The following is a 72,089-nucleotide window of genomic DNA, read 5'->3' as shown; positions in this document are numbered from 1 at the left end:
GAGAAGATCGAGCAGTTCCGCGAGGAGGTCAATATGATAAAGGTGGAGTCCTTGGGGTGGAAAGAAGGTATGGACCGCTTTGCTGCAGAAAAAGAGACTGCTCGAGCCCAATTATCATCGGTCAAAAGCCAGCTTCAAGGCATGAAGGAAAAGAGCTCGGCTCAGGCAAAGAAAATAGAGGAGCTCGAGGTTCGGTTGGCTTCCGAACTTGCAAAGGCCAAATCTGAAGCCGAAAATGCAAAATTCGAGGCAGATACAATCGTGGCCGTCTACCGGGCCGATTCTGAAGCCGGTCAAGTTCAAGCGAGAGAGGCAGCCAAGACCGCTCAAACTCGAGCACATTGGATTGCTAAACTCACCAAATGCCAATCTCAAAGGGAAACCCTCGAGGAGATCCACGCTCGAGGTTTCGATCTTACCGATGAGATAATAAAGGCTAGGGAGTATGAAGCTGATTCTGGAGCGCTGGCCTCCTTCGATGATGATGATGATGACGCCGAGAGCAAGAGCGGGTCCGAGAGCAAGGGGGACCTCGATGGAGAAGAAGCTTCCCCCGGAGAAAATTAGAAACCTTAGGATTTTTCACTTTTGATCTTTTGTGTAGGATCCTGATCGGACCTTGTAAATATTCTCATATTTATAAATATTTCTTTCCTTTCCGACTTGTCTTTATTTCATTTTCTGCCTTGTAAAAATTTTGTTTCATTCATGCCTTATGAAACTTTTGTTCATAAGCTCGAGGCTTAGGTAATTTGATTGAAGCCGGACTAGTGTAGTTTTTATAATCGAGTGAGTACTTGCTCGAACTCGGAGAAGGGTGACCCTTAGGTTTTAATTGAGTGAGGATGATTTCTCGAACTCAAAAATAAAATGGCCCTTTAGGCTCTTGAATTAGGTCGATACGGCCATAGGAAAAAGAATGGCTTTCTCCCTCTTTTTGGCTTGAAAAGTTTGTTTTTTAATCATATAAAATCTATTGTGCCTTAGCATGAAATAAGGGATTTGCTCGAGAGTTCGAACGGTTCCGTATCCATTAAGGTTTTCAAGTATCGATATTACCGAGACCTTTTGTTTCGTAATGCCTTAGCATAAAATAAAGAATTTGTTCGAGAGTTCGAACAACTTTGTACCCACTAGGGTTTTCGAGGGTCGATATTATCGAAACCCTTAGTAAATTAGCCGAGGGTAGCCTTTTTAACCGGCTTATGAAAATATTCGAAGGCCTATTTTATAAAGAAAATCGGACGTCTCTGAATCGTGTTAATTTGGTCGTAGCCTTTAACTTGGGATTCGCCTTTTGGGCTTGTTCCCCTGTTATACTTCGAATTTGTTCAAAGTATCAGTCCCCAAGTGGGGTGGTCGTGGCCTATAAAATCGAGGGTTGCCTTTTTTAAGGTCTTATGATCTCGAGGTTTTAGTAATTCGATCATGTCGATCTTTTGGATGGCAGTCCCCGAGTGTGGGGTCAATTGTTCGAACTTTAGTTGTGACCGGCCCTTAAGTCAGTTTCCACAATAAATCACAAGCATGACATTGTAAAGTAAAACTTTCTTTAAGGCATGAAATATCTGGCAAGGAAAAATACTTTTTTCAATAGATTAACATGCATACATGTTTGCCATTAGGGCTCGAGTAATCTACATGGGCATGGTTCGTTCGACCGTTTGACCCTTACAAAATTTTCCTATCGAGACCCTGTCGGTACAAAGTATTTTTCTTGTAACTATCCGAGGGTGATGCCCCCCAGTATTTGAGGTTGATTATAAAGGAGCCTCAGATACAGTTGAATTGCTCTAAGTTAGCATGAACAATGGTTTCCTCGTTAAAAACCTCACCGGAAAAACCCATCTGGGATAAAAACCGGTCTAAGGAAAAAAGAGTGCAACGCGTGCTTTTAGACCTAAGAATTTTATGTTTGAAGAATCCTTTGATGTCTTCGATCAAACACCTGCAAATGGCTAATATAAAATATAAACGAAAATGAAGAAGGTCGTACCTTAGCAGTAATATCGTTTGAGGAGTGATATGTTCCAATTGTTTGGAAATTATTCGTCGTTTGTCATGCCAAGTTTATAGGATCCTTTTTCAATGATATCAAGGACCCGGTATGGTCCCTCCCAGTTCGGGCCAAGTTTTCCTTCGTTTAGGTCTCGAGTATTGAGGGTGACCTTCCTTAGAACCAAGTCTCCGATTTTGAAGTGTCGAAGATTGGCTCTTCGATTGTAGTACCTTTCGATCTGATGTTTCTGTGTGGCCATTCGAACGAGGGCGGCTACCCATTTTTCATCTAGCAATTTGAGGTTTGTATTTATAGCCTTGTGATTTAACTCTTTTGTTGCATATCGAAACCTGACGCTGGGTTCCCCGACTTCAACCGGGATCAGAGTTTCGGTGCCATATACTAAAGAGAACGGCGTTGCCCCTGTACTGGATTTTGACGTTGTTCGATATGCCCAAAGGACTTCGGGCAATATTTCTCTCCATTTTCCCTTAGCATTGTTCAATCTTTACTTCAGATTTTGAATGATGTCTTGTTCGTCACTTTGCTGCCGATGAACTACTTTCCATTGTTTCATACGATCTCGACAGGCATCTTGAATCGGCATATAATGTGGTCCCAGATGAAGTCTATGACTTCTTTCTCTCTAATTTTCTCGAAAGCTTGTGCTTTAACCCACTTAGAGAAATAGTCAGTCATAAACAAAATAAATTTAGCTTTACCTGGGGCCGATGGCAAAGGGCCGACGATATCCATTCCCCATTTCATGAATGGCCATGGGGATAAGACCGAGTAGAGTTTTTCTCCGGTCTAGTGAATCATCAGCGCATACATTTGACATTTGTCGCACTTTCGAACAAACTCTTTTGTATCTTTTTCCATATCGGCCCAGTAGTATCATGCTCTGATGACTTTGTGAACCAATGATTCGGCGCCAGAATGATTTCCCAAGGTGCCCTCGTGGATTTCTCGTAGGACGTAGTTGGTATCTCCTGGTTCCAAACATATTGCCAATGGTCCATCGAACATCCTTATATATAGTGTTCCATCTTCGGCCAGTGTGAATCGTGCGGCATTCGTACGTAGAGCCCTCGATTCTTTAGGATCCGATGGAAGTTTTCCGTTCTTTAGGTACTCAATATATTTGTTCCTCCAATCCCAGGTCAGACTTGTGGAGTTGATTTCGGTGTGGCCTTCTTCGATTACTGACATTGAAAGTTGTACAACAGTCCCCGAGCTAATTTTGCCGTCTTCAACTAATGACCCCAAATTTGCAAGGGCATCGGCCTCGCTGCTTTGTTCTCAAAGCACATGTTGTAAGGTCCATTCTTTAAACCTATGTAGAGTCAACTGTAATTTGTCCAAGTATCTCTGCATTCGATCTTCTCGAACCTCGAAAGTTCTATTGACTTGGTTTACCACAAGCAGGGAGTCACATTTAGCCTCGATGACTTCTGCTCCCAAACCTTTAGCTAGTTCGAGACCTGCAATCATGGCCTCATACTCGGCCTCATTGTTAGTTAACTTGGAAGTTTTGATAGCTTGTCTAATTGTATTACCCGTGGGCGGCTTCAAAACAATGCCTAGCCCGAACCCCTTCACATTCGAAGCGTCGTCTGTGAAGAGGGTCCACACCCTCGATGATGTACCCAACTTTAATAATATTTCCTTTTCGACCTCCGATACGAGGGCTGGGGAAAAATCGTTCAAGAAGTCCACTAAGATTTGAGACTTGATATCGATACTCGATATCATATCCACTGAACCTTTCGAGGAATCCTTCATCAGTGGTTGTGAATGACTGATTTTTTTAATTTTTCTCAAAGGATAAGATTATTCTCTTTACCAAACATAGTTACATCTCTTTCCATTCAAGAGTTCTTATGCGTTTCCACACCCCTTTGAGACCCCGAAAGTTCGGGCTTATGCAAAATATTGCGAAGGGGATAAGTAGTCACCACACATATCAGGTGACACTGAAAAAATGGTTTTAATTTCCTAGATGCGCTTATTAGGGCAAGCGCTAATTTTTCTAAGTGTGGGTAACGGGTTTCGACCTCACCTAAAGTTCGACTAACATAGTAAATAGGAAATTGCGTACCTTGTTCTTCTCGAACTAGGACCCCACTTACCGCGATTTCCTACTGTTAAGTACAAGTAGAGTCGCTCGTCCGCTTTCGGAGTATGAAGCAGTGGCGGGTTTGAGAGATACCGCTTTAATTCTTCCAATGCTCATTGGCATTCCGGGGTCCATGCAAAACTATTCTTCTTTTTTAGCAGTGAGAAGAACCTGTGACTTCTATCTAAGGACCTTAAGATGAATCGGTCTAGGGTGGCTATGCGCCCTGTTAATCTTTGTACGGCCTTAATATTGTCCACGACTGTGATATATTCGATTGCCTTGATCTTATCGGGGTTGATTTCTATCCCCCTATTTGATACCATAAATCCGAGGAACTTTCCCGAGCCGACCCCGAATGCACATTTCTCCGGGTTGAGCTTCATGTTGTATTTCTTTAGTATATCGAAGGTCTCCTACAAATATGTCAAATGGTCCTCTGCTCCCAGGGACTTAACTAGTATATCATCAATATAAACCTCCATTAATTTACCTATTTGTACTTCGAACATTCGATTTACTAAGAGTTGATAAGTGGCACCAGCATTTTTTAGTCCAAATGGCATTACATTATAACAATAGGTACCGTACTTAGTGATGAACAAAGATTTTCCTGATCCTCCGGGTTCATTTGTATTTGATTGTACCCGGAATAGGCATCGAGAAAACTAAGGATCTCGTGGTCGGCCGTGGCATCGATCATGCGATCGATATTCGACAGAGGAAAAGAGTCTTTAGGACATGCTTTGTTTAAATCTTTATAGTCTACGCACATTCTATGTTTATTTCCCTTTTTAAGGACTACAGCTACGTTTTCTAACCATTTAGGATATTTTACTTCCTGAATGGATCCTATTTTGAGAAGTTTGGTTACCTCGTCCTTGATGAATGCATGTTTTACCTCGGACTGGGGCCTTCTCTTTTATTTTACCGGTCGGAACTTCGGGTCCAAGCTCAATCGATGTGTAGTGACCTGCGGCTGAATCCCTGTCATATCTAGGTGGGACCAAGCAAAACAATCCATGTTATTGATAAGAAATTTAATGAGTTTTTCCCTGAGCTCGGGGGGTTAACCCCGTACCCAGGTATATTTTTCGATCGGGTAGATGCTCGATCAGTATGACTTGCTCCAACTCTTCAACTGTCGATTTGGTGGCGTCGGAATCTCCGGGAATTATGAAGGATCGAGAGATCCAGTAGTCATCGTCCTCGTCCGTTCCCTGCTTCTCCGACCAAATCGAGGCTCGTGGCTGTGGTTGCCATTTAGCCTCATGTTTTCCTTTGGACTCTGATCCCTTTGTCGATGAAAGTGTCGATACCGATGGTACTTCGTCGACCGCGAATATTTCTTTGGCAGCATGATGTTCCCCATACACCGTTTTTACCCCATCCGGTGTTGGGAACTTGAGAATTTGGTGAAGGGTTGAGGGGACCGCCCTCATGTTATGAATCCAATGTCTTCCGAGCAATGTGTTGTATCTCATATCGCCCTCGATCACATGGAACTTTGTTTCTTGAATAGTTCCGGCTACATTTACTGGTAGGATGATTTCACCTTTAGTTATTTCACTTGCCATGTTGAAGCCATTGAGAACTCGAACTGCGGGTACGATCTGATCTTGTAGGCCGAGCTACTCCAGGACCCTCGATCGAATAATATTGGCCGAACTTCCTGGATCAATTAAAACACATTTAACCTGAATTTTATTCATAAGGATAGAGATTACCAAAGCATCATTGTGGGGTTGTGAGATCCCTTTTGTTTCTTCATCATTGAATGATAAAGTGCCTTCTGGCACATAGTCTGGAGTTCATTTTCCCCCGGTGATTGATACTTTAGTGTGTTTGAACACGGGCCTTTGTGGAATATCAATCCGACCAACGATCATGTGAATCACGTGTTGTGGTTCTTCCTGCTCGTTTTTTCTGTTTGCATCCCTGTCTCTGAAATGGTTTTTAGCTCGGTCGCTCAAGAATTCTCGAAGGTGACCCTCGTTGAATAGACGGGCCACATCCTCCCTTAGTTGTTTGCAGTCTTCGGTTTTATGACCATGTGTACCATGGTATTTGCATATTTGATTGGGGTTCCTTTGGGATGGATCCGTTTGTAAGGGTCTGGGCCATCTACTATCTTTGATTCTCCCAATGGCTGACACAATACCTGTTGCGTCGATGCTGAAGTTGTATTCTGATAATCGTGGTGTTTATGTGGAATTGGCGTGTTTATCAAAGCCACTTTTGCTCATGAGCCCTCGAGAGCTCTATCTTCGATCGTTCCTTCGATCATTTCGGATGGGATTGCGTCCTGGGCCGCTGCTTCTACGATCTTCGTTGTATGGTTGATACCAATCTTTGCTCAACCGGGGTTCTCTGTCGATGTCCTTTTGAATTATGCCGATGGGCCTGTTCGGATAAACGGAACCGGAAGGGGTCCCCAATTGATCATCCTCGACCCTTATCTTTGACTGGTACCGATTATGTACATCGGCCCAGGTTACCGCTGGATATTCAATTAAATTCTGCTTTAGATATCGTGATGCCACTGAACTTCGTTCGTTTAAACCTTGAGTAAAGGCTTGAACAGCCCAATCGTCTGTGACCGGAGGTAGTTCCATGCGTTCCATCTGGAACCGAGATACGAATTCCCTCAATATTTCGTTGTCTTTTTGTTTCACCGTGAAGAGGTCCGACTTCCTTGTCGCAACCTTTTTGCCCCGGCATGTGCCTTTACGAAGGAGTCTGCAAGCATGGCGAAGAAGTCGATGGAATTAGGAAGCAAATTATGGTACCATATCATTGCTTCTTTCGATAAGGTTTCTCCAAATTTCTTCAGTAGAACAGATTCAATCTCGTCGTCTTCCAAGTCATTCCCTTTTATTGCGCATGTATAAGAAGTGACATGCTCATTAGGGTCGGTGGTCCTATTGTAATTAGGAATTTCTGGTATTCGGAATTTCTTCAGAATGGGTCTCGATGCCGCACTTGGAGGGAAAAGCTTCTGTACGAATTTCTTTGAATCCATACCCTTTAGAATCGGCGGTGCCCCCGGTATTTGGTCAACCCGGGAATTGTATGTCTATACTTTTTTGTCATTTGCCTCAATTTTCTTTTCTCCCGATTCAATCCGTTTAGTGAGCTCCTCGAGCATTTTCATAATGGCGGGGTCAGTCCCAGATTCATTGGCGTTCAACCTTTCCGTCACAGGCTCGGCCCTGTGGACGACTTCTGGTTCGATCATACTCGGTGTTCGGTGTTGATTTTGCAGTTGCGCTATAGCGGCTTATTGAGCCTGTAACATTTCGAATATCAACTGGAGGCTAACTCCACCATCTTCTCCGCCCTGCGTACCTCGACCACCTAATCGAATTTTCCTGCGTACACTACCTTCGGGATCAACGCCCAAATTTGCATTTAGGGCGACATGTGAACTGACATCGACGGGATTTATAATTGGTGCTCCATCGAGGTCAGCCTAAGGCGCCTCTATCCCAAGGGTGGCTATATTGTCATTTTCCTCGTGAAATCCGAGGTCGTTGTCACCATGTGTAGGCGTTGCTTGTGAGTTTGACATATTTATCATGAAAACAAAAATTCTTACGAGAACAAATATAAAGCAGTGTGTTTTATCAGAATCAGTATTAAGCAATCACTATTATCCCCAGCCCCACGGTGGGCGCCAAACTGTTTACCCTTAAAATTGGATAACAATTAAACTTATAATGCGGTTTTAAGGACACGTGATTTCACTTAATACCAATTGATAAATATGAGGATGAGTAATAGAAATTAATAATAAAATAAAGCAAATTAGTGTTAGAATGGAGTTCAGCCCTCGAGTTTGGATACTCTCGAACTGGTTGATGCAAGAACAAATGAAGTATAACAAGCTGATGAAAAATAGTATAAACGAGAAAAAGAATTATATTGCCTTTTTTATCTGTCAACTGTGTGCTACAAAATGATTAGAATCCCCCTTTATATAGTAGAGGAATTCTACTTATGGTATAATTCTAATTACAAAAGGAAATTCCATGATTAGCTAATTAACCGTTTCTGATTTAATCCGTTCCGAGATTTACGCCATGATCCTCGACCAGCTACCGAGATTTATGTCGTGATCCTCGACCAGTCACGAATATCTCGCTTTTCTGTTACTATGATATCTTCGATCTTGCTCGATGTCTGTTTTATTTGGCTTCATCGCTACTAGTCTCGATCTCGACAGGTACCTCGGTTCTGAACTCGGTACCTTGTTCTCGTAATTTAGTCTATTCTGTTACGAGGCCGTCATTTGATGCAATCTCCCGATCTCGGTCAAATAGTAAAATCGGGTGGGCCCGATTTTAACCGTATACAAAAATATAAAGAGTAATTACGAATTATAGTTATTTTAAAGTGTAGTTATGTATGGTAAATATAGTGTATAAGTTAGTTACACCATATAATTTTTCTTAAAACAATCCTACGTCTAATCCCGTGATTATTATCTCTTATCCCATCAACTAAACGCCCCCTTGTACTCAAACTCGTAATACTACGTTCAAATTGTAATCCATTAGCCGCCGAATGAGTAGAACGTCGAGTTTTGCAGCAAATTCTAATTAATTCTTTTAGAATCCGTAGATTAAGTATAAAAACAATCTGAAAATAAATTATTTTTCTCTTCTAAATTCAATAATCAATTCCTACGCTTGACCAAAAAAAAAAAAGAATTTCAAAACATTCAGTAAGAGAACAAGAAGTTAAACGTGACAGGATGAGATTTCTCATGTACTTAAAAAAGAAAAACATATTAAGACCAAGACCTAATTAGATTGTAATTTGCTACAAGTTGGCTATTAGATAGTTCCATACTAATTGCCCCCTCCAAGCCTAAAAGAATATTTTTAACAAAAAGTTGTAGATATCGTGTCGCATTCTCCTTTTTTATGCCTTAATTAATGGTTCAGTATAAAGAGTTGAATTTAGCTTACCCTAGTCTTAGGGTTCTTCTTTTACAGGATATGGTTAGGTTTTAATACTACTGATGGACATTGATCTTGACATTTTGATTCAAGTTGTACTTATCACAACATTTCAATCAAACACTTTTTTGTACTATAATTAGGTCTAGCATTGCAATTTTGATACCTCAATTTTTCTTTGAGTGAAATTGTTTTAATCCTGGATACAGCTCAATTAAAATGACTTGGGACTCGTCTGTTCGTGCAGAAGTATAAAAAGACTAAGTATTATTTTATAAATAAAAATAAAATTTTAAGCTCCCGTTTAATCATAAATTTTGGTTGCTTTTTAAAAAGAAAATTGAAAACACTTCCAGATTTTTGGTGTAGTTTTTTCTTTCACTCACAAAAATTTAATTTTTTTTAAATAAAATGCATGTCTAAACACAACTTCAACTTCGAAAAATTATTTTTTAAAATAACTTCAAAAACTTTTTTTTTAAATCTCAACCAAAGCTATGCCCAAACGCTAGTAAAATAGTTGAGACACTTCCGACCAGTGTCAATAGACACAGTATACTACTTTTTCGACGAAAAGTGTCCAACTGATTTACCGATATAATAAACCTATATCAACCGTATAATTTTTCCGAAAAAAATGTGCAACAGATCAACATTTGCCCCTTCTTCAATTCCATCCATAAAAAAGACATTCTTGAAACACTTACGAATCTTCAAAGAGAATTACGATAGTAGGAATATGTTTTGTACTTGTGCACAAACAAAGTTTCTAAAAAATAATTCTCAATACCTGCATTGATTACATGCTTTGTATCCCATCTATAATGACCGGAAAATCTGTATTAGTTCAAGCAATTAATACGTTGAGAAGTGAGTAAGCACTAAAATAGGTTTGAAATAGTTTATTAATTATTGAATGAGCTTCATTAATAGTTTTGGTAGGCAAAAAAAGTCTAAAATTGATAAGAGAAACTAAACAAGGTCGGTATTAAAGTCTAGAAACTGATCAAATTTTGTCAAACCGGCCATCTTGGCCTTGTTCCGAAAACTGTCTTTTTAAAAATATTCCAGAATGGACACCTCATCTACATGAAAAATATTGACCCCTTTGATTATTGGACGTTATATTTCTCCTTCTCCTGCTTCAATCACGAACTAGACACATTATTGACTCGAAGTCCGATTAATCTTGATTCTCATCGTATAAGGTTTAGAAGGGTAGCGTTGGCGTAACTGGTAAAATTGTCACCATGTGACCAGGAAGTCACGGGTTCGAGCGATGGAAACAACCTATTGAAGAAATACAGGGTAATGCTGCATACGATAGACCCTTGTGATCCGGCCCTTCCCCGGACTCCGCGCATATATAGCGGAAACTTAGTGCACCAGACTGCCCTTTTTTAATAGAATAAGCTTAGTGCACCGAGCTACCCCCTTTAGGAGATTCTTTCTACTAGCAGGATATTCGGATCCGAAAACATTGATTAAAAATGAAGGGATCTTAATCGCACTGCCTTAACCCTCGATCGTCACATAATTTCCTTCTATATTCCAACTTCTAACATGATGAACCAATTATTAGGATTATCAGAATAAAGGAGAAAATTTTGAAATATTTCCATGCTACTACTATAAAGTGGCAAGGCCAAACCCTAATCCGATATCTTACTAGGGATACCTAACAAAAGAAATTTCTACCATGTTTAGTTATATGTGTGATTTCAGAGGTGGATTTAGGGGTTCTATGAGTTGAATTCATTGCTTTCGCTCAAAATATGTATACATATAAAGTAATTAAATTGTACACACACAATAAGATTTTTTTCACTTTGAACTTACTAATGACTCTAAATCTTAATTATATTACAACTTAGCAAGAAAAACATAGTAAGAGACAAGGCCATGGCAGCAGCTGCATGCCCATATGCAAGATAAATAATATATATATATATATATATATATATATATATATATATATATATATAATATTATCTTTGATAAAATGAACCCCTTCTGTTTTATTCATTTATCTATTTTGTTTCATACCCTTGATAATTCAAACTTGTTTGAAAATATTTTTATTTTTCATTAAGTGGACTTCTATATACTATAACAATTCCTTTAAAGAATGAATTCCTTTAAAGAATGAATTCCTTTAAATAATGAATAATTATAAAAATAATGCAAAAAGCAACTGAATTCTCTAGGTCTCGAGCATCTCCCATTAAATTGCACCATTCGAGCCTGGACACGTTTGCCACAAGAACTTAAATTAATACTATATAAAATTGAATTATTGCTTCGATCATTGACAATTCCCCTAGTTTCCAGGTGTCCCTTATCTTATTCTCTTAAAAACTAATTTTAATTCAATGCAGCCAGGGTGCGGAGCTTGAAGCTGGTATGCGGGTTTGGTCGAACCCATTAATTTTCTATCAAATATTATATTTATATTAAAAAAATTATTAAATATATACAATTATTAAATTTAGAACTCAGTTATCAGTATTTGAAGTCGTCGTTATAATATTCAGAACTCTTAAAGTCGAAATCTTAACTCCGATTCTGAATGCTGCAAGGTTTGTGTGTATATATATATATATATATATATATATATATATATATATATCAATTTATTCTATCCATGCAAATTTCAATTAATGTATTTGTTTTCTCAAGCATCAAGAATATATTCTCTTTCTGAAAATGAGCATGGAAATAATCTTTTGTATGTTTGGATTCTTACGAAGTACTAACATATGGCTCTTAAGTCTTAACTTTATATAATAAATACTACTATAGTAATAAGCTTCTTCATTTTCATTTATGTAATAAGTTCGTGTAAATAGTTACTCATCTTTAAATATTTTTGTATACGGCCGAAATCCTTGGCACGTCCGATCGAGTTCGAACGGTGATTTATCAAAATAAGATTCTGAAGGGGGAACAAACTAACCTCGAACCCGGGGAGGCCGATCCGTATCGAGTTCGATATCATTATCAAGCTCGAATAAGAATCGAACCATGATGCAGAGTAGACCTATCATGCTGATAATGCAGAGACCAACCAACATTGACCTCGAACCAGGATCGGGCTCGAACCAAGATCACAAGTTCGAGCCGAAATCAAGCTCAAACCAAAATCGAGGGTTCTAAGCAAGATCGAACTCCCAGACAAAAGCCGTTGCAATTCCACTAGAGAGAATCTTAGCAGAAATTATGGAAAAACTGACTTATCATGGGTCTCCCACTGAATGTTTATTTTATTCTGCTTAGAGCCAAATCCCTCCACTACAAAAGGGCTTGGTTATCATTTCTGTAGAACAAGTTTTTCTTGAGGCTTACATTGTAATAAAAGTGCTATATTCTTCTACAGTAAAAAAATCGCTCTTTCAGACTCCTGAGATTGATTCTATTTGTTGAATCCTAAGATTCATTGTTCGTGATAACCTTATCTATTTTTGCATTCTCTTCAATCTGCATCTACATTTTTATTTATCCTTGCATTTTATATTAAGTTACGCCACATATCCTCGGAACTGCGTATAAATTCAACTCTATCCATTTTTCGGGTAAACAATTTTAATTTTAATTTCTTCCACACAGAACATGCACGTACGATATCTCTGAAATAACCCTTGCGCCATAATTAACGTCACCCAATATTTCTTCTTAAAAATCATGAGAATTAGAATCTTTTTTATACTTTTCTTGGTGGCTGAACCGTACACTAGTCGACACGTACTGATGTGAATTCAGATAAGCATAAAGTGATAATAGTGGTCATTTGATACAAATCTGAAAAAACACGTCATTGTGCTTTGCACTTATTTCCAAAAATATCTTGAATTTCGGATCAGCCACGAATAACCACCAATCAAATGGCTTCACCAATCGTTTGCGAAGCCGGCCTTCAAGACGAAACCAATAACTTGGCACCCGAGGTTCGAATCGAAGTACCCGAAATTCGAGCCGAAATACCATTGGATGTCCATTCACAAATAGCTTTGGAGGCGAACCAGCGTTACGAACCGGAAAGAAGCATTCAGGGCGGTACTCGATCCGTAGCCCGAGACACCCAAAGCGCGGGGAAAATCGGGGACAGCTTACGTATGATCTTCGAGATGCTACAAGCCCAACAAGTAGTGATAGCTCAGCTACAGAGCCAAACTCGCGCACAAAGCAGGCCGGATTCCAATCCACTTCGAGAATTCGCCCCCAGAACAGAGCCCGCCATAGTGAAATCTAACGAGCAAGAATCGGGGACTACTCTCGGAATTACTAAATTGCTCAAGGAACTCACAAAACGAGTCGAAGCCAACGACAAGAGGGTGGAAACGTACAATGCCAGGGTCGATCAAATCCCGGGGGGCTCCACCAATGATAAAAGGGCTTGATTCGAAAAATTCATACAAAAGCCTTTTCCGTCGAATGCGGCACCAAAGCCAATCCCCAAAAAATTCCGTATGCCCGAAATTCCCAAATATAACGGTACGACCGATCCTAATGAACATGTCACCTCTTACACATTTGCCATAAAAGGCAATGATTTAGAGGACGGTGAGATCGAATCCGTGTTGTTGAAAAAGTTCGGGGAGACCCTCTCGAAGGGAGCGATGATCTGGTACCACAATTTACCGCCAAATTCCATCGATTCTTTTTCCATGTTAGCAGTTCGTTCGTAAAGGCACACGCCGGTGCCATAAAGGTTGCAATGAGGAAATCAGACCTCTTCAAAGTAAAACAAAGGCAGGATGAAATGCTGAGGGAATTCGTATCCCGATTTCAAATGGAACGCATGGAATTACCCCCAGTCACAGACGATTCGGCCATACAAGCCTTCACCCAAGGGTTGAACGAGCTAAGTTCGACACCATCACATCGGCTGAAATAAAATTTGATCGAGTATCCAGTGGTAACTTGGGCAGATGTACACAACCGATATCAATCAAAAATTAAGGTCGATGATGATCAGTTGGACGGACTCGTTCAACAGAACAGGACAGTTATTAAAAACCCAAAGGAGATCGACAGAGAACAAAGGTCGAACAGAGACCGATATCGACCGTACGTCGCAGATCGAGTGAACAACGGTTCAGCACATAGCGTAGTTCGGAACAATCGAAGGATTGATCGAGGACAAAATTCTCAGGGGCTTATGAGTAAGAGAGGCTTCGATAAATATGTTGATCCTATAGAAGCACCTCGATTATCAGAATATAAATTCAGCGTTGGTACATTCGCACTCGTGTCAGCCATCGGATGCATCAAAGACACTAAATGGCCTCGACCAATGCAAACCGATCCTGCTCGAAGAAATCCCAATCAAACGTGCGAATATCATGGTACCCATGGCCACAGAACGGAAGATTGCAAGCAACTAAGAGAGGAAATAGCTCGCTTATTTAATAAAGGGCACCTTCAGGAATTTCTGAGTGATAAGGCGAAGAACCATTTTAAAAGCAGGGATTTAAGCAAGCAAAACGAGCAATAAGAACCGCAGCACGTCATCCACATGATCATCGGCGGCATCGATACCCCTCAGGGACCAATGCTTAAACGCACTAAAATATCAATGGTGAGGGAAAAGCGATCTCGGACTCAAGATTACGCACCCATGGGGACTCTGTCCTTTGATGATGAAGATGCAGAGGGGGTCATCCAACCTCACAATGACGCACTGGTACTATCCGTACTCATGAATAAAACTAAAATTAAACGTGTGTTAATCGATCCAGGTAGCTCAGCCAACATCATCCGATTGAAGGTAGTAGAGCAGCTCGGCCTACAGGATCAGATCGTACCCGCAACTCTAGTCCTAAATGGGTTTAATATGGCATGCGAAACCACCAAAGGTGGGATAGTCCTACCAATAAACGTGGCTGGAACCATCCAGGAAACAAAGTTTCACGTGATCGAAGGTGATATGAGATATAACGCCCTTTTCGGAAGGCCATGGATCCACAACATGAGAGTTGTGCCTTCGACCCTACACCAGGCCCTCTAATTCCCAACGTCGGGAGGTGTCAAAATGGTGTACGGAGAACAACCAGCCGTAAAAGAAATGTTCGTCGTCGACGAAGCTAAACCAATGCCCTCACTTTCACTGATAAAAGGATCGGGCCCAGAAGGAGAACGGGACACCAAATAGCAATCACAGACATCGGCTTCTACCTAGCCAGACAACTAGAAAATCGAAGAGGATGATGATCAAAGGGTTCCTCGATCTTTCGTGATTCCCGATGACTCCGACGCCACCAAATCAACAATCGAGGAACTAGAGCAAATCATATTAATCGAGAACTGGCTCGAGCGAAAGGTATACTTGGGAACGGGGTTGAGCCCCGAACTCAGGAAGAAACTTGTTCAATTTCTTATTGATAACATCGATTGTTTTGCCTGATCCCATTTAGATATAACAGGGATCCCGCCGGACATAACGACACATCGACTAAGTTTGGACCCCAGGTTCAGACCGGTGAAGCAAAAGAGAAGACCCCAGTCCTAGAGAAAGCACGTATTCATAAAGGACGAGGTAACCAAGTTTCTCAAAGTAGGGTCCATTCGGGAGGTGAAATGTCCCGAATGGCTAGCCAACGTAGTTGTAGTCCCTAAAAAAGGGAACAAACTTAAAATGTGTGTGGACTATAAGGATTTGAACAAAGCATGTCCCAAAGATTCCTTTCCGTTGCTCAACATTGATCGCATGATCGATGCCACGGCCGGCCACGAGATCCTCACTTTTCTCGATGCCTATTCCGGGTATAATCAAATCCAGATGAACCCGGAGGACCAGGAAAAGACTTCATTTGTCACCAAATATGGAACGTATTATTATAATATGATGCCCTTCGGGCTAAAAATGCAAGGGCCACTTACCAACGCCTAGTAAATAAAATGTTCAACGAACAAATAGGAAAATCAATGGAAGTTTATATTGATGACATGTTAGTTAAGTCCCTGCGCGCAGAGGACTATTTAACTCATTTGCAGGAAACGTTCGAGATTTTAAGGAAATACAACATGAAGCTCAACCCCGAGAAATATGCTTTCGAGGTTGGGTCGGGCAAGTTCCTCTGCTTCATGGTGTCACATCGGGGAATAGAGATTAACCCCGATAAAATTAAGGCCATCGAAGACATCGTCGTTGTGGACAGCGTGAAGGCTGTACAAAGATTAAAGGGTCTGATTGCAGCCTTAAGCCGGTTCATCTCAAGATCATCTAACCGAAGTCACAAATTTTTCTCTCTACTTAAAAAGAAGAACGATTTTTCTTGGACCCCGGAGTGCCAACAAGCATTAGAGGAGCTAAAACGATATCTATCAAACCCACAACTACTTCACACTCCAAAAACAGACGAGAAACTTTGTTTGTACTTGGCAGTATCGGAAGTCACCGTAAGCGGTGTCCTAGTTCGAGAAAAGCAAGGTACGCAATTCCCCGTTTATTATATGAGTCGAACCTTAGGAGAAGCGGAATCCGCTCCTAGAAAAATTAGCACTTGCACTGATAAGCGCCTCAAGAAAGTTAAGGTCGTACTTTCAATGTCATCCCATATGTGTGTTAACCACTTACCCGCTTCGTAATATTTTGCACAAACCCGAGTTATCAGGCCGATTGGCCAAATGGGCCGTCAAACTCAGTGGGAACGATATCGAATATCAACCCCGCACGACCAATAAGTCTCAAATTTTAGCAGACTTCATGGCCGATTTCACGCCAACCCTCGTACCCGAAGTCGAAAAAGAACTGTTGAAATCAGGTACATCATCGGGGGTATGGATCCTCTTTACGGACGAGGCTTCAAACGTAAAAGGGTCTGGGTTGGGCATAGTTTTGAAACCACCCATGGGTAGCACTATTAGGCAATCTATTAAAACTATCAGGTTAACTAACAACGAGGCCGAGTATGAAGCCATGATTGCAGGTCTCGAGCTAGCTAGAAACTTGGGAGCATGAGTCATTGAAGCCAATTACGACTCCTTGCTAGTGGTGAGTCAAGTAAACAAAATCTTCAAAGTTTGAAAAGGTAGAATGCAAAGGTATTTAGATAAACTGCTTGTCACTTTGCACCATTTCAAACAATAGACTTTACGACATGTACCACGGGAACAGAATAATGAGGCCGATGCGCTTGCGAATTTGGGGTCGTCGGTCGAGGTAGATGATACGGGGTCGGGGAATGTTGTTCAACTTTCGAGATCGGTAATCAAAGAAGGTCACGCCGAGATAAATTCTACAAGCTTAACCTGGGATTGGAGAAACAAGTATATTGAATACTTGAAAAGCGAAAACTCTCATCGGACCCTAAAGATTCCAGAAGCCTACGGACTAAAGCTGCTCGATTCACATTGGCTTCGGATGGAATGTTGTACCGAAGAATGTTCGATGGACCGTTGGCAGTATGTTTGGGTCCGGGGGATACCGATTACGTCCTACGGGAAGTGCACGAGGGTACTTGCGGGAATCACTCCGGAGCTGATACATTAGTCCGAAAAATAATTAGACTAGGGTATTATTGGATCGATATGGGCAAAGATGCGAAGGAATTTGTTCGTAAATGTGACAAATGTCAAAGGTTCGTACCGATGATCTACCAGCCAGGAGAGAAACTCCACTCAGTCCTATCCCCGTGGCCATTCATGAAATGGGGAATGGATATCGTCGGCCCTCTGCCATCGACCCTAGGTAAAGCCAAATTCATTTTATTTATGACTGACTATTTTTCTAAATGGGTTGAAGCGCAGGCGTTAGAAAATAAGAGAGAAAGAAGTTATAGACTTTATTTGGGATCATATCATATGCCGATTCGGGATACCTGCTGAAATAGTATATGACAATGGAAAATAATTCGTTGGCGGCAAAGTAACAAGATTCCTCGAAGACCACAAGATAAGAAGGATATTGTTGACGCCATACCACCCTAGTGGGAATGGGCAGGCCGAATCAACAAACAAAATTGGCATTCAAAACTTAAAGAAGAGGTTGAACGATGCTAAAGAGAGATGGAGAGAAATCTTGCCTGAAGTCCTTTGGGCATATTGGATAACGTCAAAATCCAGTACGGGGGCGACCCCATTCTCCTTAGTATATGGGTCCAAAGCATTGATACCAGTCGAAGTTGGTGAATCTAGTGCCAGATTTCGATTCGCGGTAGAAGAATCAAATAGCGAGGCTATGAATACAAGCCTCGAACTATTGGACGAAAGACGAAAAGCTGCTCTCGTCCAATTGGCCGTCCAAAAGCAGCGAATCGAAAGATATTATAATCGAAGAACCAAGCTCCGCCATTTCAAGCCTGGGGACTTAGTGTTGAGAAAAATTACCATCAATACCCGAAATCTGAAAGAAGGAAAACTAGGACCGAATTGGGAAGGACCATATCAGGTACTCGAGAACATCGGAAAGGGATCGTACAGGATCGGCATTATAAACGGCAAACAGCTATCAACCAGCTGGAATGTATCACATCTAAAACGGTACTACTGCTAAGGTACAACCTTTTCATATTTGTTTATATCTCAAAACTGACCCTTGCAGAAGTCCGAACAAGGGCTAAGATAGATCTCTCGCTTGAAAGCACGCTTTGCACTCTTTTTCCCTTAGACCGGTTTTATCCCAAATGGGTTTTTCGGCAAGGTTTTTAATGAGGCAACCATTGATTGTGCAGAATTTACAATAATATCCGAGGTCTCGCAAGAAAGTTATTTCACAACAATAGGGTCCCAATAGGAAAAATTGTAAGAGCCAAATGGTCGAAGCGAACCATGCTCATATAGATTGGCCCGAACCCAGGCGTGTAATAACATGCGAAGAAAGTTCTCTTCTTTATCGGCATCTTATATCCAATGAAAATTCCTCTATTTTGAGATTTATTATGCAATCAGAATTAAGATACACTCGACCATTAAGCCTACGGGCTACATTACTTCGAGTTCGAATCATTCACTCGACTAAGCCTACGGGCTATTTTTTCGAGTTCGAGCAAACACTCACTCGACCATTAAGCCTACTAGCTACATTACTTCGAGTTTGAATCATTCACTCGACTAAGCCTACGGGCTATTTTTTTGAGTTCGAGCAAACACTCACTCGACCATTAAGCCTATGGACTATATTACTTCGAGTTCGAATCATTCACTCGACTAAGCATACGGGCTATTTTTATTTCGAGTTCGAGCAAACACTCATTCGACCATTAAGCCTACGGGCTACATTACTTCGAGTTTGAATCATTCACTCGACTAAGCCTACGGGCTATTTTTTCGAGTTCGAGCAAACACTCATTCGACCATTAAGCCTACGGGCTACATTACTTCGAGTTCGAATCATTCACTCGACTAAGCCTACGGGCTATTTTTATTTCGAGTTCGAGCAAACACTCACTCGACTATTAAGCCTACGGGCTACATTACTTCGAGTTCGAATCATTTACTCGACTAAGCCTACGAGCTATTTTTTTGAGTTCGAGCAAACACTCACTCGACCATTACGCCAACGGGCTACACTACTTCGAGTTTGAATCATTCACTCGACTAAGCCTACGGGCTATTTTTATTTCGAGTTCGAGCAAACACTCACTCGACCATTAATCCTACGGGCAACATTACTTCGAGTTCGAATCATTCACTCGACTAAGCCTACGGGCTATTTTTGTTTCGAGTTCGAGCAAACACTCACTCGACCATTATGCCTACGGGCTATATTTCTTCAAGATCGAATCATTGACAACTAATAAGCCTAAAAGGGTTACATTGCCCCAAGTTTGTGTAAACGCTCGCCCGGTTATAGAGGCTACGAGGTCCAAATTTGATTAAGTTGTTTAAATCATTGTGGAAACATTCATAAGGCGTGAATAAAGTCCTCGCAAGACGGGAAACAAAAACAGGAGCAAGTCGGCAAAAAGGGAGATATGTCTATATACAAATTTATCTGCATGGGTGATTACAACGTAAAAACTAAGTACTAAAACTTCTCGACCACGAGCGGTCTCTTATTTATCAGGTCCCCCCCCATTTTCGGATCCGCTCTTACTCCCATCGTCATCGTCATCGCCATCAAAAACTAGAGCTTCAGCATCGGCTTCGAGTTCTTTGGCCATTTTTATCTCTTCAGCAAGATCGAAGCCACGAGCATGAATCTCCTTGAGAATTTCCCTTATGGATCGGCACTTAGCAAGTTCAGCGACCCAATGCGCTCGCCTATCGGCGGACTCGGTTGCCTCTCTTGCCTGGACTTGGGCAGCTTCAGCATCGGCCCGATAGACGGCCACGAGCGCATCCGCATCCACCTTTGCCTTTTCAGCATCAGATTCAGCCTTGGTAAGTACAGAGTCCAACCGAGTCTCAAGCTCCTCAATTCTTCTTGCTTGAACCAAGCCTTTTTCCTTTATTTTCTGAAGTTGGGTTTCGGACGATGATAACTGGGCTCGAGAAGTCTCTTTTTCTATAGCAAAGCGGTTTATACCTTCTTTCCACCGCAAGGACTCCGTTCTTATCACGTCGACCTCTTCACGAAGCTTCCGGATCATCTCGATTTTTTGCTGCAGCTGTGAGACCGAAATGTTAGCTATCGTTCCGGTATCAAGCCCATAGGCTTTCAAAAGCACCATTACCTCCTCAGACAAATCGGTCTGATATCGATAAGCCTTGGCCAGCTCAGCTCGGAGGTCTTTTATTTCCTCCTCTCTTTGTCCTAAGGAAAGTCTAATGGAGTTCCTCTCATCAGTAGCTCGTTGTAGGTCGGCCGCGTATCGATGCAGCTCATTCTGGGACCGAGAACATTGTTCTCGATGAACTGTCGCTGCCTACAAAGAAACAAGAAGCGAAGTTAACAAAAAACGAACATAAAGATAGTACCGACAAAATAATTTTAAAAGCTCACCTGATTCAAAGCCTGCCACAATCCGTGAAAAAGATCTGATTCATCACCGGCACCGGAACGTCCTCAATGTCGGTAAACAGGTCACGAAACGGATCTTCTTTATCGTGAGGCCTGTCTAGATCGAGGGCTCCCAGAGCTTGAGTTTCCTGAATCACCCCTGCAGAAAAAGCGGGAAAGGTAGGCGAATCCTCGATCGTTGCTGCCCCAAATGACTTGCTTGGAGCGTTCCCCTCGGTTCGGAGGGGTTCGAGGGGCTCTTCGATCATATCCCCTGTCGGTTGACTCCGATGAGATGCGTCTTCGATATCCAATAGTTCGGTGACTCTACCCGAATCTTTCTCTGATATATCTTCAGTTCGAGGCGGAGCCTCATAGAGCATCATTGATCCAGCCGGCGATGAGGCATCGGTGGTTCTCTTCGTTCAGACCGCCAGCGCGGACTAATCGTTCTCTTCTTCTTCTTTTTCATCTTCATCCCTTTGACGTAGAACGGATTCCACGGTCAAAGGAATGACATTCTTGTTCAGCTTACGAGCCGTCCTCTTCTTCGATTTTGGATATTCGGGAACCGAGGCTCTCTTCCTTTTATTTTCCTTCACCGACTTTGGGACAAAGGCCGAAATTTCCTCCTCATTGGACAAGGGCTTCAAGACCGCGTCTTTACCCAAACCTGCATATGGGAAACCTTATAAAAAATATTTTGAAAAATACCTCGTTCGGATCATCAGAGTTCGAGAAATGAGCTTACCGTGATATTTGGCCTCCCACCGACCCTTTGACAAATCACACCATGAGCGCTCGGCGTATGTGGAGGTCGAAACAAGGGCTCTACCCAGTTCTTGAGATCGAGAACTGCTTCTAGCATCCAGGGAACCACTACATGACAAAAAAAATGTCGATAAGGGAATAAATGAAAGAACAAAATAGAAGCAACAACAAGATCACACTTACGTTTCATATTCCACTCCTCGGGAAAGGGTATCTTTTCAGTCAGAATCAGGTCCGAAGTCCTTACTCGAACGAACCTGCCCATCCAACTCTGGTCCTTGTCCTCGTCAATACTCGAGAACAGAGGGGTAGCCCGACGCTGGAGTTTTATTAACCCTCCTCGAAAAAGTCAAGGAAGGTCCAATCGGATAAGATGATCGAGGGTGAACGACATCCCCTCGATTTTGCTCCCAAAATATCGGATCAGGATAACGATCCGCCACAAAAAAGGATGGACCTGGCCTATGGTTACCTGATACTGTCGACCGAAGTCAATAATGATGGAATCGAGGGGACCCAAAGTGAAAGGGTAAGTATACACATTAAAAAACCCTTTCACGTAAAAAGTGATATTTTCGTGAGGGGTAGGAATTATTATTTCTTTTTCACCCCAATTGCAATCTTTCTTTAACTGATCGAGGTGCTTCTCGGTTATCGAACACATGTACCTCGATACCGGCTCACACCGGCCAGGGACCGATGAACCTTTTTCAACTTTAAAATTTGAAGTAAGGACACACGCCCCGGGAACACACTCCTCAGGCCGTGGTTCTGCCGGTGTCTTATCGGCGGCACAATGTGAAGATGAAGCCTTCTCTTTCTTAGGAATGGTTTGCGATGTTTTCGCCATTTTTGAATTCAAAGGTAAGGAATAGAAGAAAGTGACAGAGATTTAGTAGAATTGAAGAGGGGGTTTTGTGGAAAGAAATCGCAGATTTACTGGTAAGTTGGAGAGTACGAAGAAGAACTTGGGAAATTTTGGAAGATAGAAGATGTAAAAGTGGTAAAAGATAAAAGTAAGGATTATTTATAGGTTCAAGCGATGGCAGTTCAGTATCAGCAGTGGCCGACCACCGCCTGACATGCATTAAATGCCTTGAAAGACTAAACCGACGGGACAACTACCAGATGTTTCATGGTCGAACCCGATGGAAACGACAGGATATAATCCGATCGAGCTGTTAAAAATCATATCATTTCTCGCCATATTTTTTCTGAGAAACGAGGGGACTATCTGTATACGGTCGAAATAGATTTCGGCCTTGGCATGTCCGATCGAGTTCGAACGGTGATTTATCGAAGTAAGATCCCGAAGGGGGAACAAACTAACCTCGAACCCGGGGAGGCCGATCCGTGTCGAGTTCGATATCATTATCAAACTCGAATAAGAATCGAACCATGATGCAGAGTAGACCTATCATGCTGATAATGCAGAGACCAACCAACATTGACCTCGAACCAGGATCGGGCTCGAACCAAGATCACAAGTTCGAGCCGAAATCAAGCTCAAACCAAAATCGAGGGTTCTAAGCAAGATCGAACTCGTAGACAAAAGCCGTTGCAATCCCACTAGAGAGAATCTTAGCAGAAATTATGGAAAAACTGACTTATCATGGGTCTCCCACTGAATGTTTATTTTATTCTGCTTAGAGCCAAATCCCTCCACTACAAAAGGGCTTGGTTATCATTTCTGTAGAACAAGTTTTTCTTGAGGCTTACATTGTAATAAAAGTGCTATATTCTTCTACAGTAAAAAAATCGCTCTTTCAGACTCCTGATATTGATTCTATTTGTTGAATCCTAAGATTCATTGTTCGTGATAACCTTATCTATTTTTGCATTCTCTCCAATCTACATCTACATTTTTATTTATCCTTACATTTTGTATTAAGTTACGCCACATATCCTCGAAACTACGTATAAATTCAACTCTATCCATTTTTCGGATAAATAATTTTAATTTAAATTTCTTCCACAGAACATGCACGTACGATATCTCTGAAATAACCCTTGCGTCATAATTAACGTCACCCAATATTTCTTCTTAAAAATCATGAGAATTAAAATCTTTTTTTATACTTTTCTTGGTGGCTGAACCGTACACTAGTCGACACGTACTGATGTGAATTCAGATAAGCATAAAGTGATGACGTGTTTATCATCTAGGTGGGGTCGGATTAAAGCGGGGACCACTTTTGTTGTAGGACCCACTATCTTCATAGTCGGCGTCAGCTGAGTGATTACTTGCTGAGTTGTTAAACTGCGACTCAGTCTCCCAAATACTGCCAAAAAATAACTTTTTGCAATTTTAGCCTCATTACATTAATAGACCCCATAGGTCATAGTCGTCTTCTTCTTCTTTTCTTTTTTCATAGAAAATTCTCTTACATAAATCAATATTTTGAGATATAATGGCGGAGTCATAATTTTAGTTAAGGGAAATCAAAATATATAAACGTTAACATACAAGAAAATATAAATACATAATATATATACATATAATTTATTCTTTTACTTAAGTATATAGTATTTTTTTTTTCCGCGAAGGGATGTCATTTGACACCCCTTATTATAAGGTGGCTCCGTTACTTTGTGTGGATGTGTTAATTCTTTTAGTTGACAATATATCTTTTACGGCTGTCGACAATTCGAAGCTGAGGAAAATAATGTTCACAACTTCAAAAGTTTAAGACAAGATGACAAAGACAACAAAGTGACAGGATGCAGTTTTTGGTAATGGATTCATTCAAATGTAATGCTTTACAATTGACTCAATGTTAAGAACCAACCCAATAACAACAATAATATATTCCGTTCAAATATTATGAAAAATTATATTATGTATATAATTAAAATATTATATTTTAGATACATATAACATATATTGAAAACTCTTTATCGAATTTTTTTACTTCTTCAAGTCTGAACAATCTTAGGAACGTTTCTAGCTTCGCCATTACTAGTGTGATTTCATAAGTGGGGTTTGGAGAGCGTGGAGTATACGCAGACCTTATCCCCTATCTTGTGTGAGATAAAGATGATGTTTCTGATAGATATCGACGCAAGAAAAGAGTCTTTAAAACATGTTTGAAATATATAAGAGTAAGATGAAAATACTAAAGAAAAGAAAAGTATTTGTAGCAAAAATAGTAAATATAATCAAAGTGGAAGATACAACGGTAATAATTCAATTGAAGAATACGAATCAACTCATCATATCTAAATTATGAATTTGCTTCTATGTATCACTATATATATATATATATATATATATATATATATATATATATTCTTTAATCAAGTAACATCGGGTGTCAATTTAAGTCGTTATTATTACCATAACCACTAATTTTGGATAACATTTATAGCTTTCAAATAATCGAATTAGGGAAAATGAAAGGCAAATACCGAGTCAAATTCTCCGTAAGGATGGGGACAACTTGCTAGAAATAGGAGAGTCGTGTTTTATAAACTTCTAAAGCAAACCAAGAAAGATTGGGGTAGAGTTGTAGACTAATCAAACTATTTTTTTCACATAAGTGTCTTATATATGAACGTTAATTTTTATTCTTTTTCTGTTTCTCCGGTGTTCGACACTCACTTTAACACGATTAATTTGAATTCGTATCAAACAATAATATTTCGGAAGTAAAATTTCCTCTACTGATGGCGACTTCATTATCGAAGTTCAAAATCGAAACCTCTGTTAAGGATGGATGAAACTTCTAACCCCAGCACAACCTTTGGTAGTAGATGTATAAGATGTTTGTTTCATTCAATAGATATAGTTGGCTGCCTTATGGCTTTTTCTCAATCTTTTACTAAAGTTAAAAATTGCCTATGATATTCAAGGACCTTTATTTGCTAGTTTGTGAAAATTATACGTTTAATTAGTTAAATAATAGGCGTTTGAAAAAAGAATAAACAGGAAATGACACGCAAAAAATTTCTTTTATCTCTAACAGTTCGTATTTGAAGTTCACTGGTTCAATTAATCGGATACGCATTGAGTAGTCTTACAAAAGGATAAAGATTCTTCATTTTCAAGTTTCATTTAGGGTGAAGAAACTCTAACCATCTCAACACATCCTTTAATAGCAACATATTAGAGTAGAAATTCTAACCATCTCGTCGCATCTTCGCTCGAAAACTTTTTTCTTTTCAACGAAGTGAGTTGAGAATTATGGGGTCTCAAATTCATACCCCAACAGAGGTAAAAAATAATAGGTAATATTTTTTATCTATCCGAGCCTCGGTGATCAAAGTTACCAATTATCTAAGAAATTAATTAAGATACGCGTAAGTTGGTCCATATACTACTAATTTTAAAAAAAGAGCAAAACATAAAATCGATTGATAGGATGAAACTTGTTGCATTGATTAGACAAAAAATATATAAAATATGTATATATTATTATAGAAATATATATATTTGGGAACCGCTAAAAATATATTTATTTTTTTAAAAGAAAAAATCAAAGAATGTGAAAATAGTGGGCCTAGAAATGCCGAAAGATAGAAAGAGTACGGTTTTGGATTGACTTTTGGAAGAGGAGGAGTTAGGTCTGCATCACATGCAAATACGGTGAAAAGCTTTTTGGGCCGTAGAAAGTGGGCCCATAACTACACGAGTCCTGTCTTCTAATTGCTTTCACTCTATTTTCTTCTTTCTTTATTCAAAGCTACCTTTTTGTATTTAATGAATTTTGGGTCCACACATTTTTATTGTAAAGTTTTTTTTGTTTTAATACTACTCACCTCTTTTTTCTATACTTCATCCATTTAGAGAAGAAGAATTGGTTTAAATAGATTTGTTTAATTATCTGCTAAGGTAAGGAACTTTGTGTCGAGACTACTCTATTCTGCTGCTCCGCATTGCCTTCTTCGGAGAAGCGAATGGGCATTATGCCGTACGCATGGGGCGAAACTATGTTGGCTCAACTGACTACCTTTCACAAAAAATTATACTGCGTGTAAGATAAAATATTACTTGTTATTGATTAAAATAAATTTCGAACACACTTACATATTGAATTTACTGGCTTCGCCACTGGCTCGTAGGTCCATTTTTGGGGTGGGGAGTGAAGAGAGACTAGAAGGATAATTGATCGACAAAGTTTTTTCAACCTAAAAACAAAGAATCATTGAAATGTTTATCTATTTATGAGCATTTATTCTACATGTATATCACGGATTTCTATATATACATATAGATTTTTATCGTTTAATTCTTTCCCAACTCCCTCTTAAAAAAACTGTCAAATAAATTAGAACGGAATATTTAATTTATTCCAACAATAAGATGAACGTCATATTTTTGTTTGTTTCATAAGCAAGAGAACGGTACTGCTAAGTTACAATCAAATATCAAATGAAACGTAGATTAAAGAAACCACTAGTCTATCTTTAGCTCCACTATAAAATAGATTTTTAGCATTAGGTAATATTGATATTTGCTTGGCTAATTTTGTGCATGTAATTAATACGAATGGTTTCAAATCCCTTTTCCCACTTTGAAAACCTAACTTGACAATTAATATTAACAAAAAAAGGGATAAATGGTACTTTTGACTTTAATTTAGTTTATAATGATTCATATTATTTAATTGGGTATGAGCTAGTGGAGAGGTTCCAAGTTTGGTGGAGTTTTGAAATTAAAATGTTTAGCATATGGCTTGTCCTTTTACCCTATTTAGCTAATCACCATCATAATTTATTTACCACTTTCTTTTGGTATTTTTCCTTTTATTAGATGCAAAATCCAAGAAGACAACTAATATTAGAAGAAAAAGAGAGTATATCTTTAACCATCAAAATCAAATTAGAAAAGAAAATGTAATAGTAGATAGTGTGTTTCTCCCTACACGTATATTGGAGCGAGAGCGTGCACTAGTTTCCTAAACAAGATTGCTCATTTTTCTTATGCCTTGAATGCCTAGTTTTTAAGAGAATTAGTTGTTCAATCGTAACAATAAATATGTCGTTTATGTCAAACTATCTTCCAAAGTTAGAATTGGAATAAAGTGTTAGAGTTATAATTATATTAAACACCAACCCTTTATCTACCTTCCAACACTATTCACTAGCTTATCCCAACCTAAAATAGATTTAAAAATCTTAACCTAATTTAATGAGAGAAAGAGATCATTACAACCAAGATTAGAACCAAGGAATGTGAAGGTTTTAAATGAAAAAAAAGCAAGAAAGAAAGGAGTAGAAGCAAACATACAAAAATAGGAAGAGAAATAAATGAACAAAGGTAAAAAGGGCAACGCGTGGCAGAGAAAATTAAATGGAAGAGAGCTGTAATTTGAAGCTATAATAAATTCATAAAGTTGTTTTTGACATATCAAAAGTTTAAGTACAGAGAGTGACCACTCTTAAGTTTTAGGTCCACACGGTAAAATGCCTTTGCCTTATAGCCTGTTTGGCCAAGGGGCCAAAAGTAAATTTTTTTTTTTGGCCAAATGCACTTTTGGCCAAAATTTGAGGTGTTTGGCCAAGCTTTTGGAAAGAAAAATGTATTTTTGAGGAGAAGCAGAAACCGTTTTTGAGAAGCAGAAAAAAGTAGTTTCTCTCCAAAAACACTTTTCTGAGAAGCACTTTTGAGAAAAATACACTTAGAAGCAGTTTTCAAAAGCTTGGCCAAACACTAATTACTGCTCAAAAGTGTTATTCAAATTAATTAGCCAAACACAAACTGTTTCTCCCCAAAAATACTTTTTTTAAAAGTACTTTTGAGAAAAGCACTTCTCAAAATAAAATTTTAGAAGCTTGACCAAATATGCTATTAGTCAAATTACCCTTTTCTCAACGTGAAATCTCCCACTCACCCCACCCCCACACCTCCCAATTTGTGTTTTTCTCAAGTACAAAGTGAAAAAATTTCTCAGATTTTATAGTACAACTTTGTTGTAAATGACCTACTCCATCCATTTCATCTTATGTTAATTTGACTAGGCGATGGATTTAAGGGGAAAAAAAAAAGGACCAAGTGCAGAGATAGTCAATCTTACGGATGCTATTTAGAGATTTGTCGGTACTTATTTTGTCCTGAAATTTTAAAAACTAAAAATCTTAACTTTAGGACAATTCATGATATTTTTGTCCCGAAAATTTGAATTGGAAAACTGAAATTCATGACGCACTGGCTAATTCTTAAATAGCATCCCATTAAAGTGGCCACCTGATGTCATTTCTAAAAAAAAAAAAAATAGAATGCAAGATCTTAAACATATTATAACATCGGAAAGTATAATATTAAATTTTTTCCACACATTATCATCTTAATAGTTGAGCAACAATAATTATCATGTTACTTCTTTAAGATGTGAACTCAAGTCTTGAGTCAAATATGTATGTCGACTCTTGAACTCAATGTTACATTCAGCAATTGTAATTTTAGATAGTAAAATAAGCTTTGAATACAAGACAACATATGTTGCTAGTTACTACTTGACAGTTAGGGCTGGTGAAGAAGAATTGGTCAAAAAATATAAATGAGGAACACTATAAAAAATTGTGTTTCCCTTTAAAAAAGAGTTGGATTAGAAAGGAGCTAAAGATTTAAAGGGGTGATAACATTTCAATCAAACATATTCAATGAAAAAACAAAATTAAATAAAATTTTCTTTACTCGAATAATATAAAAATGACAATGAAAAGAATAAAACCTTCTCATAAACAAAAAAATGGTGGTAGTTCACTAATAGATGCACTACTACACAGACTAGTGGTGCAAGGTTTTTCTTGTTACCGCCATAAGATCGACTATCATATGTCGCTAATTCGAATATCTTAATTTTGAAAGACATGAGAATCCGAACACTATGTTAAAAATGTGCGACCAAGACTATAGTAGGTTCTTACTTTCCCAACACACACACCCAAAAAAAAGATCAAATAATCCCTCCGTTCACTTGTAATTGTTCACTTTTGACTTTGCACTTCCTTTTTTTTTTTTATAAAAAAAACAAGTATATATTTTACAATTTTACCCATAATAAAACAAGAAAAAAAATTGTCTTTCTTTTGATTTGCTAAAATAGACAAGTAAAAATAAACGGGAAGTAAAAATATATTTTTAGCATAGTAGACACGTAAAAATAAACGGACGGAGTACTTATCTAATAAATAGATTAGTTCTCTTTGAATAAAACATGGAACCACTTTTCAGTCACAATTACTACAATGGTAATACAGAGATTGCAAAGGACTTGTAGTAGATAAGAGTAAAAAGTTGAATCATAAATGCCAAATTTTGAATACAAAAGAAAGTTATGGGCCTTAACTTTAAGCAGAAAGATCCTTTTCTCAGCAGCTATAAATACAGCAAAGAGGAAACCAAACTTAAAACATCAAACACAAAAATCTCTATTCCCAACTGCCCTCTTCTCTTCCATTATTCACTTCAAAACAACAACACAACATTTTTCTCCAACCATTTCTCTGTTTTTTTGACTTTTCTGTTTTTTAGCTCTCCAAATTCTCCATTAATCCTCAACTTTTTCTCTGGATCAGTGGATTTAACTTTAGGGAAAAGGGGCCATTTTTTTAGTACCCTGTTTTCCCCTCTGTTTTCCCCTCTGTTTTCCTCTGTATTCTCCTCTGTTTTCCCCTCTGGTTTTCCCTCTGTTTTCTAGTTTTATGAAGTGATAATGAACACAATCCAAGAAAACAACACTATGTCTTGCATATTTGATGAGGGTGCTCAAATTAGATCTTCCTTATCTCAACTAATTTTAACAAGTGGTACAAACACATTAGACTCAATATTTTCTCATTGCCAAGAAACAAATCAAATAACTAGCCCTGTTTTTGAGCCCTTAGGTTCTTCAGTTTACCTTAGACAAAGAGATTTGCTACAAAAATTTTGCCAAGAAAACATAACAAATATCCCAATACCAACAACTTTCCCACTTCAAAACTCTCTGTATACACAGAATTACAGGTTTCCAGAGAAGAAAAAATTATACAGGGGAGTGAGACAGAGGCATTGGGGAAAATGGGTTGCTGAAATAAGACTTCCACAAAACAGAATGAGAGTTTGGTTAGGTACTTATGACACTGCTGAAGCTGCTGCTTATGCTTATGACAGAGCAGCATATAAGCTTCGCGGCGAATATGCACGCTTGAATTTTCCTAATATTCGCGATCCGAGTAAGTTGGGATTTGGAGATAGTGAAAAAATGAATGCTGTGAAGAATGCTGTGGATGCTAAAATTCAAGCTATTTGTCAAAAGGTGAAAAGAGAGAAAGCTAAAAAGGGTGCCAAGAAAAAGTGTGAAAATGAGAGTAAAGTTAAAGAAACAATAGATTCATCATCTTCTACTTCTTCTTTGGTGGGTGATGTGATTTCCCCAAGTGTTTCTGAAGATGGATTGTGGAAAAGTGAGAATTCGAATTGTTCTATTTTTGGTGACTGCTTAAAGGAGCCATTAATGGAATCTGAGTTTGATAGCTGTTCACTTGCAAGAATGCCTTCTTTTGATCCTGAGTTGATATGGGAAGTTCTTGCTAATTAGAACTTCTTAGTTGGTATGTTAAGTTTAATTAGGAGCTTATATTGGGATTTAGAGGGGCCATTTTCTGTTGTGGGAATGTAAATGGTTAATTTTGAAGTTTAACTATCTATTTATGACTACTTTTGAATTTGTCTCGTGTTTCCTTGTGGGATGAATGGACATATTTGAGCTCTATTTAATCCCGAGTATCTGCATCAAGTTTGTGGGGGGTTTTGCTATTTCTAATAAAATTAGTGATATTTAAACCAGTTTGCAGTTTGGCATCTATCTTTTTAAATTCTTTTGGAATTGTAGCGTGAATAGGGAGAGAATAAGTAAACAAAGAGAACTTCCGGCATATAAATTACTGTAACTTAAATTGATGCAATGAAAAGACTCCTACTAAGTTTTGAGAAGGAAAGGCAGATATTTCACAGAAAGCTTGAGTTGTACTAATATGATGGTCATTTTGGTCAAGTCCTAGCATGGACAAAAAAAGGTTAGTAATTTTTTCTTATTTGCTTAAAGTTTTAACGAGCAGAGTTACTTAATATTTAAATATCAGTAGAAGATAACACATACTAATGAAATAGTTGACATAAACACAAGCTATGATCAAACACTGCTATACCACTTTAGAAAGGTATAATGATTTGGTTTTCATCTCGATTCTCAAATCAACTTGAGAAAAAGCAGAAAGAAAATCTTGAGGAAAATATAAGTGTGAAAAGGAACAGTGCCACATATCCTAGATTTGCCATACCGTGTTACATGTGATGCACAAAGCTAGTTGACTATTTGAGATTTGAGAAGGCCACATGTGAAGCACAGAGCTTACTATCAAGTCATTGTGGTCCTGTTGATGCTTCAACGCTCACCTACATTCTGTCTTTTTTTTGTTCCTTATAACATTTTTATAACTTTAAAAGCATTTCATTAAGAACATAATGAAAAAAATTATGTTTTACTTGCTTTAACAAACTAAAAGGAAAGAGTGTCGCGTTAAAAAGGAACATTAACTCCATAATATATATTTTTTCTTTATCTAATTTACAAGATAATTGATAAATAAATATTGGGTCTAACTCAACCACAAAAGCTAGCTTATGAGATAGGATTGACCAAGACCAGTAACAATAATTGGGATGGGATACCATGATAAATAGACATTTGGCCTAACTCAACCCCAAAAACTAACTTATAGGATGAGGATTGTCCAAGACTATAAAAAGACCAAGGACCTCAAATCCCACCTATGTGGAACAACTCAACAATAATCATATCCATGTTTCTCTGACTATATATGGTTTGGTTTGTCTAAAAATTTAAAGAAGTAAAATGAAATGGTCCTGAAACCTGGTGTGAATCAATCTAATACAGTGAGATCAAAGCAGGCGATGGTGATGTCTCAGTAAAGCTCGCCTGACACCTTTAGAACCGTAGGAATGCAAAGAACCAAGGCCCACTATTTGTCTGACAGACCACATACCACGATAGTCAACAAAATCTTCTGAGTTTTGATAATGCTAGTCTGAGCCAGTTATAAGTTCATTACTTCATTAAATGAACAAAACTTATCATTGGTAGACAACGTTGTATTCGAAGCTAATCCGTATGTTTTAGTAAGATTTGTCAACTGCAATGAGAAATTGATTTCGACACTACAAGTCTCAAGAGGGAAACTACAGATTAACATTTAGTACAATCCCCAATACATGGGGGGGAGGGGGGCATATTACAAGCTTTATCACTCAAATTAAGCATAAGACTAACAAATTAAGCACAAGACATAGTACTAACACATAATTACAATCACCAGCAGGGTCGTAAACAACATGTATATTGAAGATCTTATAAGAACACTACCAGCTAATTGAATTCCTTGATTGCTTAACTTTTGCATTATAAGAAGTCTCTATCTCCTCCTGCATGGTTATGAGCGATGTCAGTTTCCCCACCAATGAGTTTAATGTTAAAAATCGATGGCAATTATAGAAAAAATTACATGCTTAAAACACATTATTTGTTGCTCACAATTTCTGAACGAGTATGATAAACTACTATTGAAAGGACAGGCATGGCAAGATAAATACAAGGATGATTTATTTCAAGTAGTTGAGATGTACCTTGCAAGACTTATGCAGAGGATCCAAGAAGTACTCCTTAAAGTATTTAACACATTGTACGAAAGATGTTCCATCCCATTCTGCAATAAAGTGAACATCAAAGAGAAACCAAAAATTTCGAATCAGTTGGACTTGGAAACAATAAAGAAATACACTGCAGTGGCAAGAGAACCAAGTTAAATATAGACACAATTACAAAGAGGCTCAATGTTTAGATAGTAAATAGTCCGGCTAGAGTGAAATTCACAAGTTATGATAGCTGAATGATCAATGCTTTAGTTTAATGAAAATATCAGCTAAGAACCACAAGTAAATCATTGCTATTTCTGACACCACTTGATGGAAAGAACAAAAGGGATCAAAATAATTATCTCAAAAATACAAGTTAAAAAGAAAAGAATTCAGCATACCATTTTTCCCTTCTTCCATACCATTGTCCCCTTCTACTATAAAACCTCCAGCATTAAGATCCCCAATAAGCTGCAATACAGTCAAGTTAGTATCAATTAGAAGGAAAAGAGAAAGTAGCTGGAATAAGAAAAGTGTCTCCACGTACTTCAAATTATTTGATAATATACTGCCAAATTTTACAACTTCTGGATGCAAAAAGATGAAAATAATGATGATTAACTTATCTCATAGGTGCACCAACCATGCTATAACTGATTAATGGGTAGGATCATTAACAGCATTACGCCATATTCAGTAATATATTGAAACTGGAAAAGAATAACAGTCTGGTCTCGACTACAAGGGATAGAAATTCATTTGACCAGGTTCAGTAACCTTTTGCCGTTACTACAGCCAGCCTTGACTAATTGAACATCTGGAAGGATGTCAATAAGGCGAGGCAGCAAAGCAGTAGTTAGATCATGAGGAAACCATTTGCTTCTGAATGGAACATTTGGTTATGGAAGACTTGGAATGGACAAGCTTGAATACTGATGATAGACACATTTTTCTATATGGTCTTCCAAATGACATTACAAACCATGATTTCACTTCTCATAGTAACATTCTATACAAGAATCAACCAATTGAAATCATCAATGATATCTTGAAAATGCTAAAGGCAAACTATTCAAGGATTGTTCACCTTGGAAAGGGTTGGAACAGCAGAAGGATCAAGCTCGTCACACTTCTTGGGATCAATAGGAATACAAACGCGGCCTAACAAAAAGAAGCGCAAAGATTCTGTTAAAATGTACCGGAGACAAAGATAGCCAATGATAAGAAACTGTAATGATTCAAGTGTCTTGTCTTTTAGGTGCTTTGAGGTTCAACATATAAGTTTCGAACCTGTTTTGGGGTGCACACAGAAAGGAGCTTTTAATAAGTGATTCATGTGCTTTGAGACCTGAGAGGTAAAAGAAGCAAATCTTCAGTTAAATCTTGAGTTTGAATTCATGAAGTAAAACGTCAAAGGAATATAATCAAGTCCCATTGTATTTGTTTCTCTACATGCCTGTTATTCCTGTGGGTATATTAAATATTTATACTCCATATAAGCAGAAGTGGGGTCCCTAAAAAGGGGGGAAACTGTAAATAACACAAACCTCCATATCAAGCCTTGGATAGGTAAATGAAAACACAATCTCTTCGATGCATCTGCGAAGACCCTGGCCCTGAAATGCAAAATGGAACCATGGGTAACAGAAACAGATGAATCACTTTGGTATAAATTTGATGTTCAAGCAATGAAAAGCCCCCACCAGATAGTAGAAGAGATTACGAGAAGAGCAAGAAATACACCCACACCTTTTAGCTAATTTACTAAAAAGATACCATGGCTCACTCAATTGGTGAAGGAACATGATAGATCTTGGATAATGAAATAATGATACACAGTAAGAGAATCTCAATGTTTTCAAGACTAAGAATTAGGACAAACTCGAGCCATGCAATTAAAAAGACAGTGAAAAACTTTGACCTCCCCAAGTACTGGTCAGTAAAAGATTTCTACCTTTTTACTAGATAACAGATGTTTTAGTTGTTCCCAACGAACAACATTAATATCTTCTTTTGAGCGCTTATTAGACAGCCACCTTCCCCGGAGCTCAGATGTAATAGCTGAAAAATCACCTCAACTTTACTAACAATTCAATGAGATTAAAAATATTGAACAAGTAATGAGAGGTAAACTTGCATACATTCGTCAGGTATCATTTCCAGTATCTTCTCAAACCTCTCCTCATTCAGGAACAAATTTTGACTTGAAAGCAATCTTTTCTCAAAGTAGTTTTCTAAGACTTTAGTATATGATCTCCTGCAAAAGGTAGCAGATGACTCAGAAAAACCTAAACCGAATGAAGAGGAAGTAAATGGAGAAAACCTTACACGAGGAAGGGATGAAGTGCAGGACCCACTAGAGAAACCTTTTTATTGCTATTCTCATTGCCCTGAATGATAAACAAAATATTTTTTCTGTTAGAACCTCAAGCCATCATCATCTCCGATAGCGCACATGTAAAAACATCCCCAAGTACCTTGTAAACACGAAAATAATCAGCAATTGCAGCCCTCTGTTCATTGTTCAACCTGATTGTGATGATGGTTATAAAAACAATATAAAACTAGTATAATAGCCAAGACAATAACCTTGTCAATAAATACTAAAACAAACAGCAATTGTAATACACTTCTGGTTGTAAATGCAGCAATACCTTCTTGCTTTTCCATCACAAACCCAACAGTGAACACCACGCCTACCACTGTATACCCACAGAATGTGACTAAACCCAAAGTCATCTGTTAAACAACAAAACGAGGATGTATTCAACATTCATTTACAGAAGTACTCGGTTAAGCAAATCAAATGTCCGAATTGATTCCTTGGCAAATGACCAGCTTGTTTTTTCATGTCATACAGACTATACCTCTGAGAGAAGTATCAATGACCTTGATAGCAACTGTCATTAGTGGCCAGCACTCCAAACAAACATCAGCTCCTGAACAGCAATATCTAACATCATCATAATCTGAAATATCCTGCAGCAAAGTATGTATGCAACAAACTTTTAGCTGAAACATGAATTGGTGGCTTTTCTGCAGAAAATTTGATATTTCAAGTTTCAATGAGCTTACAATATCAAACACAAGCTCTCTTTCCACAGGTGTGAATATATTATCACCTCCTTGCGAATAGGCATGCCTTTTTGAGGGCTGCAACACAGAAAAGAACAATTCCAAATGTTAATAAAAAGGTTAGAATATATCTATCCTGCTAATACAAAAGAAGACAGACAGAGAAATTGGGGTTACTTAGGCTATGAAGAAGCATCAGAATGAAAGTAAGCATATCCATAACTTAATGTATAGCCATTTTATGTGTTTCCTAAAAGAAACTCCATTTTTCTTTTGAAGTGAACTAACATGCAGTTATAGTAGGAAAACAACCTTCGTTAGAACCTCTGCCACATAAAAGTAACAGATTCACCATAAGTAGATTTTTCCTGAATCATTTTGTATATAGGTACTAAAATGAAGCTTCAATGCAGGGAAAAAGACAATAGCAGAGATCTTACATCCACACTATAGACAGGTCCAATGTCTATTTTAAAAGGACATTTCTCCTTGATAGCATTTTCCAGCTCAGATGCAGTATTAAACGATTGAAATCGCAAGTAAATATCATTATCCAATGTGAATGAGAACTCCCTCCGACCAGAGTATGAGTGATCACAACCTGGATGTTTTCCATCTGGAGAACCCACAATAGCACAATGTTACAGAAGATATATCAAATGAGAAACTCATATCGAGGAACTGCTTTTACCATTGCCATAAGAGAGCCACTTGAACATATCAGCACAAGGGAAAAGCTTTCCTGCAACAGAGAAAACTTAGCTTGAGAAATCAATCTCTAAATGGCTTTGGAACCAAATATAAATTACTGTATAGTTACAGAATTTCTTATTAACGTAAGAGGGATTGAGGAAGGTACAAACTTTGCAACAACATAGCTATATCACGTCAATTTCAGAATTTTCCAACTCAAAATTGCACTCAAGGCAGAAAAGTTGGTAAAGCATCCTTCAGAGTTGATAAGTATTACGTATAAGAACACTATTCATCTGATTGTACTTAAGATAATCCAATTCAAAAGCTTCAATTTTGAAGAGGTATGTACATGATTCCCAAACAAGCATTCAGGTAGCAACTGTTTGTTTCATCAACATCCACTGAATAACTTCCAAGTTCAATTCTGTTAAATGGATCTGAGAAGTCAGTCACTTGACACTTACATCACAAACACAAACTAGTCGGAATTGACCAGATGGCTCATCTGTATCCATTCCTCTCTACTCAAGCCCATTTTATTCCAATATCAAATAACATGTCCGTCGGTTGGCAAATTAGATTTATCTAAAAGTAAATGTTCTACAGATCTCAAGCTTATCCATATATGGATGTACAGATGTCTAATCATAGTATCTATTATATGTCACACTGTATATATGTTAAAAATCCACTAAAGAAGTACAAATAATAGATTTCCAACCCAATATATCAAATGAGCAGTGTTACAATTCCGAACTCCAACTCATAAAGTTAAAATCCCGAATTTCCAACCCAATTTATCAAATGAGCAGTGTTACAATTCCGAACTACAACTCATAAAGTTAAAATCCCGAATTTCGTATCTCTGTACAAATAAACAGGTTAAAATGCACGAAAACCAAGATTTACCGTAATAAGCTTTTAGATAATCGGTGTTAAATCCATCTGGAACGGCATTGTCCTCTCCGTCTATTAACATGTAGTCTCTTCCGTTCTCAACTTCTTCTCTTGTCATTTTCCTACAATTTTTCATCCAAATTTATAGAAATTATCGACGCAGCAATGGAAACATAAAAAATATTTTACATTTTGTTCAGCAGAGTAAAAGCTAGGGTTTAAGGAAATCGATTATAAGCAAATGCGAAGCTATAAGGATATCAAGTTATGGATAATAAGATTCACGATAAAGTTGAATCACCGGATGGAGGTGGCGGTGGAGACAGCAGGCGGCGATGAAGATCTAGAAGAGAGGAACCTGGAAATGGCGGGAAAAACAAACGCAGCCAGGATAATAAAGCATTAGGCTTGGCGGGGAAAAGGTGAATTTATTGAAACGTTTCTGAGCCGTGATTTGCTTTGGCCGGATGCATATATGGGAAATTGGGGGCAAGTGCACAATAGTCATTTTGGCGGATTTTATTTAGATATTAGCCACTATTTATTTTATCATGAAATTTTAAATTAAAATTCTCACCTTTAGTACAATTCAGGATAATTAGCTTCTTGTCTAGCTTCAAAGCCTTACCATTCATTCGCTGCCTCCACGGAAAGATCGGTCACTTTCTTCTTCTTTTTTAATTAGTCTCTTAACTCAAATTCTCTTTAAAACGGTACTGCCTACGAGCTAATTAGATTCTTATGTATTCTCCGGCATTGAGTTGATTAAAGGAAAGGTAAAGCCTTCACTCCAAACTTTGAAGCTAAGTTCGCTATTCGGTCAATAATAGGCTTTAGGCCTTACCTTAAAAAGGGGTTTACTCTTCTACTTAAGTCCCTAGCTAGACTGATGCCTTTGCCGAGTCTTAAACTCTGACTCCTAAACTCAAAACTGGCCGGAAATGCCCATTTTGAGCTCGCTTAGGCGGATGTTCCCGTTGATCTTGACTTTACAAATTGTCAACTTCTGTCTTTCCGTACGGAGTCTGGCATTTTTCTTGTCTGTTTTGTCTTTATGTGGCCGATCGTTCTTTCCCTTTTTCGATCGAAAGATCTTTTTTGACGCGCTATCGCTATAAAGGTTACAACCTAGGCATTCAAAAGGAAGGTTATTACATTAAAAAAAATTACATTAGTGATTAGAGCGATGCCCCCCTTGCTTTGGAAAGAGTTGACTTCTTCTTGTGCAAGATAATTTTTGTCCTAAAATTCATGACACACTGACTAATTCCTAATAGCAGCCCTTCTAGAGTGGCTATCTAATGTCATTTATACTAAGAGATTGGACCACATTTGCATAGTTGTAAACGGGCGAAGTGCACACAAATAGTCATTTTTAGGATCCTTTATATAAAATAACTGCAAAATTTTTTAAGTTTAGCCCCTTGTAATAAACTTCAGACATGCATATCTAAAATTGAAATTATAGATCTAACATTTTCAAATTCAGACCTTCAAGTTACGCTATGCTAGAGCGCAACTTCACACTCGAAAGTCAAAAGAAGAAGAAGTATCGGATATGTTATAAATAGGGGTACTACAAATGGCTACATGCTCATTTATACGTTGGAAACTCAAGAATTTGCACAGATAGTTCCCATGTTGTCCTGGTATTTAATATTTGTCCCATTTTAAAATATTATCTAAAAAAATTAGGCTCCTTTTATTTTATAGACACAACAATTGACCTTTTCTCTTTCACTCCCCTGCTTCTTCTCCAGCCTTTCTTATTATGAAACTCCTTTCTAAGCGCAATAATAATTTGCAGGGGCAAATAAACTTTGGCTCTACTTTAAATAAACTCAAAGAACATAAATAGAGAGACTATGAAGTACGTAATCTCTATTTAAATGATGATTTATGTGGTGCAATCGTGAATCGAGGATAACTAATGAAAGACTGGGAAGTACATAGGGGTGAGAGAAAAAAATATGAGCAATAGATGAAGTGTGATTAAAGGACACGCATACAAGTGCGTATATAGTTATATATGCATGTTAATTGTTTTCATCACTGTCGTTATTTGTTTGAATAATACATTACTAATACAGATGAAAATGCAATGTTCATCAATAATTGAGAAAATGGAAAGTTTTTAGAGAAATCAAAGCCAAGAAGAGTGGCATCTCAACCATACCAATTGATCTTTTGGCATAAATCCTCTCAAAACTCTCTATCAAGAACCTCTGCCAAGTCTTGACAATCCGGAAAGACTCGTGGCCAATTGAACATGATAGGTAGGATGAAGATAGTATCAAGTTTTGTTTAATCCATAATAAAAATAATTGAACAACATATGCAAATCTTATCAATTTGTTAGTACTTGTTACCAATTTGATGGGATAAGTAGGACGAAGATAGTATCACGTCTTGTCAATCCGTTAAAACTTGTGAGTAATAGAACAACAAAAGTAACTCTTACCAATCCAGAGTACTTGTGGCCAATTGAACAAAAATATTTTAAGACTTTAGATTAAACTATTTAAATCTTCATAATAGTAAATATTTTTTTATAATAAGATCTCAGGCAATGTATTGCAAGCATATGAGTAGCATCTTATTAACTTAAATTAACTTTTACCTTATAAATAATAATACTACTATGTGAAGTTAAGTATGAAAAAATAGTACAACTACACTAACTTTTTGCTTGTGTATTTGTATATATATATATATAAAAAAAAATAAAAAATAAAAAATGTTAAAAGGGTTTAAGGTCTATTAATAAAATTGACTTTAGGCCACAAATTAGATTGAGTCACACTTACAAGTTTTTTCCCTGAATAACTCATAGAAAATTGTAACACATAATTTGGGCACTAGCCGTAATATTTACTTCTAAAATTCCCAAAGCAAAAAAGAATATATCTCATACCGAAATCTCTAAAAGACTTACAAACCAATAATTATCCCAAAAAGTAAAATAAAACCAAAAGCACATATTGAGTTTTAAGAGGGTAAAGACAAGAAATATAGGGTTACTCTACTATGTTGGATCAAAGAAAGCTCGAAAACAAAGAGAGAGAAATAAAAGATAGATAACCAAAGATAAGATTTGATTAATAATGTTATCACATTTGATTAAATGGTGAAATGTGGTATGGAAGCCGTTCTCTTTGTTATAGCACACAGGACACTTGTGTGTATTTTTCGGGTGGGAGACTTTGTATCAAGGTGCTCCAATTTTCGAATTCCTTCTCGCAAACCAAGCAATAGAGATTGTTAGCGACGGATGCATTAAGTATAAGAGACCTTTTATGATCGTCCGATAGACAATCATAGTCCATTAAAGAAATATATTTAGGGATTTGAAGGGTTTTTCTTTAGGATTTGTTGAGAAGGCATAAATAATAGAGCGAGTCGAAGAGGGTGATAGGAAGAATAAAGCGAGTGAGAGAGGGAAAGCAAAAAGAATAGAGCGAGTTGGAGAAGATGAGCAAAAAGGAGAGCGGTGTACAAAAACAGTTACGATTTCTTTTGATTTTGTTTTTTCTATTTTTAATTTTAATTAGGAAGTTCCGGCCTAAACTAATACTATACCACCGCTGCAAAAATTCAGTCGTTTTTTTTTACATATTTTTTTCTTTTTCAGATGAAACAGATCCATTATTTTTAGCTAAAAGGAAATATATTTTAGTCAAAACTAGTACTCCAATGTTGTCAACTATATGTCGTCTTGTTGGTACTAATGCCATTATCTTGTGATATCACACTGGATGATCACTACTTTACCTTTTATGGCCTTTAATTTTGAAGATTTAGATATATACGCCGAGAGTTGTTATTAGTCAAATTAATTAGCTTCAATATAACTAATTTACTCCCTACTATGTTTGTAAAATTTGTATGTGGTAAAATATGTTATACTACATTGTCGTTCAAAATAGGGACACGTAGAACCTAAAACGGGGGATAGTTAAAACCGAAGGCAATTGTTCCGTCTATCACCGGAAAGAATAACGCTCATAAAGATGCAATAAATATTCTTCGTCTGGTAGCATTTAATGAAGAATATTCCACGGCATTTAGTGCGCTGGCCGATACACAGAATTTATGCTCACCGCTACACCCTCTTCAATGGTCCTCATAATTTACATCAAAGAAGGGCATGATCTTAGGACATTGTTCCCTAGGTACAATTATAAATAGTGAGTTCAGTTGTTATTGTAAAGGACATGACTTTCTTGGCAAACCTACGCTATAATCAATAAAAAGTTTTATACAATTTTACTTTCCTATTTTTCGTTTTCATCATTGTTGTACCTCGAAGCTCTGCTCCCGAATCATTATTCTTTGTAATTTTATCTTCATTTCAAGGTTAAGTATTGTGCATTTCCTTAATAATTTCATTATTTCAGGATCATATTAATTAACTTGTCTATAAACCACGTATAAATTCAATTGTATCATTTTACAGAAAAATAATTTGGCGCCCATCGTGGGGCCTAGACAGCCGGATAATTAAGTTGATCTTTGTCTTTTTTACTAACGTGTTTTGATTATTCATCTTAGCAAAAAATCATAAGAGGTGGTAGAAAATGGTGTTAACAACGCACACAATCCTGAGGTTCAAGGAGACCAGCCTCACCTCGAGGATTCAATCAGTGACACCCACAATGAGAGAAACGATGTCGCGTTGGTCCACGACAAGCGGTACCCATAACATGTCCGGGAAGCAACCCCCGATGATGCTGAAGAGGAACATGTTGTTGATGTGGTAAGGGTCCTACAAGAACAATAGACGATCATTCTAGGCCACCTCACGCGATAGGATAAAGTTATGACAGAGTTGAATCAGGCGCTGTCAGGGACTTTGAATAACGCGAATAGACGAGATTTGATTCTTCCTAGTGCTCCCGTGAATCAAACAATGAAGAGGGTCGACAACAACATCCCGAGGGGCGAAGTTGGCTCCGATGGGGCTAGGGGGAGCGGATCCGACCCCAGTAACGAAAACGATCCCTTCAAGAATGAACTATTATGGTTTATGATGGAAATGAACGCCCGCATGACCAAATCTCGGATGCACCACCGGTGCTGTAAGGCACATGTTGATACCCAATTTTGTCCTCATATTTTTAAAAATAAATAAATAAATATATATATATATATATATATATATATATATATATATATATATATATATATATATATACTTTCAAAATAGCATATTTGCATCATCATTTAGTTTACAAACCCATTCAAGCAATTTTCATAATTTGTAGAAGCTATATATATATATATATATACTTTCAAAATAGCATATTTGCATCATCATTTAGTTTACAAACCCATACAAGCAATTTTCATAATTTTCCATAATTTGTAGAAGCTCTAAATTAATTTCTTGCTGCATTTTATTACATAAATATCCAATAATTACCCTTCAAATTATTTTTATGATGATTTAATCATCCAAACTTATTATTTACACCAACATGTATGCTTTATAATATTCTACTTCATTTTTTCTATAATTGCATTTGCATTTTTAGGTTAATTGCATATTTTGGCAATAATAGCCCATATTCATGTATAATTACATTACTTGTGCCAAAATAACTTTTTATATTAATGTTAAATTATTATTTTCCATCATTTTAGTGCACAAATAATATTTTTTGTTATTTATTAATTACTTTTATAAATTATATTTTTGATAAATATTGGGTATTTAAACAACAACCCATTTTAAAACCAATTTTGGACCAAATAAATAGTCCAAAACCCTCAAACATCTAGCCCAAATACCCCAGCCCAAACCAAATGACCCACTAATCCAAAATCCGGTCGGTGACCCATCTCCATGACCCGCCCGTTCCAACTTTTAATCTTGGTCGTTGATCACCCAAGATCAACGGCCAATATTCACCCTTCCCTTTTAATTAACCCAACCTCCAAACCCTAACCCATTATCTCCTAACATGCCGCCCTCACACTCTCTCAACCTCCCCTTCTCTTTCTGAAAAACCCTACCCCCCCCCTAAATCCTTCTCTTAATACCACTAAATATGGGATTCGACTACCATTTATTGCCATATCTAACCCCATTTTGGTACTGACAAGCAAATCTCTTCCAAAATCGAACCAAAATGGTTCAAATCTCTGATTTTGAACGCTATTCTGTCTATATACGTTCTATGCTACTATGTGAGTCCGATTATTTTTAGATTCTGTTGATTTACACTTTTCCTAAAAACTAGGGTTCACAGATTTCTCTCTTAAATTGATTTTCAGATTTATTTGCATGTTTACTTTCCTTGTTTGTTGCTTAATTTACTCTGTTTCCTTGATTATTGCTTGATTTTTTCACTACTATATACCCCTCCCCCCCAATTCCCTTTTGGACACACTTCGAATCACAAAATTTCCACTAAAAATCTAAATATTTCCACTATATCGTTCACTTATTCTCTTGTTCTACTCTGGCTCTTGGTCGGCTGAAAGCCAAGGCCACTGGAATTCCTATTTTTCGACCTTCCTTGGGTACGAGCATTGCCCTGGGTTCTTCAAAGCCCTCGGGAACTTGACGCATCTAAGGTCCTGGGTTATACTGTTGTGTTTACGTTCGAAGTGTTGTGGAGTGTGTTCTTGCTTGTTTTGTCTACTTGTTAATCAGTAACTGGTGAGTTCTTTAGCCTTTGCAATATTCATTCTCTTGTGTTCATGATTTGCATATTCACATCTCTGAAATTTCATAACCCAATGTGTTTCTAGACTATCTCTATGTGCAACCCTGCTAGTATCGAATCTGTTTGTGATATGAACCTCTCTAGCATCTGCTTATGCCTAAACTACAGTTCTAAAATGTGTTTATGTTTAACTGGAACAATTTAGACAGTTTGAAGTCATTTAGCTTAATATATTGGTACTTTGAGTGTCTACATTGGTTATATGACATCAGTTTGTTTCCTGCCTTGTCCTGGATTTCTATAGTGATTGATTTGTATATGTGATATGCACTAATCCATGTTTAAACCCTCATTCAAGCTATGATTTGCTCCTATGATCATTTTATCACTTAGTATATTCTTACCCTACCTAACTCTGCACTCCCTAGCAACTAGTTGGAACCTTTTAGAATAGCTTCCCAACTTGAGCTTCCCTCGTGACATTTGACTTTGTTTTGCCTTGTTGCTATGAGTTGGTTTGTTTAACTTCTGGTGTGCAGCATAATTTTACCCTTAGGTTTGAACCTGTTAGGTTAATGTTCTAATGTTTGTCTTACTGGCCTAATGCACTTTTGCTTTTTAGTTTGCAATCCCAGAAGTCATAATTTCCCCTTGCTTCCTACAAATGTCCTTTGCCCCAATATGCTAAGTGTGGACTTGTGATATCAACCTGTCTTTTAAGTTTGTTTACCCTCTTTGCTGATATGTTCATTTTGTGATCACCTCTGCAATGCATGTTTCTAAAAATGCAAATGCACTTCTTCAAATTCTACCAGTTGATCACTATTTTTTATTCTCATTGGTTATTTACCCTATTATGAACCTATAATTCTTGGCCGGCTGAAAGACAAGGCCACTAAAGTTTTCTCTATTAACCTCCCTAGTGTGAGCATTGATCGAGGTCCATTTTGAGACCCTTGTGAACTCTGATACACTAGGACCTGAGGTTCTTTGGTCACTTTCTTTACTACTCAGCTATGTCCCTCTGTCTGTCTGTTGAATGTGCAAATTGATTTGTGTGAGTGATTGGCTTCTGGATCCTATGATCAAACCATGGTTGTTTGGTTTGGTGTGAGTTCTCCTATGGTTTCTGGGCTATGTTGAGATATGTGTGTGCTAAAAGGTGGAGAAAGAGCTTAGTTGAAGGCCTAGCAGTACTGGATATTTCTTTGGGCATGTCTTGGCCTACTATTATTACTTGTACCACTTTATAATTTATTCATTATGGGGTCTGTAATAACAATTGGGGTAATAGTGAAATTGGAAAATGGGTATCTCCTAATACTTGCATGAAAATGGTAGAAAGCATACTCATAGGATTTGTGTGATACATTTGCTTTCCGACATGTTATATTTAAATCTCTTTGTGCACTATTAGAGATCATGTTATTAGGGCAATCATACACTCACATAACTGGTGTATTGTCAAAGCATGAGTGCTCTATTTATTCCCATGTCTACTGCTATGCATTGCTAGATAGCATGCCTATAGGAAATAATTTCTATCAGTTGTTCTTTAATGCGTACCATATTAATTAGATACCATGCCTATAGGTTTTTAACTAATTAATTCGCTTCGTTCATCTAGACAGCATGTCTATAAGAGCTAAAGGTATAAAATTAGTTCCAATCGTTAATCTCTAGAAATCATGCTTATAAGACATCACTGCTCGCTTTTCAAACGTTGTTCCATTGCTCATCCACACAATTATTAGGAAGCATAGGTAGTTTTGAGCATTTCCAATAAGTTTCACTATCTGTGCAAACCATTTAGAGATCATGCATATAGGTCTATTAACTTATAATTTGTAATAAGCGACTTAGCAGCAACAAGTATTTACAACTGGTAATTTAGAAATCATAGGTCTAAAATAGCCTGCATATCTGCATCAGATCATCTAGAAGCCATTTCTATAGGGTTTAACGACTTCAATCTCCTTCGACTCTAAAACTGCTTAATACCCTACGTAAAAAATTATTTGTGTGCATTTGTTGTCTAACTGCATAGGCTAACTTGAGCCTTTTAACTGTCCTTAAGTGCAATCCTATTTGTTTTAAATTGTCACCTAGTTTTAACATTTTTGAGCAGCTTAAGTCAAGTCTAGAACCACCCAAATATAGAGGTCCAAATGCCTTCTAGACTATAGACATGAGACGGGTAGCGCACGCATAAGGCACGATCTAGAATCAACTAGTCGCTTTAGGTAATTACTTAAAGATAGTAATCGGGTAGCAGGAGATGATACTGAATAATACGAGTAACACCCCATCTTGAGGGAGTTACGAAGTATTATTTATGTTACATGGGGTGATCCTTTAGGCTAAGAAACTTAGGACCCACATCTTATTCTCTTTTTATATTTGAATCAAGTGTTTGTATTTTCTCAAAGCCTTTTAATAATAAAAGTTCTCAAACTTCTTGCTTTATCTGTCTTTATCCGACTAATTCATATAATTCAAGTTCAGCCGGGACCCACAGTTATGGACCTCGAATAGTGCCTAACACCTTCTCTTCGAGGTAATTTCGAGCCCTTACCTGATCTCTAGTGATGCAAACGTCAAACCTGAGTCATATGTGAATAGGTGCCCTAACACACCTTAAACCGTTAAGTGGCGACTCTCCTCTTTCAATGCATTATTTAAAAGAGTTGTCACATGTCGAAATCCGATTTTCGAGAGAAAAAAACGGGGGCGCGACAGCATGGCTACTCTGCTGGGGATATACACTTAGGCTCTTACCATAATGAACTTGGCTTATGTGCAATACCTTCTTTGTTACATGCACATCATCTCCCCTACTCACCTTTATTTGTTTAAATCCGCTACGACATACACATCCCTTCCCCTACTCACCTTTATTTGTTTAAATCTGCTATGACATGCACATCCCTTCCCCCTATTCACCTTTACTTGCTATGACCGCTCTTTTATCTTGTCAAAATTGCTATATCATGCCTACTTCCTTACCTGCTTTATTACATTCCCGCGTATATTTTTATGAACTAAACTAACTCCTTCCTTTTGTCTTTTTTCTATATTCTTTCCATGTTTACCTTTGCTATATTATTTACTGCTTTTACATATCATGCAAATACTTGACAACGTGTTATTATTGATGCATAAAGCATGCTCCACATAATACTCCACTCGTGCCAACTATCATCATAGCGGCACTTGATGAGTGTTTGCGCTCTTCCGAAAATTACCCTTTTAAATTGAAAAGGCTTATTTGCGATAAATTAGTCGATCAGCGGTGCAATTGACGGTCCCATGCCTTTCCCTCTCAAGTTGTCCACTTGGGAGTACCAGTCTAGACCATTCTAGAAATCCTACTCCAACTTGAAATGTACATGTATCATGTTAAATCTAGTACGGGTTGAAGCTTTATTAACGTAACAACCCGCTAAGATGAACCTCGTCCGAAGTCCGACGAAATTTCCACAATTCCAATGGACGTTATCATACTATGTGCATTACTTGGAGAAAAATATGCCAACGTGTTGATCATTATTGCGTAAATATTTTTGGCATTAACGAAATGATGTAAATGTTGGCATCAATTTTCTCCAAGTCTACGTGTCGCTCAGGCCTACCTTGGGTACAATGAGGTCCCCAAATTAGGACGTGAATTATTGCATGACTTTGTGAAATATGTTTTAATATCACAAACACTCTTTTAATATTCCTTACTAACTTGGTTACCTTTTGCTTTCTCTTTCTTTTGATTTTTTCCATTCCCAAAGGTTGGTTCGTGCATACTGGCATCTTCTCAAGAACTGGACCGCTGCACCATCCCGGGCCTGTCGAGTTCTTGAGTAGCCTGGCAAATTAGCATGAATTACTTTAAAAATAGTTTTGAGCATTTGAGATATTTTTCAATATTTTGATTTGAAATAATTGCTCGAGCCATCAAGTCGCACTTGTTGACGTTTTAAAGATTTTTTTAATGCATTGCTGTTTTTCGTATTTATTATTATTTTTATATTTTTTCTTTTCAATATTATTATTACCTATCCCGATGAACCTACGACTGTGACATATAATGAGACAACGCAACATGAGGATAGTGGTTCAGTCAATCATTACTGACAACGCCGGCAATTTAAACAACGATTTGATGAAAGCCATGTGTGAAATGTTCAAGATCAAGCATACGAATTCCACAACATACATGCCACAAATGAATGGAGCTGTGGAAGCCGCCAATAAGAACATCAAGAAGATATTAAGGAAGATGATAGATAATCACAAACAATGGCACATGAAGTTACCATTTGCCCTACTTGGATATCGTACCACGGTTCACACATCAACTGGGGCAACTCCTTATTTGCTGGTCTATGGCACTGAAGCCGTCATTCTCGCAGAAGTAGAAATTCCTTCTTTAAGAATCATACAAGAGGCTGAACTCAGGGATGCAAAATGCTTTTGGGCTGAAAGTCATTTTTTAATCTAAATTAAAAGCTTTAGCCAAAATGCTGGAGTTTCAACTGCATATTTCTTTCTAAGATGCGATATTTATTTAACCTATTTAATGAAGTTTCATCCACGTTTGATCACGCAATTTTTGTGCGAAATTCAAAAGGAAAACAATTTTTTTTTTGTGATTTTACTGCAGAAACCCTAAACTATTGTAACAAAGTGTTGGATTACAAAGTTCATTTTAACATGTCTAAAATAGTTTCTCATATGGAATCTTAGGGACTCTTTTGAGGGAGAAATATATTTGATTCAATAATTCCGGATTATAAACATAACATTTGGGAAGGAAAGAGCAATCAGGCACAGATGTTGCGTACGAGTGTCGGGTTCAACTGACCTAATACTTTCGATGCGTAATATAAATTTATAGGTAAAAAGCCACTAAAACTACAAAAACTAATAGATATGAACTCATAACTTTTAAAATATAACATGTTCAATGCTAAGAATTTTGGAAGTTGAGCCCATAGAATTCAAATCCTAGAATATCCTCCTTTGAGATCAATATATGTAGCAGGAAGAAGTACTCTAGTAAATTCCACACTGATCTCATTCTCAACTCATATCATGCAAATTGACATGCTTTCCTTAACTATTAGAAATGAGCTCGGCAAAAAGTAATCAGTGAATAATCTATGTCTACTGATTAGAAAAAGTAAATATTGAATCTTGCCGGCTATTTGTGTAACAATCCCAAATTTCATGAGGGGCTAAAATGGGGAAACAAACAAAATAACTAGACTTGTTAAACTTACTATTGTCAAACCATAACATTTGGGGTATTATGAGTGTACAAAATAAGGGTAAAAGGAAACAAATTATGAGATTAGCATGGTGATTCATTAAAAATAAGAAGAGCTTTTGAGCAAAATCCTAGCCTCAAAATACTCTACAAAAATTTGGGGTATATAAATGTATAAAGCATATCAGAAATTACCGTAAAAAAGAAAACCTCTTACATTTGTATTAACCCATGAGGTGGAAGAGAACACAAAAATAAAGGAGTTAAACAGTAATAGCTGATGGGATTAGTACAAATATGTGACTGTTATGAATATAACTCAAAATAACAATATCGAACAAGGAAAAACAAGCTAAGAAAAGAGAGGAAGAGAGATTCTTATTTCTTCTTCAATTGTATGTTTTTCCTATCTATTACAAAGCCTTATATAGGCATGAAAAGTGAATAAAAATATGTCATTGAATATGTCATTAAGCATAGAAATATGTCATTGAATATGTCATTAAGCATTTGAGAAGATCATTGTCACGACCCAAAATCCCACCACAGGCGTCGTGATGGCACCTAGTCTCTAATAGGGCTGCTTATCGGGCAGATTGAGCGGTTAATTACTCTTAACGGTTTGGCTTAATGGTTATCGGCTTTTAAATATATTAATCCGCTAGCCACCCGATAAGATATCAGGCGGATTGGTATCGGTTTAGCTCTTATCGGGCGGTTTATCGGCCTAATGCAATCTATATTGCGTGCATTAATTGTTTGTTGGCCGCCTAGCATACAGATTTAGAATAGAAAATTACACATTGGGTCCAGACATACATGTCTGTTAACGCCTACATAAGAATGATGTAGTGTGTCATGTGTTGTAGAGTGAAAAAAGCAGAACACATTGTAGGTTATATTACATCCCAAAGCAGACTACATATGAGTCCAGACATACATGTTTGTTAACGCCTACCATTAAATCCCAAAGCAGACTACATTACATGAGTCCAAACATACATATGTCTGTTAACGCCTAGCATATTAATTCAGAATAGGAAATTCCAGTCTATATTCAAATTGAGTCCAGAATAGATATTTCAAAATGATTAATCCATAAGTGAGAAGTCTACACAGAAATGTTTGGCCTGCAGCTAACGCCTAACAGTGCTTGAATTTCTGCAGCTTCAAAGTTCAAACAACAGCTTCAAATTTCTAACTTAAACTCTCAACTAGGCATTTCACGCTATATCATTAACCATACAAACAACACCAAGCAAAAGGCAGTTATGTATAGAAATAGGGATGGATTATAAGCAGTAAACAATTTACAGAAAACGCAAATGCGCTCTTTCCCCAGAACATAATTCAAGACAGTATTATCGTCAATATTGTGGGATAAAAGTCGTGGCACAACACTACTGTTCTTATATTAAACATAGACAACATGCATTAGTTTAAAAAAATAAAAGCAGAGGTGAACCATAGATAGCAGCTTAAACAATCTTGTTGTAGGGTGGGAGAATAAGCTAAGCTAATAGCTGGAAGAAGTGGAAGGGTTTTTGATATTTAATATATATATATATATATATATATATATATATATATATATATATATATATATATATATATATATATATATTCTTAACGGGTTAACGGATTATCCGTTAAGAAAATTGAATAATCCGCCCCCAAACCGATAAGCCGTTAATAAAAAAATTCAATCCGTTCCCCGTCCGTTAAACCGTTAACCCGATACCAATAAGCCATTAAGCTTCGATTTCGGTTCGGTTTTCGGTTTCGGTTCGGTTTTGAACACCCCTAGTCTCTAAGACTAGGTAAGCCGATTTTCATTGCATTTTTGAAGCCATTTGTTTTTGAATTTAATAAGTAATCAAAACTAACAGCGGAAATAATTACAATATACAACCTCCCAAGACTGGTAGTACTTAGTCACGAACTCTAACTGAATACATAGAATGATCACGAGAACCGAATATAAAATACTGTTTGATTTCAAGTTAACAGTACAATAAAATGAAAGGACTCCAAGGAACTGCGACGACCAAGCAGCTCTACCTTGAATCTTTAAGACCTCGCTTTAACTCTACTCAGGTCTGTTATCTTCAATACCTGGCTCTGCACAAAAATGCGTAGAAGTGTAGAGTGAGCACACCACAGCGGTGCCCAGTAAGTATCAAGATTAACCTCAATAGAGTAGAGACGAGGTACAGTCAAGACACTCACTAGTCTAATACCCTGTACAATATAGCAGTATACAATAGTACTGGAAAATAACTAACAATGATAACAACAACTCAACCAGTGATATCACAACAAGGCAACATAAAACAACCAATGATATGCACAGTAAGACAATAGTATCACCATTTAATATCGCTCAACAATTAATAAATACAATTACACTCAGTTAAATCAAGTTCTTCAATTAAATATCCTTCACATATAATTCTACCAATTAACTCTCTTTCAAATATAATTTTCCTCAAATAATTATCTTTCAAATACAATTCTTTCATATAATACTTTCTAAATAAAAATCCTTCCAAATAGATATTTTGAATATAATTCTTCAATTTAAAAAGTCACCATGTGACACCTCATTTCATAATCATAAAAAAAAATGGGTCTTAGCCCATTTTCATATTTTTCATAAATACGGGTCTCAACCCATTTTTCATATCTCCACGGCACGTCATGCCCATAATTAAATCATTATATTTCCCCGGCACATCATGCCCTCATTTCATATCTCACCTGCACGGACAACTCACGTGCCAAATATCATAATCATTTAATCACAGCACCTCGTGCCCACATTTCATATCACAACCACAACTCACATGCCAGTATTCTCAATGTATATAAGATCCACATGATCAATTTATTTCCACTAAAGTAAGTTTAAAAGTTTTTAAATCAATTAAGAAATCAACAAAGAATTGAATTTATTTTTATAAATCATTTGGGTGAAGAAAATAACTTTGCACTTATATCAAAGCATAAGATAAACTAGTGATTTGGTTGTAAAACTATTTAATTTAAAAATATAATAATAATTCCTTTTATTTAAATCAACTCAATCATCGCAAATCAGTAAGAAAACGAGAAATATACTTCTTCAGAGTCTCGTGCTAAAATGCCAAAGTCTACACAATACAACTAGGAGCACAAAACACATAATAATAAAGTCAACTAGTACACCACAAAAGAAGACAAGAATTTACATATTAAATAAAACCAAATCACCCAAGGCAAGAACATGAATAAAGAAATATCAACAGGGCACTCCCGAGATACCGCCTCGTAGTCCCAAATCATAAATAAATTCACAATATCTCATTTACTTATATCACCGCGGGAGCCTTCACATTAAATTTTTAAAGAAATTATTTTCCCGAAATAGCATCCCGCGTTTTAGCCACCCTTATCACACCGCATGACTTCTAGTAGTTCCCCTACTAGCCACGCGTTTCAAGCCACCCTTATCTCACCGCATGACTTCTAGTAGTTCCCCTACTATCCACGCGTTTCAAGCCACCCTTATCTCACCTCATGCGTTTCATCACCCTGACCTTATATCACCGTAATGACTTCTAGTAGTTCCCCTACTAGCCACGCGTTTCAAGCCACCCTTATCTCACCGCATGCGTATTAATATCATAATATTTCACAAATCGCACCTCAAGTGCCCAAATATCACAACATAATATAACTTGCACCTCAAGTGCCCAAATATTACAACATTTCACAAATTGCACATCAAGTGCTCAAATCTTACAACATATCACAGATTGCACATCAGGTGCTCAAATCTTACAACATATCACATTTGCACATCAAGTGTTCAAATCTTACAACATATCACAAATTGCACATCGAGTGCTCAAATCTTACAACATATCACAGATTGCACATCAGGTGCTCAAATCTTACAACATATCACAAATTGCACATCGAGTGCCCAAATATTACAACTTGCCACAGAAAATCAACAATACATTATTTTCTACAATAAGGAGCCCACGGCTCGACCATAATGTGCACAAAAATCTTAACAAAATATCCGGAAGCGAACAACTCGACAAAATAATATTTCACATAAAAATCAAGGTGGCAATCATACCAAATCATCATGTAAATCTAGGCATGACAAATAGAGGATTTAATAATTGCCAATAATTTCCAATTTGATACATAAAGGCGTATAATAATTTTAATCAATGAAATTTGCACATATAAACTAAGTACGTACTCGTCACCTCGCGTACATGAATTTCAATTACACAAATTGCACATAATACTCAATGCCTAAGGGGTAATTCCCCCACTCGAGGTTAAGCAAGACACTTACCTCGACGAAACTAAGTCAATGTTTTAAATGATCTTCGTGAGTGAAGCCACCTTCGGACGGCTCAAATCTGAAATTCACCCCTTAATAATACTACGATGGTCCACCACACTGAACAAATTTCAATCTACAACAATGCAAAACAATTGCACCAATATTAGTAAACAAGTTTCCAGATTTTTGGTCATTTAGGCATTTTATCAAACACCTAGTAGGCATGAATCCCTACATATCTTAACCATATAATTAGTTCATCCAACTACTACCATTTACCAACAATTTATCCCACCATCATTCTTAAATAATTCATAACTTCCAACATCACATACATGACCATCCATCCGCACCCAACCAACAAAATTTCATCAAATAATCACCTTTCAATCTCTACAATGGTTATGTATTTAAATTGGAAACATATGGCTTTCAATCGCCATACCATAAGTTCTAATACTTAATTGATACTCATATTCCCATAATATATCCATACATGTAAGTCTAAGGGTGTAGGATTACCTTTTTGAAAGAAATCTTGCAAAACCCTCCTTTGAGTTCTTGAAGAAATTTTTTGAAGATCTAAGTATTTTATGTGTAGATTTCATCAATACTAGTGTAGAAATAAAGGAATTTCACATCAAGATAATGGGGATTGCTTACCTTGAAGAAGAGAGGAGTTGGTGGTCTTGAGAGAGTGGAGAAGAGCTCCAAAATTTGTCCAAATGAAGTGGGAAAAATGAACCTCGAAATTGTATCTATAGGCCCAGATTTATGGGTTTCGGATCCTGCCCCGGATGCTATGGTAGCACTTCACTGCCAGCCCCTTTTTCGGATGCGGCTCCGGATGCTTCGCATCCGCAGTCTCCTTGGCCACCCTTTGGTAATTTGGTCATAACTTCTTGTAGAAATGTCCAAATAACGAACGGTTTGAAGCGTTAGAAACTAGACTCGAAGATTTTTTATTTGATAGGTTGTGAATCAAATAACACCTTATATATATGTATATAATCTCGTTCTAAGTTAGGTCTTATGCCGAAACATAACAAATCGATCCGGAATGACCTCAAATTTTGCACACAAGTCGTAAATGACATAACGAAGCTATTCAAATTTCCGAAATTGAAGTCCAAGCCCGATATATCAAGGTCAACTATCAGTCGAAATTTTTCTTAAAATCTTCCATTTTCCAACTTTCACCAAAATGCGTCGAATTCTCCTACGGACTTCCAAATCTAAATCCGGACATACGCCTAAGTCTGAAATCTCATATGAAGCTATTGACACTATAAAAATCCCATTCCGGAGTCGCTCTACTCAAAAGTCAAACTCCGGTCAACTCTTTTCAACTTAAGGCTTCTAACATGGAATTTATTCTTTCGAACTAATCCCGAAACACTTGAAAATCAAAACCGACGATTCACACACGTCCTAATACATCATATGAAACTATTCAAGACTTCAAATAGTTGGAAGGAGCGTAAATGTTCGAAATAACAAGTCGGGTCATTACAATCATGGAGGAAGAGTAGACATCCAACATAATTTGATTTCTCTTATAATATTCCCCCTTGGATGTCTATAGATAATGTGCCTCGCTAAAACCTTATTAGGAAAAAATCCTATTGAAAAAAAAAATCATAGTGAATGAAAAGAGTACACATGTTTAGAAATACGTCTTTTGGTTGCCTCGTTAAAAACCTTGCAAGGAAAACCCAGTGGGACAAAACCTTGTAAGGGAAAAAGAGTACAACGCATATTAACTCCCCCTGATGAGAGCATCAATTCACATCCTTAAGCTTTCGCATCCCAATCTTGTACACTAGTTTCTTGAAGGTTGACGTCGGTAGAGATTTGGTGAACAAATCAGCCATATTATCACTTGAACGGATCTGTTGCACATTGATATCACCATTCTTTTGAAGATCATGTGTGAAAAATAACTTTGGTGAAATGTGCTTTGTCCTATCCCCTTTTATGAATCCTCCTTTCAATTGGGCTATGCATGCTGCATTGTCTTCATACATAATTGTGGGTAATTTATCACACTTCAAACCACACTTATCTCGAATAAGGTGTATTATAGATCTCAACCATACACATTCTCTACTTGCTTCATGAATAACAATTATCTCAGCATGATTAGATGAAGTAGCCACTATTGATTGCTTAGTCGATCGCCAAGATATGGCAGTGCCTCCATATGTAAACACATAGCCTGTTTGAGATCGAGCCTTGTGTGGGTCAGATAAATACCCAGCATCGGCATAACCAACAAGATCGGGACTGCCATCATTGCCATAAAATAACCCCATATCGATAGTCCCTTTTAGATACCGCAATATGTGTTTGATTCCATTCCAATGTCTTGTTGTAGGAGCAGAGCTATATCTTGCTAAGACATTAACTGAAAAAGTTATGTCAGGCCTTGTAGTGTTAGCAAGATACATAAGTGTACCAATTGCACTAAGATATGGTACTTCAGGACCAAGAAGTTCTTCATTCTTTTCTTGAGGTCGGAACGGGTCCTTATTCACATCAAGTGATCTAACAATCATCGGAGTACTTAATGGATGTGCTTCTTCCATGTAAAACCGTTTCAATACCTTTTCTATGTAGGCACATTGATGAACAAAAGTCCTGTTTGCCAAATGTTCAATTTGCAAACCAAGACATAATTTTATTTTTCCGAGATCTTTCATCTCAAATTCCTTCTTTAAATAATCAATTGCCTTTTGGAGTTCTGTAGGAGTTCCAATAAGGTTTATGTCATCAACATATACAGCAAGTACAACAAACTCTGATGTTGTTTTCTTTATAAAAACACATGGACAAATGATATCATTTATATAACCTTCCTTTAATAAATACTCATTAAGGCGGTTATACCACATTCTACCTGATTGCTTTAGACCATACAAAGATCTTTACAGTTTGATTGAAAACATTTCCCGGGATTTCGAATTATGTGCATCAGGCATTTTAAATCCCTGAGGAATTTTCATGTATATCTCATTATCAAGTGAGCCGTAAAGGTAGGATGTAACCACATCCATTAAATGCATGTCTAGCTTTTCATGGACAACAAAACTAATGAGATAACGGAACGTTATAGCATCCATAACAGGAGAATATGTCTCTTCATAATCGATACCAGGCCTTTGTGAAAATCCTTGTGCAACAAGGCGTGCCTTATATCTTTGTACCTCATTTTTCTCATTCCTTTTACGTACAAAAACCTATTTATAGCCAACAGTCTTAACACCATTTGGTGTTTGGACTACAGACCCAAAAACTTCACGTTTTGCAAGTGAAGTTAATTCTGCCTGGATAGCATCTTCCCATTTTGGCCAATCATTTCTCTGTCTACATTCATCAACATATTTTAGTTCAAGATCCTCATCTTGTTGCATTATTTCAATAGCGACATTATAAGCAAAAACGTTATTGATAACAATATTATTTTGGTTCCATCTTTTTCCCGTTAAGACATAACTTATTGAGATCTCTTCATTCTTATCATTTTCAGGTACCTGTACCTCCCTTGAGGTTTTATCATTTGTTATGTCTTTGTGCTCTTCTTGAGTCACTACCTCCGTATTATGATCACTTTGATCATTTGCTCCTTTTCTTTTTCGAGGATTTTTATCCTAAGAACCGATAGGTCTACTACGTTTCAAGCGTGGTTTAAAATTATTTGCTTTAATTAATTGTCCTACCGGGATATCCACTCGAATTGGAGCATTAGCAGCTGGAATATGTGACTTAGTCACCCTTGGTAGGTCAGTGAATGCATCTGGCAGTTGATTTACAATATTTTGCAAATGGATTATCTTTTGAACCTCTTGTTCACATTGATTTATTCGAGGATCTAAATGAGATATTGATAATACATTCCAATCTATTTCCTTTCTCAGCTGCTTATTTTCTCCCCCTAATATTGGGTATACTGATTCATCAAAATGACAATCAAAAAATCTTGCTGTAAATAAATCTCCGGTCATAGGATCTAGATATTTTATAATAGAAGGAGATTCATACCCAACATATACTCCCAACCTTCTTTGGGGACCCATCTTTGTGCATTGTGGTGGAGCAATTAGAACATATATCGCACAACCAAATATTCTAAGATGAGAAATATTTGGCTCCCGACCAAAAGCCAATTGCAATGGGGAGACTTTATGATAACTTGTGGGTCTTATCCGCACAAGTGCTGCTGCATGTAAAATAGCATGACCCCATATTGAAATGGGAAGTTTTGTTCTTATAAGCATTGGTCTGGCAATTAATTGGAGGCGTTTGATCAATGATTCTGCTAGACCATTTTGTGTATGAACATGAGCAACTGGATGCTCAATTATTATCCCAGTTGATATACAATAATCATTAAAGGCTTGGGATGTAAACTCACCAGCATTATCAAGACGAATTGTCTTAATTGCATAATCTGGAAATTGTGCTCTTAGCTTTATTATTTGAGCCAACAATCTCGCAAGCGCCATATTGCGAGTTGATAGTAAGCACACATGTGACCATCTTGTAGATGCATCTACCAAAACCATATAATATCTGAATGGTCCACATGGAGGGTGAATGGGCCCACATATATCACCCTGTATACGTTCCAGAAATGTAGGGGATTCCATCCTAACTTTAATAGTTCATGGTCTAATAATTAATTTGCCTTGAGAACATGCAGCACAAGAGAATTCTTTAAATTGAAGAATCTTATGGTTCTTCATTGAATGTCCATGTGAATTCTCAATTATTTTACGCATCATAGTAGAACCCGGATGACCCAAACGGTCATGCCAAATAATAAAATTATCTTGATTAGTAAACTTTTCATTTACTATGGCATGCGTTTCAATCTTGCTAATACTTGTGTAGTATAAGCCGGAGGAAAGAGCAGGTAACATTTCAAGTACATATTTCTTACCAGACATTATTGTAGTAATATAAAGATATTCAATCTTTTCCTCATTTGTAGTCTCAATATGGTAGCCATTTTGGCGAATATCTTTGAAACTTAATAAGTTTCTTTGAGATTTACTACAATATAGTGCTTCATCAATAGCCAAATTTGTTCCTCCTAGTAGTAATAAATTGGCTCTTCCAGAACCTTCAATTAATTTTGTACTACCGGATATTGTATTAATATTGGCTTCTTTCATTACCAAATAAGAGAAATATCTCTTGTCTCTTAAAATAGTGTGTGTTGTAGCACTATCCAGAAGACATATATCATCTTTATTAATCTTGAGTCCAACTGAAGACCTGAAAATTTTCATATTCTTCATAAAAAAAATTCAAAAAGTACATTATAAGAAATACGAAAGACAAACAAAATATATATTAAGAAATACATTAGGACTGTAGAAACTAGCAACACATGATACATTAGGAAAATACACTTAAGAAAAATAAACTAGTTGCAAACATAACAAAATGATAACTTTTATTATAGCTAGGCCTCCAAAATCAGTCAATATCCTCAAAGAAGTCTCCAGTTTCTAAATGAGTAATATTTGCTAGGCCTCCAAAATCATCATCTTTATATGCAAGATGTGCCACAAATTCAAGCTTTGACAAGTTTGACATATTGAAACTAATCACAAAAGTAAATGGGTTAGAACAAATACAAATAGTTTTCAATGAAAATATACTTGTAAAAATAAATCAGACAACTAATTAAGAAGTTGATCACTTCAAATATGTAGTATAAAAAGTAACATATAATATATATATGTCAAATAAACAAGAATTATGGAGTATATGAATAAACACAAAGAGATATATTTAGTATGGTAAAAGAAAAGCAATTTATTATAAACGTAGATTTGAGGAATAACCATATACGGTGATAAGAGTGAATGTATTCAAATATTACTTTCCACCAATTGTAAAGTAATTTAAACTAGTATGTACAATAATTACTTTGTCACCTTGGTTATCACTATTTTATTTTTGTAAAATGTCTTGAAGATAAGTTTTGCTCTACGCAAGTCCACACATATTTATTAAATTATTTTTTGTTAGTTTAACGCACTTAAGATCTATATCTTATATTTTCTTTAACAATAAGTAAGGTAAGAGAACTTCAATAACATGATCAACTAAAATAAATGCTTAACAATATATGAATTTGTTAATAAATAGCATATTGGTGCATATATATTATCATAAACTAAAAGAATATATAGCGATATACCTGAAGGAGAATCGAACACAACTAAGAAGTGATTGTAAAAATGAAGGTGACAATCGTGCTGATAACATGTTATGAATATAATTCAAAATAACAATATCGAACAAGGAAAAACAAGTTAAGATATATAGAGAGAAAGAGAGGAAGAGAGATTCTTATTTCTTCTTCAATTGTGTGTTTTTCCTATATATTACAAGGCCTTATATAGACATGAAAAGTGAATAAAAATATGTCATTGAATATGTCATTAAGCATTTGAGAAGATCATGGAGGAAGAGTAGACATCCAACATAATTTGATTTCTTTTATAACACTGACATGATTATTGGAATTATTAATACAACGAATAACCTTTTAACAACAATGCTTAGGCCATTTAGCGGCAATACTATTTTATTTTCCTTGACCATCAAGTCCTATTAAATGGTCTAATACATACTACTCTTATTAGACAGGAGTATTACTATTAAATTTGTCTCCGCTTCTAAACCACTTTAATATCTTGTTTTAGTTTAAAGTCGCTTTTAATTGAGCAGAAAAAAAGTTCCTCGAAATGACACCGGATAGTCACCTTTATGCACGATGTTTAAAATATATTCATAGTCAAAGTTTAAATTTCAGAAAATCGTGTCCTAAAGTTCAAATATTGTGTCAAAAAATTAGAATTTTATGTCTAGAATTTTAAATTAACAACTCAAATATTTAGGATACAAAAATTCAGGATACTTACCCGTGAAGTTTGGACTAATTGGTTAATCTTTAAATACATTATAAATTATAGATATATTTTAAATAATAAGTTTAAAGGTGGCTACTAGTGCACTTCGCCCTTGAATTAATGAGTCATTCGTGGCTATTTTCAAAGCACAGTAATAAATTCAAAGCGGTTTTATATCATGCAGAAAACAAAACACACCAGAAGACCTTTTTTGGGTTATTTTCTCATAGATTTATTTCCAAAGGAAATAAGCAGTTACATTATTAGTACGTAATACACCACCACACAAACACAAATTCTCAAGTTCCATAGGTTCATAACTTCAGTAGTCAATACTCAATAGCTAGCCATGGCTAAAACCTGCTTCTTATTTATTAATGTCATATACTCCCTAGTTAGTACTAGGAACTTCACTCTCTTCCTTCTCATAAGCCAGGCCGCTGCTTACCAAACCTGCGTAAAAGAAATTTTACGCTATCAGTTCAATTTAGCATGTTATAAGAGATTATATATTTAATTTTTCAGATAACAATAACAACAACAACGAAAAACCCAGTATAATCTCACGAGTAGAGCATAAGGAGGGTAGTGTGTATGCAGACTTTACCCCTAACTTGAGGGTAGGGAGATTGTTTCCGATAGATCCCGACTCAAGGAAAGAAAAAGAAAGTAATTTTTCAGATAACTAGTTTCACTTAATATGAACAATTACCTATAGTTATTTAGCAGCGACGTTCATCGTCGCTGCTGTCGCTGCAGTCGCTGCCACTGCCGCTACCGTAACCACCCTTGCCCTTTCTCCTATGGTGTTGTTTCTTGTAAGTGGCGGTGCAACCAGAAGTTGCCCCCATTCCATAGCCACCATGTCCATGTCCATGTCCCTCAAGTTTTTTTCCAAAGCCCATAACATGGCCCAAAACGCTCGAGCCCATTCCACTGAACCCAGGTTTTTGCATGTGAGTGTTGTGGCCCGAGCCGTAGCCCATTTTACCATGGTCTGATCCATGGCCCATCATTGGCCCACATGGGTTAGTGCTACCATATCCGTTACCTAGTCCATGTTGATGGCCGTGACTAGTACCATAACCCGTCATTCCAGGGTTGGTTTCGTAACACCTTTCTTTCTCGTAGTAAGATTGTTGGTGACCAGAGTTCGAGTAGTTAGTTGGTTTTTGGTAAGTGCATGAGGATTTCTCATGGCTATAGCAATCAAACTCCTTACCTTCTGCTTTGTAGCATTGCATTGAGGCCATGGTTAATGTTTAAATGTATGTTTTAGATGAGTGTTTTGTTTGGTTTTTAGGCTGGCTTGAGGAAAATGAAGAGGGGATGATAGGTATTTATACAAGTTATAGCTTAGTGGGATTCTCTCATTTCCTCCATTATTTGATGATTTTTGGATCTTTTCCTTTTCCTTTTGTAAATTGCCAAGGGCCAAAAGAACTTATTCTTGTGGGATATATGGATGAATATGATAGAGATATATTCCTAACCTTGTTTAATTTATTTTTATTTTGAACGGTAGGAAATCATTACCGCTCAAGTGTGGTTAGCCAAACATCTTTTACCGCAAAATCGTATTAAATATATAAAAAATTATATCGTATATAAAAAAAATTAAACGATATATATAAGTTAAATATTACATTATTTATATATATATATATATTTAATTTAATTTCTAGATTCGTCACTCATGAAATAGTCGAGATGCACGATTAAGGTTTAACTTAAACGGATGCAGAATATCAACATAGACATTATTCTTTCGTGACAATATATACTCAATAATTTGTACCCCTGGCAAATATTTTTCAAGATACTCTACGCACTAATAATATTAAGTGATATAAAATTGTTCAGTTTTTTGGGTCAACTCATGACTATTTAATATTATTTTTGAAAAAAAAAAAGACTTTATAACATGTCAAAACTTACTTAAAATTTAGAGGTTTTAGGTTTTCTTGGCCTTTTACCATGTTTAATTTAAGAAAATGTATCACATAAAAAAGAGATAAGGTCATGAAACTAAAAATAAGTTGGTAAAAGTCAAACAAAATTTTAATTTTACATCAAAATTCACCCAAATTAAATTTTACAAAAATATTTGAGAATCACAAGTAAAATCGAACTCGAACTAGATTTCACCAAAGTTCTCGTCAGCATCGGAGTAGACTGTCCTTAAATAAAGGCTATTCCTAGCAACGTTACATCGTTTTTTCTTTCAGAGCTATGTCGAAGTGGGCAGAGTTGCCTTACGATCTCCTTACTCAGATTGCAAACCGTGTTAAAGTGATTGAAGATTTCGTTTCTTTTGGTGTCGTTTATACCTCTTGGCGAACTGCTGCTACAAAGAAAAATTTCGATGTGTTTTCGCCCCAAGTTCCATTGCTAATGCTGGCTGATAAAGATGAAGATTATCGAGAATTTTACTCACTTTCCAAGCAGAAAATTTCACGCATATATCTCCCCGAAGTTAGAGGGAGAGAGTGTTTTCCAACGGAGGGATGGCTTTGCACTGTGCATATAACCGAGAGATGAATTTGTTGAATCCTTTCTCCCGTACCCAAATTCAACTTCCTTCAGAAAAAGAATTTTGGGGTTTTCATGGTTACGAAGAATTATTGAAAGGAGAGTTCTGGCACTATATGGACAAAGCTGTCTTATTTGCCAATCCTTCAGTTTCATCAGATTATGTACTGGTGGTTTCTTATTATGCAAACTATGATTTTTTGGCTTTTTGGCGACCTGGAGATCTTAACTGGACTAAAATTGATATCGCAAAAGCGGGTGCAGTAACATCAATGAATTACTATAATGGGAAATTTTATTGTGTGACATGGCGTGGCCAAGTTTGGGTTTTTGACATTGCAGGAACTGCCACTCCTCAACCAATTGTTAAGCCACAATTGCTTTTTTCCCTAAAGGATGATATGTTTCGTCAATGTTCAGTTCAGTTCTACCTAGTTGAGGTATCCAATTCACTATTATTCGTTACCCGATATTCCCATGGAAATGGAGGTCAGACCTTTAAAATTAAAGTGTATGAATTAGATATAATCAAAGGTGAATTGATGGAAATTAACTTGGGAGATTCCGCAATTTTTTTGGGCCTTAGTGGAGCAAGTTCGATTGAGTCCTCTAAGTTTAAAGGAGTCAAGCCTAATCACATATATTTTACCGATGATTGGTACGAGATTAAGAATGAGGGAGGTGGTAGTGGAAGAGATATGGGAGCTTACAATCTTGAAGATGGAAAAATTGAATCTTTTTATCCTAGATTGTCACAAAGTACTCTTTCCCCACCAACTTGGGTCAAACCATCAATCTCATAATGCACTCGCCTCCAAGTCTTGACTCAGCGCCTCAGATCATGGGGAGTTATTGTCTCTTGTAACTTTGGTTATTTATTTGTTTTTCAAAATTATGTTTGAAGTTAAGTTAGATATAATATTTTTCTTCATTGCAATGCATAAATGTTACTATGTATTTATTATTTAATAAATGCTATTTCTAGATGATTGAGGATTCAGTTTGCTAATATTAACTCTTTAATTTGATTCTCATCCTACATTCTAGCTCCTGCCAACATGTCTTTTAGATGTCTTCGTGTTTTATTTATGCATACAGAAATACACGGCCTAGGTGCGAAGTGTTGGAGGATGAAGCAGGTCCGATCCAGGCTTCAATTGTAAACCATAGTAGTTAGGGCTGCTTGTGCACACACTTATCTCCTACTCAAGAATGACATTATCTACCAATGTATATGGTGTCCGAGATAAAAAGACTTGCATCTGTTACAATGTGAAGCTGTTCAATAAGAATTGTATGCTATTTGCTTCATTCATTTACATTTTCTGATGCTTTATCATATTTATTTTGATTTACTTGCTTGCTTTGATTCTTTATTTAAGATTAAGGGACAACCAACTGGAACTTTTTGATAAGTAAACTTATTAAAGGCATCAAGGAGGAACTGACTAGGTATGGAAGTATCTGGATTTGATCCCTCAATTATGTATGGGATCAATGAACTCGAGTACAAATTCTGTATCATTTGCAAAACACACTTCGCTATAAGATCTAAACTTTTTATACATCATAGTTTACAAAAGATAAGTCTTCTTCGAAGCATGAGTTCTTTCAAGCTAAACTGTCCAGCATACACTTAAAAAAATTGATTTCCATAAATGCCTCTGTTCCTTCCTCATTTCTGGCTCCCTTCCAGCTGTCTAATGCTTGATTCTGTTCTCCTAGCATCACCGCTGCATCAATATTGGATTAGCAACATGCACCAACCCTTCCATGTGTATCGAAAATGCAAAAGAACGTGATTGACTGATTCTGCTTTTTCCTTCACAAAAATCACGCCTGCTGCACAAGTTGTAACTTCTTTTCTGCAAATTATCCTGTTCTAAGCATGCATTGTGTACTGCAGTCCATCCAAAACCAATCTACTTTTGATGGTGCTTTTGCTTTCCATATCGTTCTCCTAGCCCATTTTGCAGCTGTTCCCCCAACCTGTCTCTTTGCAGTAAGCTATAGCATGATCTTACTGAAAACTAACCATCCCCGTTTCCATCCGTTGCAGGTTACCCTTTGATATGTATACTGATTAACATGCTTAAGGAGTTTTAGAGGTGCATCACTCTACTAATCTCCCGGTTGATTCTCCTTTAAACTGGAAAATCCGATTCCCTCCACTCGCATTCTGCATTAGTGCTTTCCTTCTAATAACCAGCAATACATATAGGTCAGAGAATATACCTTTCAGTAGCTATCCATTTATTGATCTTCTTTTGATTTGTTCAACTACATTTTCTGCTCTTTTCCCATCGCTTATTTCTATTTTACCTCGTCCAAGAATTCCTCCCATAGGCTCCAATATGTTTCTAAACTGTGACTCCATGAGTTAGACTAACTGGTTAAGTGAACCGATCTTTTCCTATACTATATTTACTTATGATCACTCTTTTCAGTAAGTCTTTTCTATCATCTTTAAGTCTCTAAAGCCACGGAGGCTAAATGACGGTAGAAACACAGTATTGTTATTTCAAAATATGGCATGGAGAGTTACTGAGAGCCAAAAGTAGTGAATACTCCCTACGGGTGGCCATGTTGAAGCAAATAGTTGGGTAGAGTTTAAGGATAATATCAAATTAAAAGTGGGTAATGGGAGAAAAATTAAACTTTGGACTGAGAAATGGTGTGATGAAGGCTTGCTGAAAGATCTTTTACCAAGAGTATTCAGTTTAACTTCGAATCAGGAAGCTATGATAGCTGATTGTATTTCCAGCTATGAGTGAGATTCTCAATTTAGAAGAGGACTCAATGATCGGAAGATGGATGAATTTAGTGATTTCATGCAATTATTCCAGGTTATCGCACATGAAGAAGACAAGGAGGATTCTTTGTTATGGTCAGGAGGTAAGGATGGAAATTTCTCTGTGAAATCGTGTTATGAACTACTGAAAAAACAAGCTGGTGATTCTGAAATTCACTGGCCTTGGCAGATGCTAACCAAAGCTCCATATAGCCTCTAGGGTTGTATGTTTTGGTGGATTTCTGCGCATGGTGCATGTCTAGTGCAGGGTAACTTGCAGAGGAGAGGGTATAACCTCTGCAAAAAATACTTTTTGTGTGAATCTGACACTGAAACAGATAGTCACTTGCTTCTGCAATGCAAGCACACTTGGATGATCTGGATGCTACTTCTAAATATGTTATGGGGTGCATTGACAGTTGGCGATGGCACAAAATTTTATGGAGCTACTTGACAGTTGGCAGGTTCAAGGCATGGATAGAAGTTCGAAGAAGACTTGGAAGCAAATTCCTTTATGCATCATATGGACAGTTTTGCTTGAAAGGAACAAGAGATGTTTTGAAGGAAAAAAGGAATCTTTTTATGCTGCAAGGTACAGATGTATACAAATTTAAAGGAGAACCTGTAATTAGTATTAATGATTTCATGGACTTGCTAGATGCTGTTTTTGAGTAGTCTGTATACAAGTCTAGAACATTTCATGATCTGCTTTGTTGCCCTCTTTGTAGTGTTTCATTAATGAAAATTTACTTATGAAAAGAAATAACCCTTTATTCCAAGAACGCCTTCTCTTTTGCTCTTCTTTGGTGTTTGCCATCTCATTAGGTGCCACCATTTTCTTGTCGTGAATCGTGATTGCCTTCCCCAGGGAATCACTCCTTAATTTGCTTAGCTTCTCTTCGACATTGGCACACATTTCTATTCGGGACATTTCAATGATGCAAAAATGGGGGAAATTCCTGATCAAACTCAGATTTATCTTAATTTATTGATTTCGAAATGGTTTGCCACTCACATACACCCCAGTGCATGTTCCTTGATGCTGAGGGTGTAAGTTGGCATTCCATCCACGACATTAATATTCTTTCAGATTTCTCAATGACATTTTTTCACATGCTTTTAGCTCTGAAGGTGTCTGCCAGTTTATGGATGCTCTGGCATGCATTAACCCAGAAAAGACAACTTTTGGCGTTGAATTATATGAAGGCCTGAAATTTTCTCTAAAGCCAGTAAATAGCCTTCAAATACAGTAGTTGACTCCTCTGCTCCTCATAGAATAAGGGTATAGTGAGCAAAAAGAACATGAGATACTTCCAACCTATTACTAGGTCCATTAGCCACCTGGAAACCTTGCTAACCAGTTGTAATTTAAAGCTTTGTTCAGTACTAAGTTGAATGCTATCATTACTGATAAGAACAGAAATGGTGACAAAATCACCATGTCTCAAGCCTCTTTATGGGGAGAGAAGTGTTCTAGAGCTGGATTAATGACCACATAGCATTTTAAAAAGTTGATATACATGCTCTAACCCGTTTTCTCCCAAAACCCATCTTCTTCGACATACTGAAAAAAGAAGCTCAATTATGCTTTTGTAAAATCTAATATGCAAAGTACTTTTGAGCTTGTCCGTTTCAATCTCAAATCAAGGTATTCGTTATCCTCCATTGCAGCACCTATTATTTGTCTCCCTCTAATGAATGCATTTTGGTTTCCTGCAACTATTTTATCAATAACCTTCTTCAATCATCCTGTGTGAACCTGAGTAAGGGCACATTATTTTGAGAATTTATTGAATGAGTTATGTTGATCATCTTCTCCAGGTTCGTTGATATGACAAAGTCAAGCACAGAAGGTAGGAAAGTACCTTTGAATCCTCTGTGGTAACTGTTACTTTTGTGCATTTTATGGTAATTAATTTTCTTGTTTCAAGTTTAGAAACTTCAATATTATTACTCCCTCTAGTCAAAATATAGTAGATCTAATTTCTCTTTTAGTCCATCCAATTTTCTGAAATTAATTGCTGAAGCACTTTCACAGCTTTCTGCCATACTTTTTCTTGGTTCACTCACTGCTTGTAAGTAGAGGACATTTGAAGCTATAAGGCAAACCAAGAAATTCACTTCAGAATGGTTCTGCTATTTACTTTATAACCTGATGATCACTCTTCGAAAAAGGCTGCATCCCCTCCCCCCCAAATTACATTTTTAAACCATTGCATAGCTGGATGTTCCTTAATGTAACCACGCCCAACTAGTCTTCATAGAATCATAGAGACATTCTTTTGTAAAACGATTAACTTTTTCATCTGTTCATTTGGTTATGAAGAGGTCCGATTCTATGTTCCTCTCCTTCATGCCTTATGGGTTTTGAGAATACACAACGAGATGTCTGTCAAACCCATCACTACCTCTAGATATTTTTTTTTTAAATTTTTTTTTATCCACTACCTCTAGATAAAAAAATTGCAGTAAAGTAATACAACCTTGAGTTGTTTTAGTCGGGGTGTAACAGATTAACAAAAGTCCTACTTCCGTGTATCTGAAATATAATTTGAACATATCTCTAACACAGCCTACTTTTAGAAATGTACTGGTACCTTCTTCTCTTAAGATGTGCTCTAGTCAGATGAACTGGCTAAATTGAGATGCTATACAAGTAAAGCTGGCTCTCTGGAGAGTTTCAACTTTGAAGGTGAATATGACCTCACATTTCATACTTCTGATCAAGGCATGGACTAGAAGAAAAAAGTTTTTTATTTTACCAAAGATTTATTACTCCCATTTGTTAACTTTTGAACTTCCAAATAAGGACACGTACTCAGAGCCAAGAAGGTATTGCCAGGGAATTGGGGATCAAGATGAAAGGGGAATGAGAAATAGAAGAACAATAGTAGAGCCACTTGTAATAGGGACGCAACAAAGAAGTGACATTTGAGCCGAAATATGAAGGACAGTAAATAAGCAGTATAGCGGCTTGAATTCATCTAGTTCTTATGATTGAAACCATCAGTTTCTGTACTAGCTTGTCTGAACCGTAGCTGTAAAGTTTTTTGTGGAAATCATTGCCAGGAATGCCTAGATTATTTGGTCTAGTACATAGTGCCACACCACATGTTATTATGTGATGCCACGCATTATTCAGCAACAGTGTTCTCTCATGAACTCCTACAAATTTCCTTACTGCTATTTTATGTGTCTCTTTTGATACACAGAAAAACTAAGGTATGTCTTGAAGGAAAATTAACAGATGCCTTCCCCTTTCGTTTTCCCTTCAGTTTTCTCTCATATTATTCATCTGCTCTTCAAAGTTTGACGGCTTATATTTTTGTAATGGTATGATTATTTATCATATAATTAAGTTGGCGTCTTCATCTGTTTTACTGCATCCTACGTGCTCTTGTTGAGTCTGTACAAGATGAGATGCTAGTGCTGTAGAAGTATGGCTTCAAAATTCTCTGTACTGAAAGTTAAAAGATTCTCTCTCTTAAGGTCCTGTTAAGTATATTGATGTTGTGAGGCGTTTCACAGGATTTATGTTTGGCCAAAAGCCGTTGTATGTAGCTATTGCTCAAAGGAAAGAGGCAAGGCAAGCTCAATTACAACATATGCATGCACAAGGAATTGCAGGAGCCACTGAATTTTCAGCTTTTTTTCCTGGTGGATACCCCCCTCTTTACTACCGAGCCCCTGGTGTTCTACAAGTACCTGCACGACCCGAGCTGATGTATCAGCCTCTGAGTATGAGGCACAGTGGGATGGTTAATGGATTCACAAACCTTAGTAGACCTGCTTGTCAACCTTTTCCAATTTCCTTGGTTAGTGTACTGCAAATAGTCGTGGAAACAGCCTCTTGCAGAAATGCAGGGCAAGACTGTGTACAATAGACCCATATGGTTCTGCGCATAGCGGGAGTTTAGTGCAACGGGATGCGTGTCATAATACTTTGGCCACCTTACCACTTCATTGAATAGTCATTGATATGGTGCTAAATTGGATAAACAGAATCTTAACTTTTCAGCAGTAGTAGGGAGGCACTAAATTGAATGGACATGTTTCAGGTTTAAACCCATGATTAAGTTGCTTAACACTTTCATCTCATTTTTTCAGATTCTTAATGTTTCACTACATAGGCAGAATAGGCGAAAAAAGAATGGACATATTCCAGTTCCTTGTGTGCTTCATTTGCAGCAATCAACTCAATTGGTGGCTTCATCAAAACAATCTAGCAATCCCCAGGTGGTTAAACTTGTTATCCTTTTTCCATAAATAGGAATCTTAATTGATTGAGTTTGTATTTGTTGATTGATTTGCACGGTGGAGTTGTTTAAAAACTCCAATTTAGAATGCTTAAGTTAAAAAATATTTTCCCATGACTCCAATTTAGAATGCTTAAGGCTGCGTACGAAAGACCCTTATGGTCCGAACCTCGCACATAGTGAGAGCTTAGTGCACCGCCCTTTTACTCCTATCTTGAAATGTGTGACTTGCCTTTACCTCGATGGAAAGTGATTAATTTCTTCCTATACCTATTCAAGATTGCGATTAGTCCTTTTGCTAGGATATTTCTTTCTATTTGATTTTCAATTTTGTGCACTGATTTATGTTATCTATTTTGGGTGTTCTTCATATAATTTTTTATTTGAATCTTACGACTCATTATTCATGTATTTTAACTTAACTGGTGTTAAGTCCGTGATTTATAATCGGAAATTGTTTGATCGATTTGAATTGTAGTTGTAACTGTAAATACAAGTATTGGAGTATCATAAATTATTCAGCCCATATTTGCTTTATCTTTAACCCTAGCAAATTTGTTGGTTTTCTTAGTTTGTATGGTGCAAAATTGCTAATCTTGCATGCAGATTACTAAACTCACAGGCACGGTAATAAACTCAAAGCGGTTTTACATCATGCAGAAAACATAGCACACACAAGAAGACCTTTTTTTTAGGTTATTTTCTCATAGATTTATTTTCAAAGGGAATAAGCAGTTACATTATTATAAAGTACGTAATACACCAACACACACACACAAATTCTCAAGTTCCATAGTAGGTTCATAACTTCAGTAGTCAATAGCTAGCCATGGCTGAAATGTGCTTTTTATTTATTGTTATATAATCCCTAGCTAGTACTAGGAACTTCACTCTCTTCCTTCTCATAAGCCAGGCTGCTACTTACCAAATCTGCGTAAAAGAAATTTTACACTATCAGTTCAATTTAACTTGTTATAACAGATTGTATGTTTAATTTTTCAGATAATATGAACAGTTACCTGTAGTTATTTAGCAGCGACGTTCATCATCACTGCTGTCGCTACAGTCGCTGCCGCTACCGTAACCACCCTTTCTCCTGCGGTGTTGCTTCTTGTAAGTGGTGGTGCAACCAGAAGTTGCCCCCATTCCATAGCCACCATGTCCCTCATGTTTTTTTCCAAAGCCCATAACATGGCCCAAAGCGCCCGAGCCCGTTCCACTGAACCCAGGTTTTTGCATGTGAGTGTTGTGGCCCGTGC

At 37.0% G+C, this 72,089-nt stretch overlaps 4 protein-coding genes and 2 long non-coding RNA genes across 8 annotated transcripts in view; 1 reads left to right on the top strand and 5 right to left on the bottom strand.

Moving 5' to 3' along the window:
* Positions 1–20,076: 20,076 nt before the first annotated feature.
* LOC138898236 (uncharacterized) lies at positions 20,077–21,349 on the bottom strand. The gene is made up of 2 exons (XM_070184285.1): positions 21,014–21,349; positions 20,077–20,889 (listed from the first exon to the last, which is right to left on the bottom strand). Exons 1-2 carry the CDS (start codon positions 21,347–21,349, stop codon positions 20,077–20,079), a joined length of 1,149 nt encoding a protein of 382 aa, XP_070040386.1.
* Positions 21,350–30,067: 8,718 nt separating this feature from the next.
* Positions 30,068–31,387, top strand: LOC104099071 (ethylene-responsive transcription factor ERF061). Its single transcript, XM_009605961.4, has one exon. It carries the CDS (start codon positions 30,392–30,394, stop codon positions 31,256–31,258), a length of 867 nt encoding a protein of 288 aa, XP_009604256.1. The 5' UTR covers positions 30,068–30,391; the 3' UTR covers positions 31,259–31,387.
* A 1,520-nt stretch (positions 31,388–32,907) lies between these two features.
* Positions 32,908–38,491, bottom strand: LOC104099070 (uncharacterized). Of its 3 annotated transcripts, none has more exons than XM_009605958.4 (17): positions 38,326–38,491; positions 38,053–38,162; positions 37,139–37,189; positions 36,888–37,063; positions 36,448–36,525; positions 36,240–36,351; positions 36,027–36,111; positions 35,850–35,901; positions 35,701–35,762; positions 35,514–35,629; positions 35,327–35,433; positions 34,920–34,988; positions 34,663–34,720; positions 34,460–34,533; positions 33,774–33,843; positions 33,364–33,443; positions 32,908–33,162 (listed from the first exon to the last, which is right to left on the bottom strand). In XM_009605958.4, the coding sequence occupies exons 2-17, from the start codon at positions 38,156–38,158 to the stop codon at positions 33,100–33,102; spliced, it is 1,359 nt and encodes a 452-aa protein (XP_009604253.1). In that variant the 5' UTR covers positions 38,159–38,162; positions 38,326–38,491; the 3' UTR covers positions 32,908–33,099. The 3 variants fall into 3 exon arrangements, with proteins under 3 accessions (XP_009604253.1, XP_070038964.1, XP_009604254.1); XM_070182863.1 differs by having other exon boundaries at positions 33,795–33,843; XM_009605959.4 differs by having other exon boundaries at positions 38,342–38,491.
* Positions 38,492–58,986: 20,495 nt separating this feature from the next.
* LOC138898235 (uncharacterized) lies at positions 58,987–59,616 on the bottom strand. Its single transcript, XM_070184284.1, has one exon. The coding sequence runs from the start codon at positions 59,614–59,616 to the stop codon at positions 58,987–58,989; it is 630 nt and encodes a 209-aa protein (XP_070040385.1).
* A 1,790-nt stretch (positions 59,617–61,406) lies between these two features.
* On the bottom strand, positions 61,407–62,666 carry LOC138896980 (uncharacterized). Its single transcript, XR_011410668.1, has 2 exons — positions 61,964–62,666; positions 61,407–61,704 (listed from the first exon to the last, which is right to left on the bottom strand). It is a non-coding gene; the product is annotated as an uncharacterized lncRNA (long non-coding RNA).
* Positions 62,667–71,503: 8,837 nt separating this feature from the next.
* The window catches only part of LOC104095839 (uncharacterized), a 1,085-nt gene continuing 499 nt past the window's right edge, over positions 71,504–72,089 (bottom strand). The window contains exons 1-2 of the long non-coding RNA XR_011410667.1: positions 71,850–72,089; positions 71,504–71,760 (exon numbers count right to left, since the gene is read on the bottom strand). The exon at positions 71,850–72,089 is cut by the window's right edge and continues 499 nt beyond it. This is a non-coding gene — a long non-coding RNA (uncharacterized lncRNA). The remainder of the gene's footprint in view (positions 71,761–71,849) is intronic.

The sequence above is a fragment of the Nicotiana tomentosiformis genome, chromosome 8 (genome assembly GCF_000390325.3).
Source record: "Nicotiana tomentosiformis chromosome 8, ASM39032v3, whole genome shotgun sequence".
Classification (NCBI taxonomy): Eukaryota; Viridiplantae; Streptophyta; class Magnoliopsida; order Solanales; family Solanaceae; genus Nicotiana; species Nicotiana tomentosiformis.
This window is presented reverse-complemented; position numbering and strand designations above follow the sequence as displayed.

Bases quoted from the DNA above. Each gene is read 5' to 3' on its own strand.
- LOC138898236 (XM_070184285.1), bottom strand. From the start codon at position 21,349: ATGATGCTCTATGAGGCTCCGCCTCGAACTGAAGATATATCAGAGAAA. The intron at 20,890-21,013 runs GTGATGAATCAG...GTTTCTTTGTAG, and splicing joins TTGAGGACGTTCCGGTGCCG to GCAGCGACAGTTCATCGAGA.
- LOC104099071 (XM_009605961.4), top strand. From the start codon at position 30,392: ATGAACACAATCCAAGAAAACAACACTATGTCTTGCATATTTGATGAG.
- LOC104099070 (XM_009605958.4), bottom strand. From the start codon at position 38,158: ATGACAAGAGAAGAAGTTGAGAACGGAAGAGACTACATGTTAATAGAC. The intron at 36,352-36,447 runs GTAAGCTCATTG...ACTTTGCTGCAG, and splicing joins GAGAGCTTGTGTTTGATATT to GATATTTCAGATTATGATGA. The intron at 34,721-34,919 runs GTTTGTGTTATT...TTTACCTCTCAG, and splicing joins ATCCAAGGCTTGATATGGAG to GTCTCAAAGCACATGAATCA.
- LOC138898235 (XM_070184284.1), bottom strand. From the start codon at position 59,616: ATGAAAATTTTCAGGTCTTCAGTTGGACTCAAGATTAATAAAGATGAT.